The sequence below is a fragment of the Phalacrocorax carbo genome, chromosome 1 (genome assembly GCF_963921805.1).
Source record: "Phalacrocorax carbo chromosome 1, bPhaCar2.1, whole genome shotgun sequence".
Classification (NCBI taxonomy): domain Eukaryota; kingdom Metazoa; phylum Chordata; class Aves; order Suliformes; family Phalacrocoracidae; genus Phalacrocorax; species Phalacrocorax carbo.
This window is the reverse complement of record NC_087513.1, coordinates 215,613,997-215,675,383: the sequence shown is the minus strand read 5'-3', so window position 1 is coordinate 215,675,383 and position 61,387 is coordinate 215,613,997. Positions and strand designations below refer to the sequence as shown.

Below are 61,387 nucleotides of genomic sequence, written 5' to 3'. Positions count from 1 at the left end.
CTTCCATCCTGAAACCTTTAAACATAGTCTTTTAAAATAAAAGGCTTATCCGATTTAAAGATAGACCACATATTTTCATGTCCATACAGGTATTTCTGAAGACTTCTAAGGTTTTGACCCCGAAGTCTGCCTGGGAAAGGTGGTGGACACTCTGGAGAGGGTGGATAGTTAAGGAGCACCAAGTTCTTCTCAAATCTCTTAGTGACAGCTTCAGTTTAACCTTTTCCTTGCATTTTTTACTGGGGAATCCAGCACATCATTTCAATTATGCCATGCAAATTAAGACAAATGAAAATGTCACTGAAGTAATTATGAATAATATGTGTGTATCTAGACAGAAGCAGGAAATCCATTAGTCACCCATTTCTGGGTTGCTTTCAGGAGGGAGAAAACCACACGTTTCTAAAGACAGCGCTTACAAAAATTATTCTTTATTGAGATAAGTCTAATGCTAGACTGAGATTGGGAGATGTGTTATAGTTGCACTATAGCAACTTGGGAAAGTGATTAAATTCTTTGTGCTTCTGTTTTCTGTCTGCAAACAAGAAAAAAAAAAAAAGAATTCTGCTTTTCTACAGCATCAGGGCAGATGAACCAATATTGTGTTAACAGCTGCAGTCCTAGCATCATTCGGGGTGGTGTGTGCATGTATTAAATTTATATGCGAGGAATCCACACTTTGCTGTTATAGCAAGGGGTTTTTTATTCCATTTTTGTGCAATCATTAATGCAATCCAAACTTTACATAAGGTATTACAAGACTTTTTCATATGCTTCTCTGGGACACGGGGTGCCAACGTTGGAGATTCAACTCCCTGGATATCAGACATTGAAATATAAATTTAAATATTTGAGATGGCCATCCCTGGCTTGGATCCCTGGAATGCGATTCATCCAAACTATTTCTACCATTTCCCTTAGGATGAGATGTGTTGTCTCCTGGAAGTGCCCGTTTCTCTCCTTTGGCTGTGAAGAAGGCTGGAGTGAACATCTTAGATGATGACAAGGGCAGAAGAAGGTTTCCAGAGAAGGGCAGCGGGGCTGGGGCAGGGTCTGGAGCACAAGTGTGCTGGGGGGAGGCTGGGGGAGCTGGGGGGGTTTAGCCTGGAGAAGAGGGGGCTGAGGGGAGCCCTTCTCGCTCTCTGCAGCTGCCTGAGAGGGGCTGGAGTGAGGGGGGGGCTGGTCTCTGCTCCCAAGTCACCAGTGACAGGACGAGAGGGAACGGCCTCAAGCTGCGTCAGGGGAGGGTTAGGTTGGGTGTGAGGGAAAATGCCTTCCCTGCCAGAGCGGTCAGGCCCTGGCACAGGCTGCCCAGAGAGGTGGGGGAGTCCCCGTCCCTGGGGGGGTTCAACCACCGTGTAGCCGTGGGACTTGGGGCCATGGTTTAGGAGGCCTGGGGGTGTTGGGTTGGGGGTTGGACTTGATGATCCTGGAGGTTTTTTCCAACCTTGATGATGCTATGATTTGATGATTCTATGAGAGCTATGCGCTTGGATAAATCCCTCGTTGCAACGTCAAGGCTTCTGCCCTTCCCTTCTGCTGCCTGTCTCCCAGGTCATTGCCTGGACCCGTGCCTGGGCCTGCTGAGCTCTCTGTCTCTCTTTCCACCTCTTTCTAAGGGAATGTTGGACCCGTCATCCTTTCAGGGTGTCCCTAGTCACGCTAATTCCAACTGCGATTCAATACAGGTGTTTTTTTGTAAACCTAGAAGAAACATGTGATGCTCTCACCTCCCGGTTGCATTTACTTGTGCATGGCAGATGGAGACCAAAGCCCGTGTGTACCTGGGGAAATGTGGTAGAGACGGTAGTGTGGATGGAAAAAAGCCACTTAAATACTTCCCTGAGGACCATTTGCAAATCTTATTTAGGATCTTACGTGCCCCTGAAAGCAGTGCGATTAGCACCTGAAGACCAATGGAGATTTTAGCTCTGTTCATATGACCTTGGCCAAGAAAAGCTAATTCTGTGTCATACCCATAAGGATACTCACAGTCAAGCTGGATTTCTGGAGAAGCACCTTTGCCTCCAAAAATGTACCCATCCTAAACACCTTGCCATGAACTTTGTTTGCATTTTATTAACTTCCCTTGTTCTGAGAAACTTTCTGCTTTGGGCTTCGTTTCCTAGGTTGAATAGCTAGTTTATCATATTTCTGCTAGACGTGAATGAATAACTCAGGTCTTCTGTAATGATGCCAACTCCTACTCAACAATAATGGCTCTGGTCAGTGCCCTGTGCAATGCTTAATACAAAAATAGCTCACCCTTCGAAAATGTGCTGTTCTGGGAGTTGTGATTGTGCAGTTTCATAAATATATATTCATCGTTCTTCCTGAGGAAATATAAACAAGGAATAGTTAATCAGAAATGAGCTACACAGAGGACAGAGGAAAATCAATTATATTCTCTTGAGCTGCCTTCTTTAATGGCTTCTATGAAGATTTATATATTCACATTACAAACACTGAGGAACCAGGCAAAAAAGAGTCATTCTTTTCATGTTTACTTCCAGGCAAAAATATTTTTATATTTTTCTCCTAGGGCAATTTAGGAAAATATTTTTAAAGGAATATTTATTTCTGCAGCTGCTAGGCTTAGTTGGACTGGTAAATATCTCTGCTTCCATTGGTTTGAAAAAATCTGATTACAGAGAAAAGCTTAAAGAGATGACTGGAGAATAAAGGATGAAAGCACAAAAAATAATCCAATATGAGCTTTAATTTAATTATTTTTAATAACTTGTGAACTCTGGGCACATGAGATAAAATGTTCAAACACTTGGGGATTTGGTACTTCTTTGAATGTGGCCCTCCTGGGGATTGGGCTCCAGCTGCTGAGCCTGGATCCAAGGCTACGTTATTCCACTGGTGGGGATCACTGGAATCTGGCAGTTTGGCTTTGCTGAATGGCAGGAAGGAACAAGCTGCATCCTTTGGATGCTGGGATTGACATCTCCTGATCCTCTGCTGTGTTGCCATCTGCATTCCTCCAAAGCCAAGCTTCAAAGCAACGTAATGGTGCTGTTTTACACCAGGATTTGGCCCACAAACTTTTCTCTCATGTCATTTAAGAATTAAGAGGTTCTGGTTGTACCTTATAATTGGCTGTACCTATTAAAACATGGCATGTGTGCATCTGACTCCTTAATTATCCCATCCTAGGGCACTGCAAGGGTCCGGACCAACAGCCTCCGCTTGATTTGGTGCAGCAGTTGTGATCCTGAGAAAATGTCCTCTCAAAGCCTTGTTACTCATCCAATAAATGATAACACAGCTACCAACCTTGCCTCACAGGCATCCCCAGATCACCTGGACTACAGCAGCTCTTCCACCACCGTGAATTCATGATATGGCGAGGGCCATGATCCTCAGTTACATCTTGTGAACTATTTTGGACCACGGTGGGAAATTTGCGGCTCAGGAAAGGTAAGTGATGGAGTGGTTTTGGCATCCTGAGATGTGTGAACACACCTTTATGAGGAGACTATTTTGGCTTTTGCTATTTTTGGTGGTTCACCTCCATGCTGGTTAGCTCTGAGCCAAAGGCCACCAGTGAGACCATCACAATGGTTCATATGACTCCTGATCTCCTGATGTTTTACATTGCAGGCAAAGAAAAGGCAGGTCCGTTCTTTTCTCTTCTGATCCAGACCCTGAAAAATAGCATCTTCTCAGCTATTTCAGCTTTCTCCTTCCCCTGAAACTTCTGGCTTATCTTGCACCAAATACCACCCGGCGGTAGCACCTTCCAGCCCATCTCTGTTCCATTACCTCAACGTGGAAAAGCCATTTCAGGACGTTGATTTCATTATACATCATTGATGGGGGATAAATTATTAAAGGAGATTCATAAAAAATGAAAGACATTTTACACATAGAAGGAGTTCTGACAGTAACCTAGATATGTCACAAAACCTGATCGCCTCCAAATAGGAAATCCTGCCCCTCGCCGGAGCAAAGGGGGGTAAACTATGAAAGATGCATGAGGGTAGAAGGAGAAATGAAGTGACTGGAATGACAGAGTGGGAGATAAACACATCAAGGTAAAGGAAACAAAAGAGAAAAGCCAGTGGAGGAAAGAGGGAATGAATAGAGGTTAAATAATTCAGGTCAGGATTTTTAAGAGCCTTGAAGAAACAAGGCAGCATAAGTCATCTAGGAATCACTGGTGGGGGACAGGGAACCAGCCAAACCCAACATGTTATTCACAGCATGAAGAGCTGTTGGATATCCTGTGCCATTTGGACAGACCTTGGCTGGATAAATCAGCAAGGAGTCAATTCAGGTGGGGGTATTACACCCTTCTGAGGAGGCGGACAATAAATCAGAAGGGCAATTTCAACAGATGCAATTCCAGCAGTTTTGGCCACTTTACACCCAAGAATGCTGTCGCCCTCAAATCCTGATTGAATCCCCCCTCAGTTCTGCCCCGCTCCTCGATGCATCTGTCTGGGAGCTCTCCCCAGACCCCAAGTTCCTTCAATCACAGCTTCATTAAATGTAAAAAAACATCAGATAAGAGTTTTCCAGCATTAATCCAAGCTGCCAGTGCTGCTGGTGGGCAAAGCATCTGCTGTGAACTTCACATGTCTTCTCAGCCCTGGACAATCCTTTTTCATGAGAATCAGCAAAAGTCCTCAAAGCTGTGAAGCCTGGGACCTGCAAAGGCTAAATCCAGTCTGAAACACGCTCCTGAACTCTCTCCTCTTTTCCAGTACTGCTGCTCCGCTTCTCTAGGGGATACATCCTCCCTGGACCAGTTTTATTACCCAGATTCTAGAGGGGGGAACAGAAAATTTTGCCTCCTTCCTCTACCTCCCACTATTGCATTTAATTTCTGATCTGGAAATATTCCTTTTCTTTCCATGCTCTAATTTCTGGTCTCTTGTGTTGCTCCTATTTTAGCCTTGGCTTTGCTTGCTGGGGGGGTTCCCCTTCTCAGCCTTACAGATTCACACTGCTGCTGCTCCAAAGCACAGCCAAACCTGTAAGGATGTACCAAGTACACCACAGATAAAAGCAGTCATGCAAAATTCGGCTGCACTGAATTACTCTTGCTGGTGGGAGGATAATTCCTATTAATCACGTCTATTACAGTAATACCTCAGGATAAGTGAAAGACAGGCAGAGCAGTGAATAGCACAAAATGAGGGAAACTCCCAGCCACAAATACTTTGCAATCTAAAAAGAGAAGCACAGTATGAAATATGTAATACATCAGGTGGGCAACACAACAGTTGGTAACTCAATTATTTTTGAGAGTGGGTGGAACCTGAGTGGGACATATTATGTAGAGGAAGAAAAGCTAAATGGAAAGAGAAGTGGAAGGCAGTAAAAGTCTGAGGATAGCAGCTGACACCAGGAGGAATGGGAGGGAAATATTAGCAATGGAGAACAGAATCTGTCAGGATATAGAAATTATTACCATTTCTTAACACAGAATAAATATTCCAGCTTGTGGCAAAATGAAAATTTTGGGATGAGAAGGGGGAGATGCTGAGTTAAATCAGAATGTTGCATTTCTATGGTGAAATTTGAATATTGTTTTTTTTGGTTGGTCTGAAATATCATACCCAGTCTGGTGGCTGCTTCTGAGTGACATAAATGTTTTCTACAGTGGGCATCTTTTGCCTTCATTTGGGTCAGCATTTAAATCAACTCCACTGTTTCAAAACCTGCCTCTGTGAAATTTCACCTTCCTACTTCGGACACGTTTCCCCGCAGTTTCCACAGGTGAAATAAAAGTTGGTGGCTACTTGTTCCTGCTCTCGCCTTGTGCCGAGCTGCTTCAGGGAGCTGAAGAGGCAGAAAAAATATCTGTATTTTGGTGAATGTTAGGGTTGACTTTTCTGCCCCTCCAAACCAGCTCCCTGGAGATCAGATACTGATGGGAGAACAAGCCTTTTTTCTCATGTTTTCCACCATGGATGTCTGGGTAACTACAAATAATTGCGTATAGACAAGATCCTTGGCTGACTGGATCTATGCTGCCTTTTTTCCTCAGGTGCATCTGATTCAGAGATAAGTGATGAGCCCCAAGACATCAGAGAGCAACACCCAGATGCCTGCCAGGCATCCCCCGGACACCAGCAGCTCCGGGGATGTGGAGAAAAACCTCCTACAGGCCACCGATGCCTGGCACTGGAGCTTTGGAATGGGCTCTTTGCTAATAATTGTGCAATCATGGTAATTATACACAAAAAAAAAGTTAATTACTTAATCATGTGTTACAAGGACCCTTCAGCTATTGAGCGAGGCATACGCTCAGCACAATTATTCACAGACATGTAATCTACTTCCCTTTGTATTGAATATTTCATTAGTTACTATTCACATCTTCTCGCAGGTGCTTTGCAATGGTTCAGTGATTGGATTTACCCTGATTTCTTCTTGGCCTGTACAAAAGCCGTATCTACAAATATTCCTCTGCATTTTATCCCTTTGACTAGAGGTTCTTTTCAACCTTTCTGTTGCCGGAGACAACTCACCACAATGTGAACATCAGGAGCTTGAGGCAACTGCATGTAACTGCTTTGCCTTCAAGGCCCTTTGGGTAGTTCCCTCTCGTTTTGTCCCATGTCTGTAGAGCTCTTGGCACACGGATTTTGGCCATCACAGGGTGCCTTAGCAGTGGTATAATATGAATAGCGAATAGCAGCAGTAACCAACGGTCTCTACAGGTGAAGGAGATTGGATGTCCTAAAACATGCTCTCATTTTAAAGTTGGTCCAGCCATTGCTGCCATCACTCTTAATTTACTTCTGCACAGAACAGGGGCTGTTTAGGAGGAGTACTTATATAGGAGGAGGTGCATCATGGGCTTGCATTTATACTTTTAAATACTTGAATGACTTCTCCAAGCCCAAGGCAGTTTCCTTCTGAACTAGACCCAGCAAACCAGACCCTCTGGTTTTGGAGGGCTTTGGAGTTCCATGGAAGCTGCCCAGCTCTCCCCATCTCTGACGAATTAGCTGCCTGGCATAATTAATTTGGGAAGGAAGAGCAGCCTTCTGCTTACAGTTAGCACTTGCAGAAAGTAAAGTAAATCCCAGCTCCAAGTGTTTCAACACTTCAGCCTAAACCTAGACCTATTTATTGGCGTGTGCTGGAACAGCAGTCTGGGTACTTCATGCACTTGGCTATCCATAGGGAACAGGCTGTAGGGCTGGACTACATCATGTGCTGCGTGTGGACACAGGGACCCTCGCCCAGAAAAGATGGGCATACAGAACAACCAGAGCCGCCAATCCCTTGAACCAGCTGCATTTCTCCTACAACATTTCCAGCTCTTACTTGATAATTTTTCAACCAAACTTTCTTTGAAAAACGCTGAGAAGAACTACTAATTTGCCAGAAAGTTTTTGTGTCTCGTCCAGCATTTCCCCTAAATGGCAAGTTGAAGAAATCGTGTGTTAACAGCCTCAGAAAAAGGTCTGAGATGTTCTTGGCTACAACACAATGACAAGGGGATCTGCCAGGTGTTGCACAAGGCGTGCTTAACCTGGCGATGTCCAAATGGGAGTTCTTGAGAGCAGTTAAGAATTTATAGTCATTAAACCTTCCAAGGATTTTTGAAAAGGGTTGCTGATCCTATCAACTAGGCTTACGGGATAATCTCTGAAATCCAATATGAAAATTCCATGAGTTATGGAAGTGAATCTGATCTCTCTGTTGCTCAGAGATCATCTTCATCATCATCAATCATACCCAGAGATTATCTAATAAATTAGAAAGAACACGGAAACCAGTGCTGTTTTGAAGCTATGAAAAAAGGGAGAATTTAACCCGTTTTCTTTCTCTGACTTTACTGAATATAAATCAAGGCACAGACATGCTAACCGTATTACACAGATCCTGGTGACAGTAACTTCTCAGTGCTTGAGAGACAAGATAAACTGTGGTTCAACTCTGATCACCAGCTTTATTGTATGACAGCCAGACGATACGCATTTCATGCAGACTATAAGTTTGCTCCAACCACCGCTCAGAAGAAAAGTGCTCGGCTTCATGTGCGTTGGTCCTGCACTAAGGTACTTGGTTCTTGGTCTGTAGCACCAGTGGATTTTTCAGGGGTCCTGGAAGCAGAGAAAGAGCATCATTGCAAAGCTGTCAGAGCAATTGGCTGGAGCACGACAACAAAATGCCACCCCCAAGTTGGAATTTGCCCCGTGACAAGTGGCTCTGCCCACCCATGTTTGGTATGTCCTCAGGCTGGTTGGTGAGCCTGGTTCTGGTCCAAAACCCACGGACATCCACAGAATTAGGGGGCTGGAGCTCTTGACTTTTTGACCAGCCCCTGGTTCAGATGGGACCAGGACCAGGCGCACCCATCAGCTATGAAAAATGCTTGCCAATTGATTATAACCTGCATCAAACGAGCACCTCACTGTAAAATTGTCTCACAAAGAAGCAGTTTGTTTCCCTCAAGGCGATGGTGAAAGCCCTATAATGCAGCTCGGGAAGCACCCGGTGCCTGCTAAAACAACCAACAGGAAAGCAAGCCCAGCTAACACAGGCTAACACCCATTTGAGAGCACCTCTCCTCTTCAACAACCCCAGGAGACACCAAAAGGTGATGGTGGCACCAAGGCCTTGGGTCCCTGTTGGCATGAGCTCTGGAGCCAGCTTCTTTGCTGGGGTAAAACAGCAGAGGTGCGTCAGCCTAAGCACCAAGTTTTGATCATGCTTCACGTGTTTCAGGCAACCTATAGCTCCTTTAGAGTGGATTTGGGGTAGTCATGGATGGGAGCATAAGAGAACAAAGCCCAGGAGTTAGGGTAGATGCTGCCAGGAAAAGCTCTGGACAGCTGCTGGAGGGAAGGCCAGGTCTTGTTGAAGTGCAGAGGGAGAGATGAGGAAGGTAAGACCTGTAGGGAAGGAGGGAATCAACCTTCATTAGGCGAGAGAAAGAGAAGGAGGATGTCCAGGAATGAGGAAGATGCGTGATGGATGGGGAGGGATCTGTGAGGCTGCAGAAAGTAGATGGAGAGGCAGGAGAAAGCTGCTCAGCTTTAAAATGGGCAGCTTTGCACAGTGGTTGCATTAAGTGACTGTGGAAATCCCCTTCATCCGCCAGCCTGACATCGGCTTTGTGTAGGGAACGGTTCCAGCCTGCAGGTTAAAGGAGGGAAGGAGAGGCTGACACCAGGGCCAGGAGAAGAAGTGGTAATTACCATCTCCTTGGCCCATGAAACCAGCCTAACCCAGACACGTGAGATTAACCACCCCTGCGTGAGGGGCTCATGGGGCAGGACCACGTGGGGAGCCCTGGCAAGACGGCTCTTGCTCACTCACCTTCATCCTGCCCTTCATGTTTATAGTGAAGAGGCATTTGCTGCCAGAAGCTGTTGGCAGAGGTTGGCATGGCCTTTCCCCTGTGTCCCCAAAGTAGGCAAACTGCTGAGTCCTTCCATCCTACCCGCTCCCAAGGGATTGAGGTGAGCCCAGCACCGCAAGCCAGGGGATAAGGGGAAAATGCAGGGCAGCTCCTCTTTGGAAAGATGCCCCACTGTCAGGTCAGACCAGACCCATACTGCTGATGGACAGACATCTGCTAGGACAGGACCTGTTGCCTGGTGTCTTGAGAAGGCTGGAAACGCCTGCATGTCCTTGCCAGCGGAGGCATGGCTGCCGGCAGCTACTCCAGGCACCAAGCCACCCCCTCCGAGCACGTCTTCCTGATCTAGGAAGGGAGGATGCAGTAACTATGGAGCCTGACGTGAGGCCTTCCGTGCAGTGAGCATGTAATGCTCCACGTTGTAGGTGGGTCAACGCCAGACTAACCCCACCTCTTCCCTGCTCTTGGTGTCCCACCCCGCTCTTGCTGTTGCCCTGCATTTCAGAATAGAGTTTGAAAGCCAAAACCATCTCTCCCTGGAGCGACATAAACTGTTTGAAATCACCCTTCATCAACATTTCCCTTAGCCCCTGCTAGAATCACCAGGGGAATTCAGCCTTTTCAGCAACCTTGGTGTGGTACCTCTTTGTTGAGGCAGCCATGGAAGCCTCAGTGCATGTTTGCGTGGTGGTTACTTCTTCATTTTAATCTGTTGGCTCTTTTCTCATGAGTACGTGCATCCTTCAGCCATGTATTCTCCTCTTCTGGAGGAGAAAGAGGCTGTGTCCCATTCACATCCCCCGGCTACTTCTTTGTTTGCATCGAATACAGATAACTCTGTGATTGTGCTTCCCAGTAAAGCTCATTCCGAACCTGTTTTAAACTGGACGGAGCATGAGGGGGGAGGTAATTACATTATTTTCCCCAGGAATTGGTATCCAGGGACAACAGTGTTGCACAGCCTCTCACCTGGCACAGCAAGGTCCAGCCCTGGGTACCAGCCTTGGGAAGAGTGAGCTAGGAGGGTGCAAATCAAAGGGTTGAAAGGCAAGCCTGACCCTCAAAAGTAATGAGACCTAACATGGAAACAGCAACATTTACAAATTATCTTTGTCTTAGCCAAGCAAGGAAAGAGTTCGGAGATCTTTGTCCTCACGAGGGCTGCCGGTGGCAAAGCGTTGCCTGGTGAGACCCATGTGTGTAGGAGAGGTTAATTATGTGATGTGACAAGGCAAGAAATGGAGGAGATGGATTGGAGGTGACAGATCATTATTCAGGTTACGGCTGAGAGAGATGCAGAAGAAGTGTGAAATTCAGCAAGGGTTCATTTCCCAGAGGCAGCACCTGGTGTTGGGAAACAACGGAAGGATGACCACCACAAGCACACATAGCATGGTCTCCTCTTCGCTGGGCCTGGTGTAACAGCAGGGCGTGTGACTTGGGGCCTAAACTTGCCTCTGATGGTGCTGGGCTTTGACAACGTTACCCCGTTCTTCACAGATGCGGAGGACCTGCTCACGGCTCCCCGCTGTTCCTCTGTGGATTCCGGTCTTGGTGTTTTGGTGGCCTCGTATCAGAACAGAGCTGATGACTTTTATCCTCCTCTGCAAAATTATCTTCCTTGAAAGCAGTTTAACTATCTGGGAGCTGTTATGAGTCTGCATAGACAGAGCCAGCTCCAGGCACACGTAAAATTAAAAGCTGACTTCAAGAGCAACTAGAAGCACCAGGAATCCTATCCTGGTGGCTCAGGAACAGCAACACATCTGTGAAGTTTGGCACCGAAGGGCTGTTTTTTTGCAAAGAACCATGAAATATGGCCTTTATTTCGCAGAGAATTCAGGTGAGGAGACAGATCTCTGTGGAGGAACTGATCTTTTGGTTAGGGCCCTCGCCCAGGACTGTGGCAGGTTCATGTTCCTCGGAAGATACAAACTCATTGATTCCTGGGCAAATGCAATTAACAATTAGGTTACAGGACACGGCGAGTCACTTCTCTCTGCTGAATGCTTTATGGCCCTTTGTGCATCCAAGTCTGCTGCCTGTGCTAATACAAATCTTCTTTGTCCTGGGAAATGACCTGAATGTTGTATTCAGTATCTGGTCTCGGTTACATCCCTCGGAAAAGGCGACGACATCAAATAGTGGGGCTAAATCTGTACATTACATCAGGGAAATGAAGAATTTCAGCCTGGGTCTGTGTCTAAGCAATCAGAGGGGTTGCTATCACTTGCATAGGTTGGGTGTGCCCTGGAAATGTGCACCAGTTTGGGGCCAGAAAGGGCTGAAGGAGAAGAAAGTGTCTGATGGTGAAATCTGACCTGATGTAGGTGTCAGGTGAGCAGCAAGGAGGTTAAACAAATGTCCACCTGCAAAGCAGCAGTTATAGAAGCACTTACAAAGCTCTGCTAGCAGAAATTTACATGTTAGAAGATTTCAATGTACCCCCAAGGTCATCTAGGGACCCCACTGGAATACAGGAATATTGTCCTGAATATCATTCAGTCCCTAAAACAGTGCAGCTGAGATTTTTGGCTGCTGCTTTAGGTTGTTCTAAAACTTTTTCAGTCTTGGAGTCTGGAGTTTGGAGGAGGAGGGGGTCAGCATGGCAGGTGGGCCATGGTGACACATGGGAAAGGATAGAGGGCATTACCTACACCCAGGGATCCTCTTTCCTGCTGCCTCTTTCCAGTATCTACACTGAAATCCCAAGAGCCTGGAGATGTTAAGCACAACCCAGCTGCAGGTCTCGCTTGTCCTAGATGAAATTTCCAGGCTCCTCACTGAGGAGGACTGAACCTCCCCACACAGTCCATCTCGTCTGTCTGCTCTTGCACAGCACCACTGAAGGAAGCCCAGGGGACCGAGCACTGCTTGATCCTTCTCCTATCCGTGTCCACCAACCAGCTTCAGTCTGGCCTTGAGTTAGGCCTTCAGACCTAACTTCTGCAGATGGCCCATGAAACCAGACTGATGGCCACGCTGTGAGCTCAGCTGCTCACTCAGCATAAGGAGCCTCCTTTGCTTTCTGGCAGGGTGGTGTCACACCACTGGCAGTGAGGGTCACAGTAAGGGTAGAGGAACCGAGCTGCTCCTGCACCTTTCCGTGTGTGTGTGGAGCAGATGGGAAGAAGCACCATCTCCATAGCTCCAGCCAGCACAAACCAAACTGGCATGTTCAGGCAAAAAATTAGGACAAGGAGGGAGAAAGGAGGCACCTGGGACTTAGTCACAGTTGTGTCCCTGCTGTACTCACAGGTTGAAGGGACCAAGGGCAGGCCCAGTCCTAGCCTGGGATGGAGGGAGCAGATGTTCAAGGCACCTTCTGAACCACAGGAAGCCTCATGGGAATGCATCTCTCCAACATATCCTGCTGCTAAGCCAGGTACCGCTTCTTCCCCTGAGAGAGGGGCACCTGCTTGGATTTCCACTGACACACTTCTGCCCACTGTTTTCTGTAGTGCGCAGGGAAATGTAATTCCTTTATCATCGGCTGCCTCTGCTCTGGGCTACCAGACTTTTTCTTCCTTCTCCTCAGCTGCTGCATTGTTGAGCCACCTGCCAGCCCAGGACATCTCTGCATGAAGCTGGAGAAAGGCCAACCTCTTTATCAGACGTACCAGAATTGCAAAGGACAGGAGGTCATGCAGCTCTGAATAAGCCAGGCTCCTACACAGACACAAAGCTTGTCTCTGTGGCTGTAACAAAGAAAGGAAGGTACCAGGGAACAAAGACACGAGCAGAGCCATCCCAAAAGACTACGGATAGAGCTGTGGCAGCAAGACTGACTGCTGGACTGGCCATGAGGACAGACACACAGTGCACTTGCAGACACATCTACTGAAGCCACACCAAGAAATGAGAGAGAGAAAGGACAGTCAGTGGGTGAGGTATTGTTTATTCTAAGCAGTGAGCGTTATTGCACAGTACAGGCAAAGAAAAAGGCTTACAGTCCAAGAGAGACAAGACTGGACACGAGACAGTAACTTGGGGAGGATGGGAAGGAGAAGGTCCCTGGTAGAGCTGGGTGTTTGGGATGACCTGGAGGGGAAAGGTGTTGGGGTGGGAGAGGTGGGAGAAAACAAAGGGCTGAAGAAACAGCTGTGGGACAGACACTGAAAAGCTGGCAAGGGCAATGGAGGGAAAATGATTTTGAAGGCAAAAGGAATAGTGGCATGGCAGGTAGATGGGGGTCTGGTGGGGTGGCAAGGGCCTTGAAGACTGCATGTGAAGGAGCCAACAGACAGCGAAGTCTGATCAGCGATGACAGTTGGGGGGGGGCGGGAGCAGGGGCAATGTGGGCAAGGACATCCACTGCCCTGTGACTCCAAAGCACTATTTCATTAAATTAAAGGTGCCTTGTTGGCTCGTGTCCTTGCTGATAAATCTCTTGGTTCCAAGCAAGGTGGCCGCTGAACCAGTCCTTAGTTGGGTACTAAATCCTGAACAGGCCAAGGAGCAGGTCAGTCCAATGACCAAGGACTATGCTCAGGACTTCCCCGTCTTGACCATCGGGTACTGGCACCAGCAAGTTCCTGGGTGCTGTTTAACTGATGAGGAAGACCCACCTGCCACAGCCATTGGGTGGTGAGCTCCCCTTCACCACGCACCGTGGAGGGTGCTCCTCACCCTCTGCCGTGGCCCAGCTCTCCAGACCTTTCACAGGCAGGGCATGAGGGTCTCTGGTTCCTCAAGGAGACATGGGAAGACCTAACTTTGCTCAGGGGCTTGAGGTTGCTGCATGTCTCAGGCAAGGGTGGGGTGGGAGGTGGGCAGATGACAACAAGGGGGTTTCAGGACTGTTTCCCCCTTTCCATCTCTCACACCACTGAACCGCTGGCATTGAAGGAACGGTTATTATTCCTCTATGCTCTCACATATCTCTAAGACCTGTCAGTACGCCTCATCCATCATTTTTCTGGTGGCTGGTCCTTGCCGTTGGTTTCCGTTGAGCAGACTCCCTGCAGGGAAAGTTAACGCTTTAGAAAGCATGAAGATGCCCTCAATCCATTAGCAGGCTTTTCTTTTATCCTTGGGCTCATATCTCCTCCACACGGCAGTCATGATTAGGGAGCTGTTTCCAAGGCACCCTGCAACAGAAATTAAGACTGTTTACAAGCAATCGCCATAGCTTGTGATAAACCACCAATCCTGAAGTACTCAGAACTGTGTTACCCCTCAGTGCAGACCTCTGAGCTTGTGAGTAGACCCAGTGGCATTAGTGGAATTGCTCCCAACCCAGAAAGCTCACGTGAATAAGGGCAAATAGAAGTGGGCTGTCAAATTCCCAGTTGGATCAAACTTACCATGACACTGCTGGAGACAGGGAGAGCTGAAGCCCATGTCTGAACATCACAATATTTTCCAACTGTGCAAAAGATACTGTTCTTAGTGCTGAACATGGCCATGTCATCACATTCATACTAGGGAATTTCTTCTTCCTGTACAGCTCCTCTTCTTCATTTGACGTTGCTGTTGCTGTGGGGGATGGTGGTTATTCCTTGGATGTTGGCAGGTACCAGGTAGGACAGAGACATCTTCTCAAAAAGTCCCTTTCTCTCCTGCACTGGCCTATAAATAAACCCAAAATCCAAAGGATATTGCAACACAGGAGGCTGCATTTGTATAAGGGCTGACACATCAGCTGATGAAACATCTGTACTCATCCTTTGACCTTGCTTTACCAGTCAGGGATGTAATAAGGATCACCAAGATTTTCAAAGGAAGCTCAGAGATATGGAAGTGGTAAAATCAGTAAATCTCAGTCCCACGCCCAAGGCACTTAGGCCCCCGCCTGATGCAGGGAACAGGATGGAGGGATGAAGAGCATCAGGTAGGAACCTCTTCATCCATCCACGCACAAGTCTTCGGGGGTGTGTATTTGAAAGCACACGATGTATTTGAAAGCAACTGATTAAAATAGGACACATGCTGGTCACCCCTCATGAGGCTGCTCACACCCTGTGCAGTCAAAGCGACACCTCTGCAAAGCCGCACTCAGACGCTCCGTTATTAAGAGTGTGAGAAGCAGACTTGACTCTTTAAATTCAACATGCCAGCATTTTCTCTCCCCTCCTTGACCCCTCACCAGACGCCAACACTGACAATTAGCACGGTTTTTACTCCAGCCAGCGCCTCCACACTAAATGCTCGTATAAGACAAAGCATTTCATTTCTAGTAACCCACCTCCAGTGCTTTGCAGAGACATCGTTCCCACAACAACCCTTGATAAAAGGTGGGCAGTGCCAGTCAGTGATGACTTGGCAAAGATTGAGGAGGGAGTCAGTAGCAGCGGGTTCAGACAGTGATGGTTAAAGACCAGGGAACCCACTCCCCATGCCCGTCATCAGCCCAGTGGGTCTTACTGTCTCTTGGAAATGCATCCTGCCCCTTTGGGTGTTTAGGCTTTGCGATGCTGAGCAAGGTCAGAGCGCAACAGGACAGCAAGGGCGTATTTTCCAGCACTGAGTGTGGGCAGCTGTGTGGGAGCAGCTGGATCACCCACCCATGCTGCAGTGTGGAACAGACCCCATACCTTTGTGTCATGGGAGAAACCTTTCGTTGGCCAACATGGATTGTCACAGATAAGCCCCATCGACGACCAGTCTTTTAACAATGAACATTTTCCCCAAGACCAGCTGTGAAGGGGTGAAACGACAAATCCCCAGACCGACAGCTCAGCTGAAACGCTTTGCAGATCATATAGTTATGCATGATCGATGAATGGATGAAGCTGGTGGGGAAGGGAGAGGGAAGGCAGGGTGATACGGCAGGACAGCCGAAAGCAGTGCTGTTGTTAGCGTGTAGTCACAGACGGGATAAAATCAGTAAGTGATTTGTAAACCAGGCAGGGATGAGAAATAGCACCCAGAAACAGCAATGCAGAAAAGGGTCGGTGCTTTGTGGAAGTCAGCAGAGCTATATTGGAGGAGAGATTTCAAAAGACAACCCCAATACAGACAATTTTCCCCAGGTTGGTGGGGATGTTATTGGAATACCCGTTAAAAAAGAGAAAGCATTATTAAAAATAAAAGTTGGAGGTAGGAGCTTAGAGGCTAACTAAAAGAAAAAAGAGATGAAACAAAGATTAGGGTTCACCATTTAAAATAAAATTGTGCCCTCAACCCTGCTTTCTTCTCAACCACCATTTTCTCTAGATAGCAAACACTTTCATTAATATAAAATCAATGATTTGTGCTTCCGCAGACACTGTCAAATGCCTGTTCAGTGGTGGCTAAGCTGAAAGTGCTCAACCCAAGAATTTGCCACCTCCTTTCAATGAGGATTTATACTCCCTTGACCCCTCATGGGTCTTTCAGGTGGTTTTGGGCCAAATCAAAAGCTGTAGGCAGTTTGGAAAGGGTGCATAATTAAGCGACCTCATCCACAGCCCCTCCCCCCCCTCCAGCTCTCGATGGGGTTCGGTTTCGGCTCCCTGATCCAGCGCAAGGCGGACAGGAGCAAGGTGCAGCAGCAGCCTGCGCGCAGGGCACGCACCGCACCGACCCTCTGCTCGGCACGCCGTTACGTACAGAAAATGAAAGCAAACTACCTGCTCCGTCCGCGTGCCTTCACTGGCCATCTTCACGCTTGCCAATGGCTAGCTCTCGCGCTAGTCTGAGCTTAGGAGCCATCTAAACACAGCCTGTGACAGCTCAGTTGTCCCTACGGCAGGCATGGAAGTGGCGGCTCTGAGCAACACAAATCTGGTTACAGTTGGGTGTTTCTTTCACTTAACTGTGCTTCTTATCGAGAAAACAAGATCAAGGAGGTGGTATTCGTCTTTAGCATTTATTTATCATTGGGAAAAAAAAAACCCCTTTGAGCAAGCAAAGATCACAAGCACGTCACAATCAATTGGCTATACATTAATTTGTGTGTTTGTGTGTGTTCGTGTGTGTGCGTGTGTGAGTGTGTGTCATTCTCATTAGAACAGCAAGAATGAAAAAGCACCACGAGGAGGTGTGCTTAACACATTACAAGAGACAGTTTGTGATATATGCAACCAAACCCAGGCCACAAAATATTAATTAGACACTTCCTATCTGCCTCCAAGAGGCAAGAGTTTGTGGAATTCATGGGAGCCATGTTTTTACACCGGACGCGTTGCAAATGGAGAAGCAGGTGATCGGTGTGCAAAGCAGTCAGAAAACAGGAGCTCAGTCAGCAATTAGCACCATTTTGCAGAAAGGAGTAACAGTACAATACAGTGGAAATGAGGAAGCAAGCACTAGACAGCACAGGAACCTTCACAGGGTAAAAAGCAAAACATTTCTTTTTATCTTTTTACAAGGAAAGCAAAACATATTACAAATTAGCGGTGAAACAGGATCAGCATTGTGGTAGCTGGAAACATATAACAGCAGAGCACCCTTTCCCAGAGGGATTGACAAGCTCAGAGTCCAAAGTGAACTTGAAACGGCAGAGATTTGGTCTCCTTTCTGATAAACCTGAGTGGGTTGGATGGGCATAAGGTCTGTGGAAGGTAGAGCAATGCAGGATTTCACCCTGAGGCCTGACTCTGCTGCAGTTCCTGGCATTTAATGCAATGCTAAACTGTGTGCTGGGATGTGTGCTGAGGACCTGGGGCGCATGGAGCAGAGGCCTGGATTTATATCCCTATTTTGTTGCTGTCTGAGAGGGAGGTTCCCAGGCCCTGCCGGTCTCCCCGGCTCTTTCTGCAAAGATTGAAATCTTCCAAGGATCATGCATCCCACCCAAAGAGAGGTGTCCAAAATAGGTAGCTCAATGGCCCTTGGAAAGTTCCTTCACTAGAGAGGGAGTTTAGACCACTGGCTAGCACTGTAGTTAGACGCCACCAAAAACCTCATGTGTTAAGGAAACGTAAGGCCATACTCTGACCACTCACTACGCATGTTTCATTCAAACACTGTGATGGATGCTCTTCATTGAGAAGAAGCAACCCTGAAGCCCTAGATGACAAGCAGTTGATCCAGAGTCATGAGGATGCTTGGATTAGGTGGTCTGAGCATCGTAATGATATTCCTTGGGCAAAACTTGGTTACCCTTGAAGTCAAGGGCTAAATTCCCATTGAATTCAAGGCGAAATGGTGGCAAGTGTGCTGTCTCTTTGAATGTGAAGCTTTGGGCCAAAAAAGAATTGGGAGAATTGTTTGGCATGGTCTTTCCTTACGTGCAGGGAGCTTGGTGTGTTGGGTGATTGTATGTCTACATGCCTTCCTGACATGTTCTGCCTGCTGTGACACGTCATCTCCACGGCTGTTGCTATATCCTGTGACAGGAAAGGACGTTACTGAGGAGTGTGAGGATGGATGAAGCATCTAAATGCCAAGGAATCACACCAAGTCTTGGAAGCTCAGGCTTCTCTGGCCAGTTGTCCCTTGTGCGACGGGGTGGGAAGAGCTGTGAGCGGCACTCCCCTCCACCAGCTCAACGCAAGCCTTTCGCCAAGCTGCTCTGGAGACAGAGCTAAGCTTTGCACTCGAGCAGTGCTGCAGGGGCTTCTGAGCACTCAGAAAAGCAATGGTCAATATGGACAGGTCAGCATCTCCATGGAGCATGCACATCAAGAAATGCACCACATTCGCAAAGATTTCCACAGTTTTACTTCCTGGAGGATTTCCCTGGTTTCCTCCTAAACATTGGAGGTTTAAATATATATATATATTTCTATATATGAATATGTATTTTCCACATACACAACCTGACTAGCTCATAGCACACAGTTCTAACATAGCTAAGCTTGGAAATACACCACTGAATTCAGAACACTACACTTACTTATACTCAAAGCTTTAGGCTGTTAGCGCAAGGCAAACAGGACGCATCACACAATACACTGAACTTGGCATTTATTCGTTACTAAGGCCAGCAAATGTCACTATCTGTATACCACAGAGCTTTCCTCCTCTTTGGAAACTTTCTCTCAGCCTTGTAGCCCAGCACTCGTTTATGTTTCCAAATGACCCAATTCTAATGGGGCAGGACCCCAAAAATGGGACTCCTCACCCTCCCAGCCCATCCTCTTTTCTGTTAAGATAGTTTCACATCTCTAAAATATCCTAGCAGCAAGACTCTCCTCATTCAAACACCTCTACAGCAACACAGTTCTGATACTCTCCTCCTACACCACCTCCCTACCCTACCTCCCATCTCTCTTTTCGTTCTTCCCAATTGTCTGTTCTCTGAAAGTTTCAGGTTGGATCGCGTGTTAGGACAGAAATATTGAGCTGCAAAAATAAAGAAGAATCCTGCAACCTGACTTGCAGCTACTCTGCTACAGGAGAGTTTAACAGCTCAGTTTGGTGGGATCAAGATTAATCCTTACGAATTTAGGACCCAATCCAGGAGTTAGGCATGTAAATTCGGGTTAGGACCATACCCCTCCCAGCTCCCATTGACTCAATGACCCAAATTTTGGGGCGTGCAATGCCAGTCTGTTGGGCTAGTTCATAGTCGCTGACAAATGGTCCTGCTGTGTTTACAGCTTCCAAACTGGTCTTGCTGGGCATGGGGACTTCCTAGAGTAAGAGCACAGTAAATAAGATTGAAACCCTTGCCTGGAGGGAGTCTGGGGAACCCAGCAACTGGTTTATGGCCCTCTTAGGATGCTTACGAGCTAACATGAACTCCAACAGCTGGTAGAGTCGAATCAACGGGGACTGCCAGCTCTAGCCAACCTTGGTTACTTATTTCTTTCTACCCCTTGGAAGACCACATCTGCAAACTAAACCTCTTTCTGACATCTAGCTCTGTCTACTGGCACCCCAGAAGTGAAGAAAGCAGACCAAGATTCAAAACAAACCAGGAATAACTAAAAAGATCCATAACCTAGGGAAAACAATAGGGAAGAACAGCCTGCCAATAACCTAGTCTGACCTGCCACATGTTTGGGAAGTCTTCGCTGCTCTCTGCACCTTCCCTCGCTCCTTTTTTTTTTTCTCAGTTGAGTCTTTTGAGTGGTGTTGATGGGTGAAGCTGCCTTAATACAGCTAGAACTATCCCCCAGTTACCCTGGGGGAAGAGTTGGCCCTTTACTTGCACAGGATCTCCTTCCCTGTTGCTTCTTGGAGCAAAAGTCCCACCGGTGTCACCAGGGGAAATCACTTTTGGCCAAACCACTGATTCTAGTAGATTTATGGCAGATCCATGGCACCACGAATGAACCTCTGATCCTCTCTGCCTTTAAAACCTTTCACCTGCCGACACCAGTGGGAGATGACCAAACAATGGCCAACCCCAAAAGGCCCTCATGGGATGAGAGCACAGCCCCTCCATGGCTCGATGGGCACTTTGACGCCGTCAAAGCATTGACGGACCAAGCCTGAGGAAAGGGACAGGCTGCTGGGCGCAATCATGGTTGATCCATCATCTTCATCTCCTACGACCCCACTTGTGCATTCCCACGTCCCTCACTCTGTGCAGAGCCGTGTTGTGCAGGCAAAGCAGAACAACCTGACCTCAAAAACAAGGATTCCCTAATCCTCCTTGGAAATAAAACAGAAAAGCTTCTAATACAATCAGAACAAAAAGCAGATTAGAAGCCTCTAATTAATTTTGTGGCCTTTATTTAATCAAAAAAAAAAAAAAGGAAAGAAAGGAAGAAAGAAAGAAAGAAAGGGAAAAAAAAAAAACGAGAAAGAAAGGAAAGTGTAGTGACATTTACTCTTTTGCCTCAGCCAGTTTATTGTTCATCTCTTTACTTTTCTCCTTGTCCTCTGGCTTTGCTGTGTTGGAGGTCTCGGCGCTCTTTTTCTTGGCAGCCCGGCCAGATGCAATCTGCTTGTCTTTGGCCTTTTTCAGGGGTTTATGGCTTGTTGTGGTCTTTTTTGGTTTGGAAGGCTTTACGCTAGGCTTTTCCACCTGCATGGAGGGTGACATGCAAAAGGACAACACAGAGATGGAGAGAGAGAGAGAAAGAGAGACACAAGGACAGGTGGAAAACAGGATTTAGATCAGAAACAGCATGAATGTTATTTATCTACTCAACTATGACCTGCCCTCTGACTTGAAGAGGGGTTTTGCAAGCCCAGAGGGGATTGTCTTTCTCTGGATTCGAGGCAGAGAAGTGACGCTCAGGACAATGAGGCTGGTACAAATCCCCACCTTTCTTGCAGGACGTGACTCCTCGGTCTGCTTGTCCCTAATAGATTTCTACAATAGATTGCCTGGGGTAGCTGGGGCACAGGACATCAAGTTGCACCTCAACAAAGTCCACAACAGTGTCTTGCATCCACTTGTTTCTACAGCCCCCAAGGTAGGGAGGATGGCTTCAAAATTAAGGAGGATCAGAAGCCTTCAGCTCCTCCATGCTGGCCCTGCCATCCTGATGAGACCTCACAAATCTAAGCACTTACAAACTCTGGGAAGGACTAAAACTGTGCAGACTGACTACATTTATATGCAGATCCTCCACTGCTCCTAGAAACAAGGCTGGAAGACATTTTAGCCCAGGCCCTTCTTGGCACCTGTCCTCCATCTGATCAAAGCCAAAAGTGCTTACTGTCAAAATCTGCGGAGCGCTCCGAACTAACTGCAGATGAAGATCTGGCTCTTACCATGTTGGTCCTGGGAAAAAGTGTAATGTGGTGTGCCTATAGTTTTGGAGGGAGAAAGAGAAAGCTGTCTAGATAATCACCTAGGAAATCACAATGCAAAAACCCCTTCATTTGGGCCCTACCTCACTTCTTTACAGTTTGACGTAGGGCAGTATCGCCTCCAAAGTGCATCAACCTGTACTAGAGCCCATAGAATCATGGAACGGTTTGGGTTGGGAGGAACCTTAAAGATCATCTACTTCCACCACACCTGCCATGGGCAGGGACGCCTTCTACTACATCATGTTGCTCAAAGCCCTGTCCAACCTGGCCATGAACACTGGAGGTAGCATCTACAACTTCTCGGGGCAACCTGGGCCAGTGTCTCACCACCCTCAGCGTAAAACATTTCTCCCTTAGATCCAGTCTGAATCTCCCCTCCTTTAGTTTCAAACCATCCCCCCTTGGCCTGTCACAGCAGGCCTTGCTAAAGAGGTCGCCCCCACCCTTCCTACAGCCCCCCTTTAAGCCCTGGGGGGCCGCAATAAGGTCTCCCCGCAGCTTCTCTTCCCCAGGCTGAACAACCCCAGCTCTCCCAGCCCGGCCTCGCAGCAGAGGGGCTCCAGCCCTCGGAGCATTTCTGTGCCCCCTCTGGCCCCGCTCCAACAGCCCCGTGTCTGTCCCGTGCTGAGGAGCCCCGAGCTGGAGGCGGCGCTGCAGGGGGGTCTCCCAGAGCGGGGCAGGGGGGCAGCACCCCCTCCCTCGCCCTGCTGCCCGCGCTGCTGGGGATGCAGCCCCGGGCACGGGTGGGGGTCTGGGCTGCGGCGCACGTTGCCAGCTCACGTTCAGCTTTTCGTCCACCACCATCTCCAGGGTGGATGCCCAGATGCACCCGCTGGTCAGAAATGAAGAGGCCACATAAGGGGAATGGCAGCAGGCAGTGTTCAGCCCAGCCTTACTGTGTTGGACACGTCCCACCAGGAGCAGGGATGGCCCTGGGTCCCTTCTGCTGTATTTCTCACCTTTGGTGGTTCTTTGTAGGGTTCGCTGTAGAGAGTGCGTATCCTTCTGCGCTCCAGGAATTTGTTATCGGCTGGAGCAGGCTTACTGGTTTCCCCCTTGAACTGAGAGCTGTAACTGGTTTCATGGGTCATTTTCTCCTCCGGAGGCTTGTACTGGGCCTTTGCTTTTATAGCTTTCACAGGCTTGACATCTATCCAGGGTCTGAACTCATTTCTGAAGATCAAAAAAAGAAAAGGGTTCACGAATTAAGCCAACACAACAGTAGTGGTAATGTGGGAGTGGAATTCCTCATTCCTCAGCAAGGCCTACTCGGAAGGGCTTTTGCCTCCATCCAGTCAGGTTTACAAAGAAGCTGACTCCCAACGGCTCATGTTTGACCTCATCTAAAACCCACTGACTCATTAGGAGAAGTTCAAATGAAATTTGGTCTATTAAAATCAGGCAGTCCTGGGCACCAGACAACTTGCTACTTGTGTGACAATGGTCAGGTGCCCTCTGAAAAGCTGGTCTCAGGTGTGACTGCGATCCTTTTTTTGAAGAACATACATGCTTTTGTCTCTGCAGCTTCACCTCTGCACTGAAGCTACCTGCGAGCACCTCCTGACTCTCACGGTCGGGCTGGAAAGGACTATTTAGGAAGGAACATCAAAATTCATGTTCTGCTCCTCAACACAGGACACACGCTTCTCAGCAAACCTCCCTGCAGGCAAATGAGCTGGGTGACTCAGAAATGTAAGGAGCCAAGATTTTCTACAGCCATCCCTTACCCATGCCTGTAAGTCATGAATTGTATCATTTTGCCTATATTGCACCAAATTATGCATAACAGCTTTTGTTAATTCCATAAAGGAATAGTTTAAGATAAAGTTGTCTTAGATGTAAACTCAAACAGGGTAGGAAATGCTCAGCTTATCACGTACTGTGAGCTATGGCTTCTCTTCATTAGCTGATTCCCAAGCTACTGGGAAAAGCAACACCGTCTTTCATATTTTTTTGACAGATCTGTGACTTTTTTGAGAAAAAAAACCCAAGCACATTTCACAGACTTTTAGCATCTGCTGGACACATTTTGGTTCCCATCCACAGCCCCCTTCTCATGCATTTTTTAGTTCTTCCCAATGGAACACCAAAATCTTTCTAGTTTTGAAGGAAACCATTTCTTTTTTTTTTTTTTTTTTTTTTTCAAAAAACTGCCATTCATCTGAGAATAGGGATGGAGAAACCCCAAGTGTGTTGTTACCTTAGAGGGTCATGCTCAGACATAGTCCCAGGCAGTGTTTAGATCCTTAAGACTCCAGTGCACGCCAGGAGCTACCCTAACAGCGGTGACACAAGCCCTCTGCAAAGGGGTGAATTTTCCTTGGAAATCAAAGCCCTTGTCTTAATTTTGGGACCTCTGAGGCATTTGGACCTCTAATTTGCAGGCCCTGCCCCTCCTGCCCTGTTCCACTCAACCACCTTTGGGTTGTGTTCATTGTTTTCAGCCAGGTTTATCAGGGAAGCGAACTCTGAGCGAGGGTACTGCCGGTCAATCCCTTCCCATAATAGCTTTGAACATCTTCATAATCAGCTTCAACCAAATTTCACAAATGGCCACGGAGATATTCAGCTTTTACTTTTACGAAGATAAGCAGTTGGACTGAGCCCAGAGGCTCAGAAAAGCTTCAGTACAAACACGCACATTTAGTCGGTCATCAGAGGACCCGCTTCGACAGGGCACCTAGGCTGCAGAAGTTCATCTCTTGCCCTCAAGGACCAGTAATAAATGATCCCTTCACGTGCAGGATCACTGCAGCTCCCTGCCCACCCAGTACAACATTCCCCATTCACACAATCCCGCTCCAAAGATGGAAAAACCCTTTCCCTTCCAAGATATCTGCTGGTTGCAACAGTCTCCCGGGTATGTTTCTCCTCCTAAGACACCTGGGTTAAGGTCCCCACACATCTGCAGGGTGACTGGGTCTTTGTGGTAGTCAGTGGAGCTTGGAGAGCCCTTCCCTATGCCAGAGATGGGTGACTGCTTTAGGGTGAGCTGAATGCCTCTTTGGGCTCTGTTAACTGACTAGATCTCTGCTGATGGCAATACAAACGTCTAGCCCATGTGAAGACACTCACACAGACACCCCTAAACGTCGGTACCTTAATCTATGAGTCAAATCCCATCTCCACCTCTCCATCATTTCTTGGTGTTGATTCTACCTACATCTACTTTTTCTTTTCCCTCTATCTTCATTTCCCTCCCCCTCTTTTATTGTTCAGCCTTTCTTGGGCGTGGGTGATACTAAAGTCCCAGGGATACTGCTTGTCTGAAGGATGCTATTCGTCATGAAACTGTTGCACTGGATGAGCAATATATGAATGGGCTCATCTGTCCCCTTCTTTCCCGTTCAGTGAACGTCACCCATTTGTCCACAGGTATTTCTCTACAGTCCACTGTTAAAATATCCCTCCTGCATGAAGAGTTGAGAGAAAGGAAGAGGAAACACCTTGAAAGAGCTGGTTTAAAGGTGTGAACACATTACTGACATACTCAAACTTCAACCCAAGCTCTTCAGAAGACGCTTATTCCTAGGATCCACTTTTGTTCCAAAGTAGACTATGTATTTTCAACTGCTTTCTAAAGGAAATAAAATCATGCACTAATTCTCTCTGCCGATGCCTATCTGCCACTCCGATTCCTTCCTAGCAACTTCTGAACCCGTTAGCTGTTTTCTATTGTATTTGTGGCAGAGGTAGAAATCTCAGGGGTGAAAATCACAACACCTCTCCTCAAAACCAGTGAGCGGGCACAGAAGGAACATCCAAACGGTGTTCTTCAACTGAGGGAAAGCCTGGTAAAGTTCATTTTCTTACTGAGCATAAGGCCAGCTGGCCAACCAGCCCACACGGACCATCACGTCAATCAGCAAACCTCAGCACAGCTTGCATCTACAGAACCAGAGACGGTGGACGGAGGCTGTAGTCCATGTAGTCCACATAGGGGCTGGTCTTTAAAGACAGAACACAACCAGGATTTATTCATTCTGCTGCTCATAAAATGCTGGTTTAGGTGGAGGTGAGGTTTGAAGCAGCGCGATTGTATTTGTTACCATAGAGCCCGGCAACCTCATTATGCACTGCATTATGCAAACATACAGAAAGAGGCAGGCGGCTCCCTGAAAAGCCTGTGATCTCTGTAGACAAGGCAGACACATGAGGCAAGGAAAAGGGAGAAAAAAAGCTTCATGCTACCTATGGGCTGGCAGAGAATGCATTTCTACAATCCCATGGGCTGGTTGCTGAAATGCTAAAGCAAGAGATCATGCAATAGAGCTGGGCTGTTAATGCAAAAACAAATCTCATCTGACTGTTAAAAATCAGCACAAACTCCTCTGCTCTCCTCCACCCTTGCTTTGCTGGGTTAATGCAGATGTAACAATTCTGTGATTACTTAGCTCCCACGTACTTGGCAACAGGACCCTTGACTACCCTGCATCTCCCAAGATAAGCCTGGCTTTGCAGGCAAAGGACAGACCAATAGCCGTTCTTAGGTGGATGCATGCTGATGCACTATGTCCACCAGTTCCAAAATAGCTCACAGATTCCCAGGCTGGTGGGGGTTGGAAGGGCCCTCTGGAGCTCACCCCATCCCACCCCCTGCTGGAGCAGGCACCCCCAGAGCAGGGGCACAGGGCCGCGTCCAGGCGGGGGGTGAATGTCTCCAGGGAAGGGACCCCACAGCCTCTCTGGGCAGCCTGTGCCCCTGCTCTGGCGCCCGCACAGCAAAGGGGTTTCTCCTCATGTTCAGGGGGAACTTCCCGTGTTCCAGCTTGTGCCCGTGGCCCCTTGGCCTGGCGTTGGGCACCACTAAAAAGAGCCCGGCCCCATCCCCCTGACACCCACCCTTCAGATATTTATAAGCACTGATGAGACCCCCCTCAGGCTTCTCTTCTCCAGGCTGAACAAGCCCAGGTCTCTCAGCCTTTCCTCACAAGGGAGATGCTCCAGCCCCTGATCCCCTTGGCAGCTCTGCGCTGGCCTTGCTCCAGCAGTTCCACATCCTTCTGAAGCTCAGCCACAAGCTTCTCTGGAAGTGGAGGATAGAAAGCTACTGATCTTGAAATATTTTACAGTATTGACAAAGAAGCTGTAAATACTAGGTATGTCACACGGATTCAGTGCACATCTATAAATAACAGGTTGTCCAGAGAGGTTGTAGATGCCCCATCCCTGGAAACACTCAAGGTCAGGCTGGACGGGGCTCTGAGCGACCTGATTGAGCTGAAGATGCCCCTGCTCACTGCAGGGGGGTTGGACTGGATGACCTCTAAAGGTCCCTTCCAATCTAAGCCATTCTATGATCCTATGATTCTATTCTAAATCCTTTTCAGGCAAATGTGCATGAATTCACATCCCCAGCTATTAGACTAGAGCTAGTCCCTTAAGCATGTGAGAGGGCACGGGCCATGTTTGTACGGAGTCCTACCACACCTGGGATGGACAAGCTGCTCCCTGCCATGACCAGGCTCAAGCACCCAGTGTGCCCGATTCTGCATATCTGGTACCCAGAGCCTGCAGAGGCAGAGGAAGGCGGAGAGAACCTCAGACCATTCACTACAGCTACGCCTGGTGCAACAAGCTGATCTCAGTGCCTATTTTTGATATTCAGGCAACATATAAACCGTAAGAAAGTGTTACTAGAGTAGTCACGGGCTATTCTGTTCTGGTTGCGCCTGTGCCCAGAAACTCAGCTTACCATGGTTAGTTAGCACAAAAGCACAATTTCCTAAATCTCTCCATCTCCACCACAGATGAGTGAGGGAAAACAGCCCGTTGGGAACTGCCCTTGGGATATGCCAGCTCCTGAACCCAGCCCAACAGCTGCTTGGAAAAGTACTAGTTACCCTGGGCCAAAAATGTAGGCAGGAGTCTGCTAGCAACTTCACAGCCTGGATCACCATGTTTTAGGGCCAGGCACACTGAATTTACTACGGCAAAGGTACAAACGAGGAGACAGGTGCCCTACTTGCAGTCTGCGTCTCTGTTGACTGTAGGGATGGAGGGATGTCTCAGGAAGGAGACCTAAATCCCCTTTTTAGGTCTGGTGACTCTCCATCAAATGTCTGTCTGATACAGTCCTACGTCACCATGAGCTCATGCTGACCAAACAGTGCACGGCACAGCTACAACCTCTCAGGGCACTTGCACGGTGCTGTCTAGAGCTGGCCTGATGCTCCAGGGTATTTACATCACTCAGAGATGCTGCTTTATAAATTTATACACTCCTTACATGCAGCAAAGAAGTGTGATGAAAAGCAGCAACTTTAAGAGTTGTTTTTGGGTTGTGTTTTTCTTGTCATTCTGAGACTAGGAGAAATATCTGTTCTTTAAGGTATTGTAGTGGTTGCTCCTGTGACACTAAAACCAACCCTGGCTTGGGGAAAGCCCCTGAAGTTCTGAGACCTCCCTCCTACTATGTAACATTGTGGGGAAGGTGCCCCAAAACTCCAAATTCTGGCTGCAATCTGAAATGAGCCCTGAAAATGTTATTTTTCCCTGTTTCGAGAACAACAGGTTGTAGTGGTGTCTGGACCACCGCAGACCGCTCTGTCCTGCTAGACCTCACCCCAGAAAAGCTAAGCCTCAAAGCTCACCCAAAAGCGGAGCAAAAGCCTTCGCTCACGCTGCAAGGATGAGTCATGAGCATGGACCAGAACCAGTATGGACATACCCAACAGGCACAACTTAGTCCAGCTCTGTAATTCTTTATCTAAGGGATTTTCGTTGCTTTTAATTTTGCTGAGGAGGATTTTAAGAATTGCTATCTTGGCATGAACTGAAATAGCAGCAAATTACATGTCTCCTAATTTTCTGCCGAGCTCTGGTCCCAGCCTTGCAAAGTATAATTAGAATCAGGGGGGAACCCAGTGCTGACCTGAAATGGAAATCGAAATGAAACTCAACAAAAAGGAGTATATGAGGCATCAGACGACCTTTTGCAAGCCAAGTCTAACAGGACAAATTCCCCATGAAGATAAAGGGAGTTTAGCCATCTACAGACCGGACGAGAACAGAGGGCTGCATAGGATGGGGCAGATGTCTTGCAAATTAATAGGTAGCAGATCTTCATATGACAGTAGCCTAGGAAGGTTGTGGCCTGATCTATACCCATTTAAGCCAAGAGTTGCTCTCCACATACATCAGTGGATACCACAGTGCTCTTGCACAGGGCTTCATCCACCCTGGTTATTTTATTTTAATTGCTTTTCCCCTTGGCTGAGGATTGCTAAAGGTAGTTGCAGTTGAAGGTGACCTCAACATCTTCCTCCACCCCAGGAAGGGGACTTGGGGTTGATGTGAGCTCCAAGCTATGGCATGCAGCCATCTCTGGAGATGCTCACCGACACTCACGTAGGCATTGATTGCCTTCATCTATCAATGCCAGAGCAAAGCCATGAGGGCGAAGAAGGGGAAGATGGGGCCAGGTTTAACCACTTCAAAGCTTTCACCTACCTTGAAGGACTTTAAAGAGAGGTTGCGTTTGTTCAGAATCAGCACAGGATGTTAAACGTATTCTGCTGAAAGCAATTTTACTGGCACTGAGCCAGCCCAATTCCCTCATCCTGACCTGCACATATGAAAAAATGAATGGCACAGAGAAGGGAGACCAGGAACTTCATGGTGGAGTCCTGCACAGATGGACTAGCTTAATTTCTACCACAGAATTTCTAGTTGAAAAACTGTGGCTTAACAAAAAATGAAAAATATTCAGAGTTTTCACTGGAACAAAAATATCCTTTACGAAATGTTTGGCCTGCAATGTTTCATTCATTCATTCTAAAATTAAAATTTAAATTTAACTTTCAGTTTCTTTAATTCTTTTTCATCCCAGTTTTTTCTTATTCTACACAGGACAACACAGAAGGACTATGAATCCCCTTATGAAGCAAAATACCAAGCTGCTTTACAAGGAATGCTTCAGAACATTACATTTCTCCTTAATATTCCTCTAAACAAAACGGCAATGAAAACAATATATATTTTGGCCAAACTAAGTAGCAAATTTGTCTGGGATTTTCAAATTATTTTGCCTTTCTGGAATAGAGTATCATTTGCTTCCAAATATTCTCCAGCTCCTTGTCCCCTCTTCATGCAGGAAAAGAGATGGTCAATGAAATGGAACAGTGGGAAATCCAAGTCAATGATAACGCCCAATCGAACTCTGGTACTCAATGCCAAAGGAGGTCACTGAAGTCCAGCATTTGATGAGATTTAATTAAGTCATGGCTGTTTAGATGGATATTGTGAATATTCAGAGGTATCAAAGGAAATTTCAGCAGCGCATCCTCGAGGCAATCATTAACACCGCTCTTCAGAGTTTAGCTGACCTCTACAAACTACGGGCCAAAGCAGGAGCTATTCCACGCTGTAGGAATCTCCTCCAATCTCCCTCCAGTCGTCTGGTCTCGGCCACGATCAGCCAGAAGATATTGGGCTAGCTGGACTGCGAGCACATTCTGCTCACAAAGGACTGCTCATATGAGGCACATGCACACGTTTTGATCCTAAAGCTGTTCTGTTTTCTAATGTGAACAGAAAAATTCCATTTGGACTCAATATAAACAGGCTGTGCACCCTCCTGCAAACACATCTGAAAGATAAGCCCAATCAATGGTTACTGTTCTGCAACACTCCTAATGCATATTCAGCAATAAAGGAACACTGCCTCATGCTGAGGTCCCTCATGCAATAGTAAATGGCACAACGAGTTCTTGCTTCCCAGAGAAATAAGTCTAAAATCCTGGATGTGGATCATTCCTTGCTGCTTCTGACAGCCTCACATGTTACTGCAACAAAATATGTCCCTTGCACCCCAAGATACTGACTTCAGCCATTTCACCCCATCTTCCGCCCCAGCCCCCTTTGCTTACAAGGCCAATTCCAAACAAATCCTATTGCAATGGTCCTGTCAACGTACAAAACTACCCCCTCATTGCCTGCTGCGTCAAGTGCCCCGTCTCCAGCTCCTACATGGATGCTTAATGACAGCTTTATCCTCTAATGCTCATGCTATTATCTTGTACACAATAATTTACTGTAAAGCTGCACTGAGACTGTGAATGGTATAATGAAGCTCCTGGCGCCCAAGATTATCTTTTCCCAAACATTAATAATTAACGTCTAAGACACGCGCGCGCACACGCATATACGCGTACACAGAGAGAGTCAGCTTGGAAGAGCCAATGTCTAATTGTGTACAAGGACTAAAACAATGCGATATATTAATGCATGAATCTGAAACTTGGGCAATGCACAATGGAGTAAGTGTGAGCAGGATGGGGAGGGGCCAGTAGCGGCGGACATCGCTGGTTAGGGCCCATCAAGTGCAGCACTGGCGTGGAAGAGGAGGAAAGTGCTGATCCTTCAACAAGGCGACTTTAGGACTGGCTGAAGCAGGCTATGAGCAAGACATGATTAATATACTGAAAAGGATGAAGTCAAGTCATGTGGCAGAGCAGAACCATGCTGCGATACATTTATAAAAGTTGCTTGAGTCAGCAGGCTGCAAATCATCGATATTGCATTGCCTGAGGGCCATGGAGCATGGCCTTTCAAGGAGGCAGAATTATTGCACATGCTGTCATGTCTAAACATCACAAATACATGACTGAAGGTGACAGTGAACACTGTGGAGGGCCAAGAGAGCAACATAGTTGTGGGAGACCAACCCCAAGAGCAACAGCTTTGTCACTGCTCGTGTCTCAGCACAGAGAAATAGGAGACTTGAGGACCATCCATGAGGAATAACCAGCCATTGTGAATCTAAGCAGCATGGAGAAGTCCATGTAGGATAGGAAAGGGTGAGATAAACCCCCACACTCAGACTAGGTGGCACATCTGGGCACCTTTGACACACAAAGTCCACTTTGTGGACCTCAGGGCAAATACCAGCATCCCATGATCATCTCCTTCCACCGCTACCTTCACCTTAGCTCCACTCTCCAGCCTGCAACGTTCACCCAAGTCCCTGTGCTCAGCCAGCCATGGGGAAGGCATGGTCCGAGCCAGATGAAGGATATCCATTAGCATCTGCTACAGCCCAGAAGCCCAAGGCTCTCCCTACCCCCTGGGGGCTAAATACCCACCACAGGGAAAAGCATGGCCTCTGGGGAAAGTAACACCGGGAGATCCTGCTGCAGAAATGCCCGAAACCAGGGAAAGGTCCATCTGGAGGCCTGAAGAGAGGTTAAACCCAACGGCAGTGAGACTTCAGGAACTTTCCTGGTGTAAATCACAACCCCATGGAGATCCAACAGTTTACACCTCTCTGAATTTCCCTTGATGTTACAAGCTTATGGGTCCTGCTGATGAAGGGACACATGTTGGTCATTCCATACAGAAGCTGCTGTGGTATCGTCGTCCGTGTTCAAGCACATAAAGTTGGTGAATTCAGTGTTGGTGTCACCAGTGAAGTCAGCTGATGCAGCCTGTTAGGAAAGCTCCCAGGGTGATCACAGCCTGACATTTCTGAGCATGTTTGCAGAAACAACCCATCTGTAAATGTCAGATACACCCCTGGAAAACGGGTCAGGGCCAGGCCGAAGCTCTGCTAACATCCCGTTTAACGGCCTGTATGAGTATTCTCCAGTTGGCTGGAGCAAGAGCAGTGTCTCAACCCCCTTGTCCTCCAAATGGGCAGATGACTAAAATGTGCCACAAGGTTAAACAAACAAAGCAGGTCATGGCATGCATGCTTTGACAGAAAAGCATCTTTATCGAGAGGATGCTGTAGCAAGATCAGGACGGGGAAGAGTGTTGCCACAGGCAGAAACCTGAACAGCGTGAGGAGAGCCAAAGCACTCCCGTGAGAGTCTGCTGGGCCAAAGAACACCACATATCTGACTCTCTTCCAAGACAACACGCACAACCCGCAGAGATACATCAGGGTATGGACATATGAACTAACTAGGCTCATCCGTTAAGGTCCCAGGGGAAAAAACGCTTGAGAAGAAACCTTCATATTAGGAAAAGTGGAAGAACTTAGACAGACAACACAGTGTTGTAAATTCTGCTTTTCAAGTGCAGAGATTTTTCAGTGCAATTCATGCTGAGTGCAATGAACTCATTCAAATATCCGACGGGATACAGAGAAACCGGCAGCTGCCTGTGGCCACGCTACACGCTGGGTCTGTCTCCAGCTGAATTCTGCCTGCCTCGGCCCATCCCCATGCGAAACGGCACACTGAAGCTCTGCTTGGGTGGTGGCCTCGTGAGCCTTTGGCTCCAGTGGGATTCTGGGTGGAGAGATGTTTTCAGCACCTTGTTTCAAGTGTCTGAAGACACAAACAAGAGAGGAATTAAAAATGCATTATTTTGGTTCAGCAAAGCACTTCAGCACATGCACAGTGGCTCTTAGCTGCTCCTTACATTTAAATACGGGCATAAATGATTTCCTGAATCAGAGCCTGGTGGACCACACTGTAAAAGCTATATGTGAATCCATGATGTGACTTGTAAGAGGGGAATCTGGCACCAAGATGCGCAAAGGCTGGGGAAAACGAAGCTTTTTAGGTCAAATGAAGTTGTATGACCAGACCACCTCAGAGATCCAGAAGCAGGGTGGGGAGGGAATCCAAAGGCATCACCTTTAAGCAACGCCAGGCCAGACGGATACGGAACGGAGGAGCTGCTGCCCAAGGAGATGAAGGACGGTGCATCTCACTGACCAGCACTGCTCACAACAGCTCTGGTCCACATTGCACCATTCACGCTGCTGGGGGTTTTCACGAAGACCATCTACCCTCGTAGTGCTGGGCAGGGACTGCTGGGGAAACCCTCCTGCCCTGACTTTCCTGGAAGCTCTGGCGTGAAGCCCCTTGAGCTCATCACTAGCTCCTCTTCCCTAGATCCTGGCCCTTCTCCAACCTGGGAAAGCTTTAGTGATACTGCAGTTCAGCTGCATAGAAACTGCAAGGTTTGCCCTTGAGGCAAAAGATGGAGACGGGTGGTGCTAGGGACGAGAGGTAAGATTTTGTCTGAATTTGCTCAATTATCATCCAAATCACAGATGCAGAAGGAGGGGTTTCTCCAAAGAAAGGTCAGGAAATGGCTGTTTGACATGAAATAGAAGCTTCTCTGTGTACTTTTCTGCTCCCTTCAAGGTATCGTTAGTTCCCTTCTTTCTGTGTTTCTAATGCAGCTCAAAATTAGCGTTGCTCTTTGATTCCATTTCTAGCCTGCATGACAGTGTAATTGCCCATCCTGGCATGGGATTAGAAATAGAATCAGCAGCAAAGGGGGTAAAGCAGGAAGATGGTGAAACTTAAATAGCAGCTATTGTTTTGCCGCTGCATTGATGACTTGGGGCATTATTATTTGCTCCTCGCTGTAGTAGCTACTATATGACTGCATCTGAATATCCTTCATATGCTAATTGGGCACCAGGTGTCCCAAAACTTAATCGTACATATGAAAAATGAACAAGTTAGTCACAGTCTGAGTTTCAGTTAATATATGGAAGCAATTCTGGTGTGGGCTTTAATCGTCACCTGATTTCAAAAGGTTTACATGTCCAAGATGGCAACAAGGCAAACGCCTGGAAAAGGGAGATCGTGGATCAGGACCCCCATGAACATTCACAGGGGGTGCATTGAGGGTCAAGGACCTTGACCACTAAGTAGAGGAGCAGTAAACCAAGCTCCACAGAACATTTAGTGCCCAGAATATGTGGTATTCTTTTTCCTTGCACTGGGCTGGAGCAATAACATGCCGCTGAAAGCCCAGTGCCAAGAATATCTTGAATACCACATATTTCTTCTGTACATACTGCCCATGGCAGGTAAACACACAATCTAAGCCTATCGTCTCCTGGCAGCATCCCCCTTCCCCCTTCAATGCTTCTGCAGAGCTGATGGAGGTACGGATACAAGGTCACAGCCCCAGTCGTTACACCTCGAATGCTGGGCTCAGGTTTGGGCCCCTCCGGACAAGAAGGGCCTGGAGGGGCTGGAGCGTGTCCAGAGAAGGGCAGCGGGGCTGGGGCAGGGTCTGGAGCACAAGTGTGCTGGGGGGCGGCTGGGGGAGCTGGGGGGGTTTAGCCTGGAGAAGAGGGGGCTGAGGGGAGCCCTTCTCGCTCTCTGCAGCTGCCTGAGAGGGGCTGGAGTGAGGGGGGGGCTGGTCTCTGCTCCCAAGTCACCAGTGACAGGGCGAGAGGGAACGGCCTCAGGCTGCGTCAGGGGAGGTTTAGGTTGGGTGTGAGGGAAAATGCCTTCCCTGCCAGAGCGGTCAGGCCCTGGCACAGGCTGCCCAGAGAGGTGGGGGAGTCACCGTCCCTGGGGGGGTTCAACCACCGTGTAGCCGTGGGACTTGGGGCCATGGTTTAGGAGGCCTGGGGGTGTTGGGCTGGGGGTTGGCCTTGATGACCCTAGAGGTCTTTCCAACCTTCATGATTCTATGATATGTCTCCTAGATGTCTACTAGATAGAGAAGCCTGCAGATCAGCTTAGCTGTAACCAGGGTGGCCTCTTATTTTCTGTTAGACCACTGCAATCTGAGTGTAGTAACAACTAAGTACTTCCTAAGTGATCTTACACTTCAACAGCTCAGAGCTGCCAAGCTAAAATATCGCCTGTGAAAGCAAAGCACGCACATATGCTTAGGCTCCAAAGACACACAATTTTATGCTATTTTAGTCTGCAAAGTAAAATATAGAAAACAACATGTAATCCAAATGCCTTATATATGCATGCTTTGGATGCATAATATCTTATGCTCAGAAAAGGAAGGAGAATTCAAATCCATGACGCTTTATACATCACCCGTCCACAGGCATGGCTGTGAGTGGCACCCCCACTGCACGCAGGTTTGTGGTTTCCCGCTGACCAGCACAGGTATTTTTTGCAAGAACTACTCCGACAGAAATCCCTTGGATCCATCAGTCGGGCTACCAGATCCAACGCGATGAATATTGCACAGCAAACAGTTCTGCAGCGTGATCAGCTGCCTTCCCACCGCGTCCCAAGCGTGTAACACAAGCAGGGGAAGTCAGGCACGGGGAGACGCGCTACACACGACATAGGCAGCGTGACACTGCACAGCCTCGAATAATGCTACACAGAACGCGGATGTGGCCGTGTAACCTACATTTGGCCTGATCACCTGCCTCTGCTGTGCCTGTGTGTGTATATATTTGAGCTCGTGCTATTTCTTTATGAGATTTCATATATATAATGAATCTAAAGTATTTTTTCAGCATGCAAAAGTGAGTAGCCTGTTGCTGGCTTTGACAGAGGGCTGAATTCTGCTTTTCATTTTACGCCTTCCTCTGCAATGTACCCACTGAATCTTTCTTTACTTTAAATTAAGAGGTTGTAATTCTTTTTAACTGGAAGAACCATAACAGAGCTGGGTGTGAACTAAGTAGATGAAAGAAGAAAGCTGAGGCTTGAGCAAGGATCTTAAGATAAAGGATTATTGAGCTAAGGAAAGCAATGAAAGGCTGAGTCGGATTCCCCCTCCCCATCTTTACCCTTAATACTGTTGTATTTCAAGGGCTGCAAAATCTAGATGTAAATCTGATTCGTGCTGTGGGCGGTAAGGTGCAGAGCTCCTGCTCCAGCGTTTGCACGACATATGTAGAATTACTGGGGAGGAAACATGGGGAAATTACACTGAAATTGCCCTGGGTATTGTGGGGACGGTTGCTTGTAAACCATCATGGAAAGACTAAACTGGGCTGAGCAGATGGGCAGCGTGGGAGCGCTGGGAGGTAGCTTCTTTGGGAGGAGAAGAGGACAAAGCTTGATATGCCTATGCGTTTTTTTAGGAAACCATAAAACACACCACAAGTCACTGGGGCTGCACGGGTGTAACAGGGAGCAGAATTAGGGCCATTAAAGCGTATCACTTTTAACAGTGTAATACTCAAGTCCATGCCACTTCCAGTCACCCACCTTTCTCTAGAAGCTATCCCTGCCTGCAGGAGGCACAAAAGTAGATGAATTGTAGGAAATGAGAAAATGCGTGTAGAAAACCACCCTCTGCTTCCCCACTCCCCCCTCTGCAAGCTTGGGAAACCATCAGCATCATTTGTGCATCAGTAATGATGTAATGGGGAAGACCTGATGACTCCAGCTCTGCAGCAACTGGATTAGTCCCGTGGTACCGAATCGATAAATACTGGGACCATCAAAGCTGTCTTGGGGAGGGGTTGGGAAAGAGACAGCACCAGGCGCTGGAGCAGATGGTTGTATTGTGAAATCTCCTCATAATTAGGAAAAAAAAAGGACTGATGTGAGTGAACGAAGCAATTACAGGTCACCGCTGGTACCACGCTGTCCGCACGAAAGCTGTCGTGAAATAAAAGAGGATAAGGACTGTTGGAAAGCTTAAATGGGAAATGGTGAGAAAGTAGGTTCTGGAAGGAGGTTATTTTATAATTAACTGGCTGTTTTTAAGGGCTTCTCCAGTGTTTGCAGGGAGTGGAAAGCCCTGAAAGCGAAGCACAAAATGGGTTGTGCCTTTACATCAATGGTGTTCACATTCAGAGGTCCCTCTCTGGGCTTCATCGACAGCATCGCTCTGAGCACACTGAAACAATCGGGGAAATACACCATTCACAGGCGTGCAGTGATGGCCCTGTGCTACCAAGGCTGGTGCTCTGCTCCAAAGGAGAGATGTGAAGCTGAAAGGATCCTTGAAATCAGAGTGTCTAGAAACGAGAGGCATGGTACTCGGCAATAAGCAGCATGTAAAGTGTAGGATTTACTCCCTTCAGAGGAAAAAGTGAAGCCGAGATGTGGCTTTCTGTTTCCAGATGCAAGGAGCCTGTGTGTAACACGCGCTGGGGAGCTAAAACCAAGGATGAAAGAAAATCCCAGGGCATGTGCACAGCTGCCTGTGCCAGCAAAGGGGATTTAGACATGCTGTGTGCAGAAAACAAAGCCCAAAGAGCTGCACGGGCTGGGACAAAACCCCAGAAACCTGGGAGACTCAGACAGCATTCCAATTTTCGGAAGCATCTTGCATCAACATGGTTTTGGAAGTCGATGGGATGTTACCATCCAGGGCTCTGACATCCTAGGGTCTTTTCGCACCTCCAGACCCAGCCTAGAGCATTTGGAGGAGGTTGCAAATGGGCAACTTGCTTTGACACAGTGCTGCACCGACGCTCCTGTTTCCAGAGTCATCCGGTCCAGAGGACAGTGCCATCGAAATGTGGCTGTGCAGCTCCAAAAGCCTCCCAGGTGTGTGTCCACTTGGCTAAAATAACCCTAAAAATCCATTTGGATCATGGAAAGCCGCTTTCCCAAAAATGACATTGTTAATGTAGGACTGAATATGAAAACACTCCTGCCACTGCACGCTCTCTGCAAGGATCTGCAATCACAGACCTACCTGCCAAAACCCAAACCCAGCTGCCAGCGCACAAAATGCACCGCAATCCCTTTCCTAAAGCACAGAAAAAAATAAATAAGCAATATATTTGGGGGAATAAAAATGAAAAGCACAAGTTTTCTAACTCTTCTGCAAAAAAAACTGGAAGGAGGATTTGTTATTACTAAGCACTTTTGTGTGTGCAGCAAATGTTTACAGCCTCTCTGAGCCATTTGTATCCACTGGGTAAATGATAACGCGTTTGGAAATGAGATGATCCGCAAATACTTCTTTCTTTTGGAGCTGTTCCAAGCTTCATCGAGAAATAAAACATGCTAGGGACAAATGTATTAAGCAGGTACTTAATTGGGAGACGAGAGAAGAAGGTGCTGTTCTTGTCTCCCAGGCAGAGCATGTTTTAAACACACTCTTAGATTGATATTTATTGCAGCCAACAGAGCAGAAAGGCTCAGAAAAAGCATTCCTTCCCCTCCCATTAATAATTCACCCCTTGTAACAGTTCATAAAATGTTTATATTAAGTAATAATTAAATATTGCACTACAAAAAATAACTAGCATTCCAGCCAAGAGGAAAATCAACCCGAAGGAGGGTGGGCAAAATGTTTGCCTTGAAGCTCTCACGTTGCTTTTTCTCTGCTGAGAGCAAAGCTAAAGCAGTTAAAAGGGGCGATTCTTGGCTGTGCTCGATGCTCAACTCTGCTCTGTCGGATCAAATTTGATCCCGCCTCAAATGATAAGGCTTTTTCTATCGATCTCCACAATATCTGCATGGCCCCTGCTCTTGTGTCCATGCAGGTTCTCCCCATGTGGTGGTCTTCAGCCAGGCAGGGCAGGAACAGCGGTCCCAAATTAACCCCTGCTGTCAAGCGATGATGCTTTTGACTTAAATCACCAGCTATGCACTCGTTAGCAGGCTTTGAGTCCACTAACGGGTATTTGGTTTTGGTTGCAAAGACACGCAAGGTCCAACATGGGATAAGACTGACGGTCGGACCCCAACACAGGATAAAGGACCAGGAGCATGGCAGGGAGGAGAGGGTAGCGGGGTAATGATTGAGCATCAGCAGAAGCCATCAAGATAATACGAATCAAATGTCATCCCACATACAGCCAGGCATCTTTTATTAAAACTATAATTGCTTGATCCAACCTGTGCCCTGGGGAGCATAAAGAAAAGCAAGCAGCACCAAGGTCACTGCAGACAGAAAATCAATGCAGGGAATGAATGGTAATGACTTATTTTTTTTCTAGTTTCAAAGAGAGGGACTGTGGAGATATCCTGCTGGCATCTCCGGAGATGCACAATATCCCTCGGACTTGCTCCAGCAAAGCACTTAGTACATTTCTAATTTTCAACATCCAAGTCTTGCTCCTCTTGACTATGACCACAGCGGCTTTGAGCATCCCAATGGACTGTTATATCTCATATATGCAAAGACAATTATCCATTTGTCTGTGGCTCTCTGTTCTCAATCCAAAACCATGCAATATTTTGCAGCTTTCTGCAATGACCATGTCTTCTGCACTCCTGACCTCCCTAATGGTCCAGATCTACGCTGAAGTATAAAGCCAAAACTTGAATAAGAGAGTCTACCTGAGGCATTACGAATGTGGAAGGATATCACATCTTACACATCAAATTCCTCTACACGCATTGTCAAAAGTATTTTTTTAGCGGTTTTGTTCCTTTTTTAAATGAAATAACATTACTGACATGTGATTTGTGATTCACTGCAGAATTGCTCCTCCACTAGCTTTTCCCGTCTCCACTGGCACTGCTGACAATTCCTACCTCTATGTCGTACCCTGCCCTCACCTCTCCTGAACTGCTTCTTATTTATTTCAGGCTATTTCTCCAATAAGTCAAGATCTCTTTGAATGCCATGTCCAGCACACAAAATGATATAGGCAAACAAAAGTGAAGACTCAGCACAAGATGACATGGATGAAACACGGCGCTGTACGGGCACTCGGATGGGATGGTTCTAACGCACCTTTCTGCCCTAAAAAAATTTTCTTACCTGCAATAAGGTATCAGTTACAACTACTGGATGAAAGTAGTGCTGTAAATTTAAATTGCCTGTGGGATACTTAAGGAAGGTTGCATCCTATACAGAAGGGATGAAACAGCTCCTTCCCTCCACTGTGCTGTGAGCTTGAGCAGACCTCAGCCCTTCTCCAACCAAGCAGTGCTGGGTCATACAATCACAGAATCAAGGTTGGAAAAGACCTCCAGGATCATCAAGTCCAACCCCCAACCCAACACCCCCAGGTCTCCTAAACCATGGCCCCAAGTCCCACGGCTACACGGTGGTTGAACCCCCCCAGGGACGGGGACTCCCCCACCTCTCTGGGCAGCCTGTGCCAGGGCCTGACCCCTCTGGCAGGGAAGGCATTTTCCCTCACATCCAACCTAAACCTCCCCTGACGCAGCCTGAGGCCATTCCCTCTCGCCCTGTCACTGGTGACTTGGGAGCAGAGACCAGCCCCCCCCTCACTCCAGCCCCTCTCAGGCAGCTGCAGAGAGCGAGAAGGGCTCCCCTCAGCCCCCTCTTCTCCAGGCTAAACCCCCCCAGCTCCCCCAGCCGCCCCCCAGCACACTTGTGCTCCAGACCCTGCCCCAGCCCCGCTGCCCTTCTCTGGACACGCTCCAGCCCCTCCAGGCCCTTCTAGTCCCGAGGGGCCCAAACCTGAGCCCAGCATTCGAGGTGGGGCCTCCCCAGGGCCGAGCACAGGGGCCCCATCCCTGCCCGGCCCCTGCTGGCCACACCAGGGCTGACACAAGCCCGGGGGCTGGTGGCCTCCTTGGCCACCCAGGCACTGCTGGCTCATGCCCAGCCGGCTGTCAGCCAGCACCCCCAGGGCCTTCTCCGCCGGGCACTTCCCAGCCCCTCTGCCCCAGGCCTGGGGTGATGCCTGGGGTTGGTGTGACCCAAGGGCAGGACCCGGCACTTGGCCTTGTTAAACCTCACACAACTGGCCTCGGCCCATGGATCCAGCCTGTCCAGGTCCCCCTGCAGAGCCTTCCTGCCCTCCAGCAGATCAACACTCCTGCCCAACTTGGTGTCACCTGCAAACTGACTGAGGTTGCACTCGATCCCCTTGTCCAGATCATTGATAAATATATTAAACAAGACTGGCCCCAACACTGAGCCCTGGGGACACGGCTTGTGACCTTGTGATGCAGGAGCTATGTGAGTAAGTAGTATTGCTAGCTGAAACTGCGATATTCAGCTTGGAGCAAAGATCATCTTCTGCTTAACTATAAGGGTTCTTTTTCATTGTCTCCACTGCGATTTGGGTCAAGCTCTTGGGAGATGTCTACAGAGCTCCAGAGAGTCCTATCAATGGGCTCTTGAGTATGATGCTGAGATCGGTAACTTATAAGTGATATAAAAGATATATCCAAAAATGAGTTTGTAGTCATCAGCCAAGAAAAACCCAAGAGGTTAAATGAGAACCTGAAAGCTGGTGTCCCCTTAGTCTATGCACTGCCCACCAGTGATCCTGGCCAGACCACCTGAACACAGACATCTCGGTACTTGTGAGTACAGGGTGAGTGTAAATGAATGACGCCTATGAAAGAAAGGGGAAGAACCACCTTTTTATATATTTTATAAATAAATATCTTCTTCTACATGGCCTTACGCTGAACATTATATACTAATTTCCCACAATATCATATTTCATGAGTATATGATCACCTGGGCATGCTTCAAGCCATGCAGTTGCGGCACAACAGCTCTTCTTTTGCCCCATGGTGCATTGAGGTGTGTTCATTTGTCCCTGCAGAAGCTTTGAACACACGTGCAGCACCTCTGCAGGTCCCCAAGGGATTTCTCCACACCTGCCAATGCAGCAGAGGGACAGAGTGTGCACAGCAGCAAGCATTTTGAGACCTTAGTATAAAATACATCCTCTACGTATTTCAGTGCTTATAGCTCTTCCTGACATTGGAGCAAAGAGGATATGAAAGTGGGCTGTATAGCAGCATGCCACCTTCAGACATCCTTGCCCTTTCCATGCCATAATAACAATATAAGCCTCTGTTTCCCCCTATTTTGCATCACGTCAAAAGTCTCACATGAAAGCACCATGTCCTCACTCCTTTCCAATGTTACACACCATCTACTTTGAGTTCCTGCCCAACTTCAGTCTCAAACATCAGCGTGACATGGCAAAAGCCTGGTTTCCAGATCCCAGCATTAACCTCTGGGAGCATCTCTCCTCCCCAACAGGGAATGAAAAAAGATGATGGTGTGCATGTCACCATGGCAAGACCACCAGACACACCTGAAGAGCCACTGGAAGACCAAACATTGAGATAGAAAGGGCTGGACAGACACGCCCGGCTGCAACTCACAGCAACGGCATGTTGAGGTTAAAGAAACATCTTCCAGTTATTCACTACCAGCTTTGCACATCGCACCACCCTGCAAGACCCTTGGTCTACACTGAAGCTGAGGGCCTCCCATAATCACTTAACTCCAGGAGCTAGGCTTTGCAAAAGCTGGCCGAAAGTGCTACCAAGACTTCAGAAGTGTCTACAGGTACCAGCAGAAGCCCAACCAGAAACCCATCCTCTAAGCCAACAGAGCAAGTGCCTATGTTTTCTGAGGGTTTCCAGCTCTCAGAGTGGCCAGGAAGAGACAGGTTGCAACTGGTCATAGAAGATAAACCTCTTTTCTCTCCATGCATATTAGTCAGCAGCACTGGAACAAGGAATAAGGGGAATCATGGCAAATGGGGCTGGGGAGAACTTCAAAAACCATCCATGCTCTGTGGCAGGATCAAGAGATGGACCTCTGCATCTCCTCTGAAGGCTGGCTCTAGCTTTCTGGAGACGCTCAGCCAGCTGATGCCTGAAATAACCTGCTCTATGTCATCCCAGAAATCACACCAAACCAACGCAGCAGACCTTTGTGGGTTTTACAGAGCTATGAGGGCATTTCAGAGACACAATTAAATTATCCCTCCCCTTACAGCATCCTGCACCGAGCTTTGCTCCAACGCCACTGCAATGCTGCAGCGCTGCCAGAGGCTTTTACCCCACCGATGGAAGAAAAAAGCAACACAACTTTCAGCAACAGCATCTCCCCTGCACGATGATGCTGCCAAAACCCATCCCCAGAGGGAACACGTGGTTTTTCCTTGCGTCCTCCCTCCACCGGGCTGCTTGCCAACACATCCCTCTCCGGGAACCCTCCCCGCGAGTTGCCATAGCTACTGGCCGACACCGCGACAAGCTCTGCCGCTCGGCTGAGACCGGCGCGTTCATCTCCTGGATGCGTGGGGTACCCGGCGGGAGGCTGTCACTCAGCCATGGCACGTTAGCCCCATGCAAACCCAACCCAGGGCTTTCCATACCTTCATAGCATCTTGCATGGGCAACCTCTGACCTCCCCTTTCCTTGCCCATCTCAGACCTTCTGCACATCCATTTTATATCTGAATAATTAGAGTAAAAAGCATGATCAAAGTCCTGATCTGCAACCCAACGTGCCGGCCTCCACAAACCCAGCAAAGGGGAAAAAAAAAAATCAGACCTTTGCATCTAATTCCCCCATTAGTTTTAGGAACTCCAGAGGGTTTGCTCTGTTGCACTGGTAGTAAACATGGCTCAGGCTGCAGAAGACTTTGCAAGACGCCGAGCATCCTTTCAACCTCCCGCTGGGGCTCGGGCTGATGGAGCTCCCACAGTCAAAGTGGATGTGAGAAAGGAAAGGGACCCCACTTCACAGCGAAATGGCACCCTGAGGGCACCTGCAGCTTCTCCTTGAAGGTCTCGGCCAATAAACCAACCATCAGCCCCATTACTGCCCAAATCTGGGAATGGGACAAGCCAGGACTTGTGCCCCTGCCTGTGTTTCCAGCCCATCTGAGCATGATGCACTGATTTCTTTCAGGCAGAGCTGCCTGCCCGAGAGCAGAGGCGCAGCCTCCTTCAAGGTGAAAGGCAAAGGGAAATGTGGGAGGAAGCGTGAAGCTCAGCAATCAGGGCTGATCCTGAAGGATTTGCTCCTCCTCCGTCCGGATAACCTCTCCCCTTGCCATTCACCGAGCACGCAGACACAGAACTGAGGTTTCTTTACTGCAACCCACTGGCCTGGACAGCTCCAACCTTCCCAAAGCCAAGTTTTTAGCTGGTCTAACTGGATTTCTGGAAAACCCAAACTGTCCAGCTCCCCATAAACATATGCTTTCTAAGATGTCTGTTCATCTTTGCTTTGGAAGAAATAGATTGGATCCCCTTCTTTGGGAGACGACCTGTCTGCCTATCTTCCCTCCTACCTATGTGGCCATGGTACCTTCTGTAGCTGATTTAATGGGAAGAAATCAGGAGAAAAAGGACACAGTGGAGGAAGACATTAACTAAGTCACCTAATAATTAATTGCACATAAGCATCATGTAATTCACAGCTAGCCCTGACACACAGGAGTCCCACAAGAAGCATAACTTGTTCAAGAGGAGCAAGACTGGGATGAGCAAGGAAAAGGAAATGTGAGACATGAAATCCAGTGCATGAGCTTTTCATCCTACAGGAGAGGAGGGACCCTGCAAGCTGGTCCCACAGGGCTTTGGGGAGAAAAAGGAGATCTGATCTGGGCTTTGGGCTTAGGTAAGACCCCAGTGCCAACGCCAGCTCTCTTGAGAACAGCCCTATTGATTTCTACGAGAAGAATAACCTTGCTATTTGCAATTAATATATAGCTCCACTGCATAAGGCCACTGTTTTCTTTAAACACCACCTTCATTTTCCTTCCCTTCCTGAGCTGGCTAAGCAGCAAAGCACCTGCACAGCCCCACATACCTTTTAAAGAACAAGAAAAGCAAAGCAGCAGCCAAGCAACATTAGCAGGGCACCAGCGACCTTGCAAAGTACTTCGGTGAGAAATCTCTGGCCGCTTTCCAAGGCAGCACCTGCAAGGTTGGGCGGATAAACACCACTGCGAGAGCTAATTGACATGGGGAGGATGTCGCCATGCAGGAGGGAGCTGACTGCAGTCAGTGGGAGACCCGCGGATGAACGCGGGGCTGCCGGGAGCCAGCCTGCAGCTCACAACAGCCTGGATTTCCTTGCCCGTACAGTGGAGATGGAGTAACCGGTGCCGAAATGGTTCCTTTACAGCTCCGTGGTGGTATTTTTAGAGTTAAAACCAGGTGAATGCAAAGCCTGGTGTTAAGCAAGCCCGCACCAGCAAAACAGCAAGGTTTTACAAATCTACTGGCAGCAAGGACATGCTGGGAGATGCTTCCATGATAATAAAATGATAAATAAAAATCCCCTGCCGGTGATATTATTTTGTGCCCCTGAATTGCAGCCTGGAAGACAAACCCTGAGTGGAGACAGACAGCGATGCCGGGGTCCCCAGGCTGTACCCCAACGCCAGCCCGTCCCAGCACGGGGCACGCTGCTCACCACCTGCTTGTTTTGCACCACGCAGCACCATCCCCAGCCGCACGCCCCGGGCGGGCTGTGAAGCAGGAGTATTTGCTTCCCTGCTCCACTGCACAGCGGTGTAAAGTGCTGTCTGAAACAAGCTGCTCTCCTTTTAACCACCGGTTAAATTCCCCTCTTCAAGGTGTCTTTTTGTGCATCCTCACAGTCAGGGACAGTTGCCCGAGGGTCATATCCTCACCCCCAGGTAACTCTGCTTGTGTTAGAGGGGCTGAAGTGATTTTAAGCGCTGGAGCCAGCCCCTCTCTTTCCAGGCACGAGCAGCACATCATTTCAGACAACCACCCATCAACCTGAGAACGTCCCTCAAATGCATCTTCCTTTGCAAAACTGAATTACAGCTCCACCAAAAATAAAAAAAATAAAATGAAATTAAAAAAATATATATAAAAAAAGCAGCCTCCCCACCTTCCCAGCACCAAAACAGCCTGCTTTGTAGTCTCAACAGCACAGCTTGCAGCCGGGTCCCTAAAGCAGCAGGACTCCCTCCGTACGCACACCGTGTTTGCAAAGTCCTGCGGGGTCCTTTCAGGTGAAGGCACCGCTTGAGCGAAAGGAGTTATTAATAGAAAGCAAAATGCGTTCGCTATATAACAGCTGCAATGTTGGACTTAGGGAGGAGAGACGAGCTGGAGGTTAAAGCAGCAACTTGGTGAACAGCTTGGTTTGTGTGTGTGCATGTGTGTGCGTGTATATATATAGACACACACATAATACAGAAATATAGAGGACGTCAGAAGGATATCCGGAATGCTGCATTATAAATTGAGATAAATAAAGCTTCCATCCCATAAAACTTTCCTAAAACTGCCTTCCCCCTCCTGGTTGGTGCTGACGGTCATGCTAGCAGGAGAGCATCCATGCTCCTGCCCCGGCACAGCAAGGTTTATTTGAAGATTAGTGCTATGAATACATTCAGCTAAGAGCAAAGAAAAGCAATATTGATGCAGGATAGAGTGCAGAAGTACTTAGAAAGTGAAGGCTTGTTCAGTCGGTAGGAGACAGGAAAAGCAAAGGTCATGCTCTAAACGTGAGAGGAGACAAATTTACAATGGCTGTTTGTGATTTATTGGGCAAAAGGAGGGCAGGGAAATTCCTGCTGTCTAAATTAGCTGATCCCTCTCCTCTTCTCTTTATTTGTTGTTTGTGTTACAGCAGTAGCTTGAAGCCGCCAAGTGAAAGTGGGGTCTGCTCTACAGCATCTGCTCCTGCATCCCAGAGAAGCTGGTGGTCTAAACAGACATGGCAGTAACCAGCAGGAGAGACGTTTGACATGTCCTTTGATAAAATAACTGACTTAGCAGACAAAAGAAATGTGAAAATGTATCTGGTTTCAGTAAAGCTTTGATACAAGGCCACGTGGGAAATTATTAATTAAGCCAGTCAACATGAACGTCAGCAGAACAGGAAATTGGGCAAGGAACTGGCAATGATGAGTGTTGGAAGGCTGAGCTGCAGCCTGGAAGGAGGTTAGCAGTGTTTAATATTTTTAAGGTTGACTTTGGCACAAAAAAGTAGGACAACACTGATGAGACCTCCTAATGACACAACGTCGTAGGCAGCACCAATACAAAGGAGGATCGGGATATCATGGAGGAAGAAAAGGATTGACCTTGACCACCGTCTTCAAAATAGGATGAAAATCATTAGTACTAAGTTCTAGGCTTGGTACTAATCACCAGGATTTTTCGCTAAAGGATGGGTGCTCCATGGCTGGAATAGCCTAAGGAGGAGAACAACGTGGAGGTCCTGGTTATCAAAGGGTGAGGGATTCATAATGCATCTGCGATGCCCACAAACGTGCCATGGGAGTCTTAGCAAGATGGGGACCTCATCTCCAAAGGGCAACAGTCTGCATTTGTGTTTAGGAAACAGTGATTTCATCTAGGAGAGCTGGAGAGAAATGGTTGATACCGGGAGTAAAAAGGAGACTAAAAAACTTTGGCTTGCTAGCACCAGAGCCAAACAACATGGACACTGTACTTGGAGACACTGAGAAGTGACCCCAGAGAGGAGAAAAGCACTAAGTAACCCAGTGCCAACACAACAGCAAACTATAACCTGTCCATTGACTCTGACTGGAAATGAAATGATGGTTGCAAACCATGAGAGACTGAGGTCTTGTCCCACCCTTCCAGCTGGCACTGTGCAACTAAAAATTCCCTATTTCTGAGACAAAGCCTCGGGTGTTACTTGTAAAGACTAAATAAACTAAATAGTTAATAACATAGGGGGCATAAGAAGGAGTGCGGCCAGCAGGGCGAGGGAGGTTCTCCTCCCCCTCTGCTCTGCCCCAGTGAGGCCACACCTGCAGGGCTGCGGCCAGTTCTGGGCCCCCCAGTTCAAGAAGGGCAGGGAACTGCTGGAGCAAGGCCAGCGCAGAGCTGCCAAGGGGATCAGGGGCTGGAGCATCTCCCTTGTGAGGAAAGGCTGAGAGACCTGGGCTTGTTCAGCCTGGAGAAGAGAAGGCTGAGGGGGGTCTCATCAGTGCTTATCAATATCTGAAGGGTGGGTGTCAGGAGGATGGGGCCGGGCTCTTTTCAGTGGTGCCCAACGCCAGGCCAAGGGGCCACGGGCACAAGCTGGAACACGGGAAGTTCCCCCTGAACATGAGGAGAAACCCCTTTGCTGTGCGGGTGCCAGAGCAGGGGCACAGGCTGCCCAGAGAGGCTGTGGGGTCCCTTCCCTGGAGACATTCACCCCCCGCCTGGACACGGCCCTGTGCCCCTGCTCTGGGGGTGCCTGCTCCAGCAGGGGGTGGCACGGGGTGAGCTCCAGAGGGCCCTTCCAACCCCACCAGCCTGTTGTTCTGTGACTTACTGGTTCAGATGGTCCCATCCAGTCCTGTGTGCCTGCTGAGGTGACACAGCTGAGCAGGAGCAAAGGAAAAATTGCTCAAGTGCATTGACTCCATCACCTGAGTGCCACCTCCATCTCTTCCTCCCTCTCAACCCCATCCTACGGCACTCACAGCCCAGCTCTAGCTCACACAAACTTGAAGCAGCAAAATTGAGTAATGCCTACACTGTTGAGCAGCTCCCAGTCGGCTTTGGTGGCTGGATATTGTCCACCTTAATGTGATTGCAAGGAATATGTCGGTAATTACTCCAACTTGGAGATACTACTGCCCTTCTCAACTGGTGGACTACATCCAGAGGAGATCAAGACCAGAGCATGGCAGGACAGCTGCCTGTCTGCCGCACCCACCTCCATCCTATTCATGCTTTAGTAAATACAAGGGCTTCCTCCATGAGAATGGTGATTACGTACTCATACGACTGGTCCTTGTGGCATGAGCAGACGTCGTGTCTCCTCCTGCCACTAAAGGTACGTATCAAGTAACTGCTGAGCCAGAGCTCAGCCTTAGCCAAAGCTGCCAAACGTCTCTTTGAACAGCCATTTCTGGATGAAAGAAAACATCCTGCCCCTTCCCTTCCAGCTGAGAGCGAAATTGGATCCATTTGCCTACATGGGTCACTCTAATGGCACTCTCACCCAAAGTGGGAGTTCGTAGCCGAAATTACGCTGGGAAGTAGATCTGCCCAGGAATGTTCTCTGGCACTGAAGTCTGGGACAGCCCACGCTCACACGATTAGACCCCTTTAATCCCCAAAACAAGGTGGTTGCACCCAAACTGATGGTTGGGATGAGTTCTTTGCTTGTATCCACTCCCAAACGAGCCTGGGGAGAGTGCTAGGGACAGCTTCAATAACTGAAGAGCGTAGATGATCGTGACCCCATGTCCTGGAACTCTTTAATTTACTAGTACAGACCCAGCCTACGGATCTGATCAGAAATTTCAGAAGGCAATGGAAAATTCCCCACCACGTCTGGCGCACCTGACAGCACGAGCAGTGTTACTGAGTGTCTCACCAAGATGGGACACGTCCTCCACTGGAGATATTCAAGAATAGGTTAGATAAGATCAACCGAGTGTGATCTAGACGGTATCATCCCCTTCCCCAGAAATGGGATGTGGACCAGATGATCTCAGGAGTTCCTTCCAGCCCTACATTTCCACAACTATAATCACAGAATCACGGAATGGTTTGGGTTGGGAGGGACCTTTAGAGATCATCTAGTCCAACCCCCCTGCAGTGAGCAGGGACATCTTCAACTCAATCGTAATGATGAAGTTTGAATTCCCTGCCCTCCCCTAGCTCACTCCAGCCCTTCTGCATGAACATCCCTCCCTAAATTAGCTCCTCTATATCTCAGAAAAATACACAGCAAGTCTCCAGCACTGACTCATTCATCTCTATAGCTACTACAAATTCTCATCTGCTCCACATCCTTAGTACCTCCAGGGCTTGAGATGAATGACAGAACATTAGCAACAGGCAATTCATTAATACTAGAGGCAGTCCAAAATTTTCCATTGAAGCCTTTCTTGTTTTGTTTCCTCTGATAGGAAAGGAAATTGGTGGAGGGAAAACAAAAAATTACAGTTTTGGTGAAAGAAAGATCTCTTTTCGGTGAGGAACTCAAAAACTAGGTTTCACAGTATGACTTCTCTGGGGAAAATTCATTGCCTTATTACTCATTTCGATACTCTGCAAAGGGGATGAAATTTCCCCTTTCCCTTTTATATCTTTTTTTATTTCAGGGAAAAAAAAGGTAACAAAAGGAAGAGAGTGCAAGACAATGAAGAAGAAGGGAAAAAATCCAGGAAACACATAATTCTATCATTTTTCCCATCATTTTCAAACAAAAATGGAAAATATTAATTCCTCCTGGAATCTTTGCCTAATGTGCTTCTAATTATTCCATTTCCACCAGCAAACGCCACTGTCTGCACGTTTTATTGCCTTCTCTCTCTGCTTCCAGACCCCCAGGGTCAAGCCCAGCCCCCTCCTCCTCCCCTCTCCAGCAGGGAGAAGAGCTCTGCCCACCCCTTCCAGGAGTTCAGGGGGCAAAACCCCCTCCCAAGCACTCAAGTACTGGGGTCACCGGGGCCACCTTTGTGCCCAACACAGACAAAGCCCTCAATGATGCCACCAGATCCTCCTACAGGACATCAGAGAATCGGGCAAGAAAATGCTCCATCCAGCAGCAACAGCTTTCCAAGGAGCTGAAAAGCCCCCCAGGCTGGGTCCTGATCCCAACCTAAAAGTCAGGTCAGCCACAGAAACCTGGTGTTCCTAACCGCTGAAGGACGCCCTGGTCCTTACTCGGTCCCTCAGGGTCCACAGGCCACCACAAGAAGCAGGACTGCAGAGAAGAGGGGGGTGAAGGGCAATGCACCCTGCCCCTGTACCGCTGCTTGGGCGGCAGGTACTTTGGGGAGGGAAACTGAGGCAAGAAGCACCACAGTGCTGGAACCTGTGTCACGCCTGGTCACAGCGGTGGCTTCCAGCACCTCGACCCCAGAAGAAGAGGAAACAGGGGAATGATGCCCCAGAGCTGCACTCTGACCCCAGCCCTGATGCACTGTGTAGCGGCTCAGGTAGGTCACTCAGCACCTCTGCCTCAGTTTCCCCACAGCCAAAGAGGAACAGTCATGCACCTGGGAAAACTAATCCGGACTGGGACCCACCTGGCTGGGGAGCAGCTCTGTGGGAAGGGACCTGGGGGTCCTGGTGGGGGGAAGCTCAACATGAGCCAACAGTGGCTGCTGCGGCCAAGAAGGCCAACAGGGTGCTGGGTTGCATCAACAAGGGCATTGCCAGCAGAGAGAAAGAAGTCACCATCCCGCTCTACTCAGCGCTTGTCAGGCCACCCCTGGAGCGCTGTGTGCAGTTCTGGTCCCCGCTGTACAAAAAGGATGTGGCCAGGCTGGAAGGGGCCCAGAGAAGGGCCACCAGGATGATCCAAGGACTGGGAAGCTGCCGTACTAGGATGGGCTGGGAGAGCTGGGTTTGCTCAGCCTTGAGAAAAGGAGGCTCAGAGGGGATCTCATCCCCACGTACCAGTACTTAAGGGGCAGCTACAAAGAAGATGGAGGTTCCCTTTTTACAGAGTCCCATGGAGAGGACAAGGGGGATGGACACAAGTTGCTCTTGGGGAGATTCCGATTGGACACCAGAGGGAGATTTTTCACATTGAGGACAGTCACCACTGGAATAATCTCCCCAGGGAAGGGGTTGGCTCGGCCACGTTGGACACCTTCAAGAGTCGTCTGGACAGGGTGCTGGGCCGTCTTGTCTAGGCTGGGCTCTTCCTAGAAAGGTTGGACTAGATGATCCCTGAGGTCCCTTCCAACCTGGCATTCTGGGATTCTGTGACTGGCAAGCAGGTGCCATCATGCATGGCTTGATCATCTTCAAACCTACTTGCTCCCAATGGCTTCAAACCAGACGTTGCCCTGGGAGTCATGTAACTTTTGGAAACCACTAGGAATGAGCATGTCCTCCCACTGTTTCCCTTGGTTTGCCAAGGGAGATTATTTGGGCATAAATACATAAATAAATCCTATATATAAATAATTATTTAATAACTGTATATAGAGAAAGACGAGCAAGAGAAAGACGAGCAAGAGAAAGACGAGCAAGAGAAAGACGAGCAAGAGAAAGACGAGCAAGAGAAAGACGAGCAAGAGAAAGACGAGCAAGAGAAAGACGAGCAAGAGAAAGACGAGCAAGAGAAAGACGAGCAAGAGAAAGACGAGCAAGAGAAAGACGAGCAAGAGAAAGACGAGCAAGAGAAAGACGAGCAAGAGAAAGACGAGCAAGAGAAAGACGAGCAAGAGAAAGACGAGCAAGAGAAATATAAATAATATAAATAAATCTTATTTATTCTGTAGGATTTCTGGGCACGGGCAGCCTCTTGCAGACATGCACAGCCCCGCCGTTGCTGCTCTGGCCTCACTGAAGGCTTCTGGGCCCAAATGCTAATGCAAACAAATGACCCATCCCTTGGGCTGGGAGTAGCCTCCATCCCCCATGGTCATCGCCGCCGCGCATCGCCTCTGCTTTGGAGGTCTGGGCAGACCTGGGAGGAGGTCAGAGGCACATGGCCTCTGCAATATTAATTTGTCTTGGTATAAAGAGGTTAGAAAAGGGAATTCCTCCCTTCAGCATGGACTTCCCTGATGACCTTGGGCTAGTTGCTTACTCTACCCCATGCTCTGTTCCCTCACCTGTAAATAACACTCAGGGGTACCGAGCAAATTTAAAAACCATTACCACTGAGCTCTTTGGTTTCACCAAGGACTTGTTTCCCAGCCTCGGAGCATCACATTACGCTGATTTCCAGCAGTAGCAGAGGACTGTAAGAAAATCTCGCCTTGCTCTCTGCTGCTGGGGAGCCTTCACCCATGCACAAGCACAGCAAAGGCCGTGGAGGACAAGGCCCCAGTGAGCCATCCTTGCTCCTCGCTGGCAAAACATCACTAGAAGATAAATTCTGCTGCTGGGTGGCCCAAAACGTTGCTCATATAGTCTGTGGAGTCTCCATCCTTGGAGATGTTCAAAACCCACCCAGCGGGGACGCCTGTGAACAGCAAGGTTCTTGATAGTAATAGGGATTTGGAGAATTTGGCTTTTAAAAAGAACCCAAACAATAAACAACACTTCAAAAGATGCCTAATTTGAACAGAAAATGAGAACAATTAGCCACAACATCACTTATGCATTAATGAAGAGGCGCTTATGCTCCAGGGCTGAGCGTCAGAGCAAACACTTCTCTTGCAATATGCTGCAAGGAAGGAAAACGTGGAAGTGGGAGATGAGATGAGATGAGATGAGGACCCCGGGGGAAAGAGAAGCCGTAAGGGTGTCCTGAAAGACAAGGAACAGCACAGGGAGGGCCGAAGCCTTCAGGTTCTTCTTGGGTTCAACATCTGAGCTGACCCAACCCCTTTGCTGGGGGAGGAAACCCAGCCCAGCTCGCCCTGCTGCAACAGCGGCCGTAGGAATTTGCTGGAGCAGACAGGAGGGGTGGTGGGATGGTACGTGGAGGGATGGCAGGGTGAGCAACCTGCACTTAAATATGCAAATAAACAAGCCTAATTATGCTTTGCACCAGCGGAAGAGAACAACACAACAGCTCTCCAGCTTGAGGACAGCTTTCTGCTTTAGTCCTGCCATGGCTGACACAAGCCCAGACCTTGGAAGATGATCAGACAAAAAGCTGAGTCAAAAATCACGGCTGGCCAAAGCAGACGGAAGGACAGTGTCACTTCTGGAAAACACTTCCCCCACACCCTCCAAAAATCCCTGGCCATTTTCTCATGTCTCAGCCGACCACCGCCGTCACACCTGAGCCCGCAGCATCACTCACACCCCGCAGCAGGAGCCAGAGCTGGTGCCAAACTCTGGCAAAAAAACCCCAAAATACTCAAAATCTCACTGCTTGAACCATTTCCCACCCAGGGATACGGGAAAGGAGGTGACTGCCAGCTCTGCCGTGTCGCACAGCACCGGTGGGACAGAGGAGTCAAACCCCAGCTTCGTTTTAATCTGCATGAATTTACTACCTGTTTGATGGCAGGGTGTCACCTCTAAATCTCCCTAGGGAAGCAAATCCATCACGCAAAGGCATAAACACCTTGGCATTCACCTGGGTAGGGGGAGAAGCAAACCGGCTGCGATTCCACTTTTGCCACAACAAGCCCCAGCTTCGCTCTCTGCCACCTCCACCCCGGCCTCGGCTCCGCCAAGGAAAGCTCTGGAAAACAGGGTCGCGGCAAACCGTCCTGGCGAACGTACGCGCGAGGGCAGCCACCCCATCACTTTTGTTTTGCATTCCCGACACATCCAACCCCTTCCCCCAGAGAGAAATAACAACAGCGTCTCGCCGCAAGGAGTTTTGCACTCCGAACCCCAAACGGGGGGGGGGTCTCTTCCTGGAGTGAAATAAGGGCACCCCTTTCTAGCTCGGGGCGGGGGGGTGACGGAGGGGGGGACAGAGAGATGTGGCACCCCCCCGCTGTGCTGCATTAAATATGGCAGCATCCTAAGGCTGCCCCACCCAAGCGGCCTAGGACAAACGTCACCCGCATCCCGCCACATCCCCGGGACGCTTTGTCTCAGGGATGCTGCCGGCCTGGGATGGTACGTGGGACCCTCCCGTGAGTGGGGTACCCCACTCGTGCGTGGGACCCCCGGGGATGCAGCGATGCGGTCGGGATGCTGGTCCTTTTGGGCTGGTTGAACGGCGGGCGGGTTCCTGAGGCGCCAGGGATGCGCTTGGAAAGGACCAGCAGCGATTCGCACATCCCAGGGAAGCGCCCAAACCTCCCCCTGGTGAAAGCCAAGCCGGTGGCGGGTGTCTCTGAATTTTGGGCTGCAAAGTGGGGCGGGATGAGGGACACCCGGACCTGCTCCAAACCCACCCGGGAAAAAGGACCCGTGGATTCACTACCTGCAGAGCACTCACCCACGCACCATCAGCACCCGGAGAGGTGGGGAATTTTAAAGGATTCCCCCCTAAAATGTTTCAGAACTGCGTTCGCCGGACTCTCAGGGTGGGATATCCCCCCCCGGGGATGGCGGGCGGGGATCAGGAACGGGCTGGGGCGGGGGGGAACGGGACCGGGGATGGGCTGGGAGGGGGGGAACGGGACTGGGGATGGGCTGGGAGGGGGGGAACGGGACTGGGGAAGGGCTGGGGGGGACGGGGACAGGACCGGGGATGGGCTGGGAGCGGGGAAACGGGACCGGGGAAGGGCTGGGGGGGACGGGGACAGGACCAGGGATGGGATGGGGGGCACCGGGGATGGGCTGGCGAGGAGCCGGCGGGTTGGGGGTCGGCCCGGGGGGGGTCTTACCTGTAGGACGAGCTGACCCCCGCCGCCACCTCCTCCTTGATCTGCCTGTTGAGAGCATCGGCGGCCGCCCGACCCCTGCCCGCGTCCGGGGGCTGCCCGCCCGCCTCGTCCGCCTTCTTCCTCCCCTTGTCTCTCCCATCCCCGGCTCGCACCGGTTTGGGATGCTCATCCTCCCCCTCGGGGTCTTCCTCTTTCTTCTCGGAGCCGGGGAGCACCTTCCGCCGCTTCTCCTGAGCCGGTTTCTCCGGGGACCCGCGATCGAGGGCGAGGACGGGGGAAGGTCCCGGTTTGGGGATCCAGGGGTGGTCGCCCCGCTTGGGGATGGGCCAGGCACGGAAATCCTTCTGGTACTGCGTCTCCTTCTCGAAGGGCGTGTCCGAGGGCTGGTACTCGCTTTTGGGTTTGCAGCTGGGCTCCGGTCGTTGCACCTTCCAGGGCTTGTAGTCGTGTCGCATCACGGAATCGGCCGGGGGGGAGGCGTGGGGGGCCGCGCCGGGCCGGGCCGGGCCGGGAACGGGGTCCCCCCCCGCCTCGGCACCGGGCTGGGTGTCGATGGGGGCGGCGGGGCGCGGGGGGGGCGCGGGGGCGGCGGGCTGCTCGGTGGCCTCCGAGTATTTGGTGAAAACCAAAGGGACGGCGATGTCCGCCTTATCCAGCTGGTTCCAGAACCGGGCGATGCAGCAAGCGCGGGTGATGCAGGGCCACGCCATGGCGGCCCCGCGCAAAAGCAGCGCACCCCGCGCAACGAGCGCGCCCGCGCCCGCGCCCGCACGCAGGGGGCGGAGCCGCGCGGGGACACGCCCCGACACGCCCAGCGCGGGGAGGGCGGGGTCTCGGGGAAGGGGAGGGGCTTGCCTGGCACGGGGAGGTGGGGGGGTGGGGCGGGCACACGCGCGTGAGCACGCGACTGCATGCGCTTGTGCAGGCTCAGGCGCGCGCGCGTAAGGCGCACCCATGCGTGCGTGTGCAAAGCACGCCCACGTGTGCATGGACACGCGTGTGCAGCCCCGTGCCTGCGGACACACGTGCAAGGCACGGCCATGGGTGTATGTGCAGGCACACGCGTGTGCACAGGCATGGAAAGCACGCCCACGCGTGGATGCACAGCCCCACGCCCGCACACATGCGTGCAAGGCACGCCAATCTCTGTGCGCACACGCGTGCACAGTCACACGCCTGCACGCACGTGTGCAAAGTACAGCCACGCATGCATGTGCAGTTACACCTGCGCACACAGGTGCAAAGCACGCCCATCTGTGCATGCATGGCCCCACATCTGTGCACACGTGTGCAAGGGACACACGTGTGTGCATGCACACACGAGCAGCGCCACACGTGCGCACACACGTGCAAAGCATGCCCATTCATGCGTGCACACACATGAGCAGCTGCACACACACGTGCAAGGCACGCCCGTGCATGTATTCACACGCATGCACATTCACACACCTGCACACACATGTGCAAGGCACCCCCATGCGTTCATGCACAGCCCCATGCCAGCACACACGTGTGCAAGGCATGCCAATTTCTGCATGCACATGCATGCACAGTCACATGCCTGCGCACACACGTGCAAGGCAAGCCCATGCGTGCATGTGCAGTCACGCACGTGCACACACATGCAAAGCACGCCCATGGGTGTATGCGCATGCATGCACAGCCCTAGGCCTATGCACATACTTGCGAGGCATGCCAATGCATGCACGAACACGCGTGCACAGTCACGCACCTGCACACACACGGGCAAGGCACACCCATGAGTCCATGTACAGTCGCACATGTGTGCAAAGCACGCTCATGTGTGCATGAACACGCATGTGCAGCCCCATGCCTGCGCACACACATGCAAAGCTGTTCCCATGCGTGCGTGTTGCAGTCACACACGTGCACACACATGCAAAGCACTACATACACCCATGTGTGTATGCACACGCATGCACACTCAGACACCTGCAAGGCACACCCATTTGTGCATGCACACACACGCACAGCCACACACACACGTGCAAGGCATGCCCATGCGTGGATGCACACACATGCACAGACACACCTGTGCACACAGGTGCAAGGCACACCCATGTGTGCATGGACATGCATGTGCAGTCCCACACATGCGCCCACATGCAGATATGCACACACGTGTGCAATCGCATGCATGCCCCGACATGCACACAGATATGTGCACGCATGCACAGATGCATGCATGCAGATGCAGACGCATGCACACAAATGCATGCCAGCACACGCAAACACATGTGTCCACACACATATACATGCACACACACCTGCACATGGCTATGCACACAAGCATGCGCACATATACATCCACATACACGCATGTACATGGTCGCACACATACCTGCGCATGTGTACACCATACACATGCAAAGACATGTGAACAGACACACATACACGCACATATGTGCACATGTGAGTTCACACGCCTGTGTGCACACACACCTGCTCGCACACATGCATACACAAAAATGCAAACGCACATGCAAGACACAGCCGCGTGCACACACCTGCACACATGCATGTGCACATGCACACACGTGTGCCGTCACGCAGGTACACACACCACACGTGCACGCACCCGCAATTGAACGCAGACACATTCACAAGCTTATGTTCACACATGCGTGCGCTCAAGTGTACATGCATGTGCACACTCACACTTGCACGCCTACCTGCACACAGGTATGCACACACATATGTGCGCATGCAAACATGCGTGTGCACTCACACCTGGACACACATGCGCAAATGCACGCACATGGGCAACCGTAAAAATGCACCCACACACATGCATACACGCAGACACACACACGTGCACACAGACGCATGCAGGCAGGCATGCACACAGATGTAAATATGAACACACGCACACGCGTGAGCACACACAGCTGGACGTGGCTCTCCACACACACACATGCACGCACAGAGCGGCGCTCACGCTTGCACACACACATGCATGTGCACACATGCATGCGCAGTCACATGCATACACGTATATGCACACGCATACGCACAATTTGCATGCCCACACGCCTGTGCACACACCTGCACACACGTATGTCCAATCACACACACACACGAACACGCGTATGCAAGCACACGCGTGCTGCACATCTGCATATGAACAGACACACACGTGTGCACGCACGCACAAGACATGCACGTGCCCAAGGAGGCTCTGAAGGAGTTTAGAAAGCACACGTGCCTGCATGTAGATGTGCCCTCAGACACACACATACGCATAGTTGCACATAGGTAGACACATATGCACCGACACTTGCACATGCATATGCCTGCACGCATGTGCACACATACATTACGCACGTACACACGTGCAGGCGGGTGTTTGCACGCACATATATGTGCACATACACACTTGTGTGCGCAGATGCACATCTATACGCGCAGACATACCGATGTGGAAGCACACGTGTACACGCGGACACGTGTGCACCCCACCCATACCCCCGTGCACGCACGAACGCACACGCGCATCTTTTCGGACGACGCCAAAGGCACGCACGGCCGTGCACTTACGCGCACTTCGTGGGTTTATTTTGGCCGGGTTTTTGCATGGCCCGTTGCAGGCTTGCAGCTGCAAAAGCAAACCAAACCCCCGACCCACTTTTGCTGCAAGGCCGGCCGACGGCTGCCTCCTAATGCTCGGGCCCGGGGGGGGGGATTCGCACCCCAAATCCCACCCGGTGCTCTGTTCCCCACCCTCCTTTCCAGCCTTGCCTCCACCTTCTCCCCTCCGACCTCCATCCCTCCATCCCTCCCTCTCTGCCTCCAGCCCTCTCTTTATTCCCTTTCTGTATTACTGCACCCAATAAAGTCCATTTTCAGCCTAATTACACCCACCTTCTGGTCTAACCGCAGGAAGAAGACCCCAGACTTGAAGCTATCGGGTCTTTATCAGTGGCTGCCCCCCGCCAGCACCTTCCCCCCAGGGAACATAACTCCAACAAACCCAGCGATCCCGAAACCCCCGCGCTCAAACCCCGAATTACGACGAGAAACACCGGTTCCCACCAGGCAGCGACCGCAGCTGCCGGCAGCGCGGTGGAAAGCGGGATTGCTCCTGCTGGCATTGTTTCTTTAATCCAACGCTTTGCATCCCCTTCTTCACTCTTGAGCCCTGAGGATTGGGTTTGGGGGGGTTTTTTTTTGGCTTGTCTTTGCCTTGAATTGCTTCGTTTCCTTCTTACCTGTAGGTAAATTGTGGAAACCCGTTTTCCAGCTGGGACTGGAGCCCTCGCAGGTAGGGATGGCTGAATGAAAGAGCTGCCTTTGGGAAAAAAGCAAACAAACTCCATCTAGGGGTGTCTATACACAGGCATTGCTTCGTCCGCAAGGATGATATCGTCCCTGCTCTTCCATCCAGTGCAATTAAACAGGGTGATTACAATTAAAGATTTAGGAAACTCCTCCGTATCTCCCAGACTGGGACCACGGTTTTCTGGAGCCTCAACACACTGTGTATTCCTTTTGCATGATGCATGTTCCTTTCCACCCGTGACAGATGTGTTAATCTCTGTTTAGGCTGATTTTTACCCTTAAAACCAGTATTATGCAGGCAGGTGGCTCTCGCTGCGATGCAACCGTTGGCTCATCCAGGTCGTGCGGCGAAGGCGGGAGAGTCGCCCCGAAGCCGCTGCTCTCAGAGCCCCCACGCTCGCTGCAGGACGGTGGCAAACATCTTTTTGCACCCCATGGGCTGCGATATTAAAAATACGTCTATGGGAACAGCAACGAGGAGAAGTGGAAAAGCTTCGCCCTACGACGGTGACCCAAGGTCTGCGAGGAAGGCGTGCAATCGGAAGATTGCAACAGGATCGAGCTCGTCGGCTGTTGGACCTCAAGGATGTGCTTATTTTTAAATATTCTCTGTAATTTCATTTCTCTCAAAGCTGCCCCAGTGATTTTTGAGGGTGGAAAATCCGTCTCGGTCTGAGGTCGGACGCCCGCAGAGGCCCTGCACGTGCTTTGGGCACTTCCCGCAGAAAATATTTTGAATTGAATCCGCGTTGCTGTCCTGGAGTTTGTTGCACTAAAAGCTATTACAGTAATTAATTGCCCTTAGAGTAAGAGGGAGGTAATAGGTTAGTGTGCTCCCGGTGGGGGCGAGCCCCTACGAACCCACTGAGAGCAGCTCCCATTTTGGAGCTGAGGGGGGTCCCGGCTCTGCGGCCGGGGTCTGCACCCATCCTGGGGACCGGGGATTCGCACAAAGCGGGTTTGAACCTTTCTCTGAGCATCCCTCCTCTGCAGCGGGCCCGGAGGCTGGCTTCACCTGAAAACTCTCGCTCGTGCACTACCCGTCTTTTTTATTTTGTGAGATAAGACACAGGCAAAACTGCTCTGTGAGGTTTTGCAGCGTCAGGAGTCTCTTCGCTGCTCTGCAGTTACCGGGCAGACCTGGACGGAGGTAGGAGCTGCACAATGTTGAAAATTTGCTTAGCGTTTCCTGCAGTGAAATATATAGTTCTATATAAATGCTGAAGCACGGCCGCTCATTCACTTACAGGAATCAGGTATGGAAATAATTTAATCGCTTACGTCAAGTAAAATCCATTAGCCCTAATCAGCCGAATTGATTTGCTGGCTGCAAACCTCTCTCAGAGAGGATGGGAGTTAAAGAAATAAAAATGCCTCTGTGTTTAAATTACAGCTGCTGTGGCAGAAAGCAGGAATAGCTTTCTCGTCTTCCAGCCTCTTCTGGGAAAAGGCCGTGGCTGAGCGTGACGGCACAGGGTGGGACGTCGGCCTTGGGGGTGGCCAAGGACGTGGTGTCGCTCGGCGTTGGGCTGTGCCGGTCTGGGCTTCATCCTGCCCAAAAGTGTGCGTAAGGGCCCCACGGTGGGCGCAAACCAGAGCAAGCCTGGTATTTTTCAGGACCCACAATCGGACGCTGACTTTGGGGAGTGGTTCTGGGTCCCATCC

General features: G+C 49.5%; 1 protein-coding gene across 1 annotated transcript; it reads right to left on the bottom strand.

Moving 5' to 3' along the window:
* Positions 1 to 7,836: 7,836 nt before the first annotated feature.
* On the bottom strand, positions 7,837 to 56,200 carry MAP6 (microtubule associated protein 6). Its single transcript, XM_064441539.1, has 4 exons — positions 55,424 to 56,200; positions 22,879 to 23,092; positions 20,986 to 21,182; positions 7,837 to 8,075 (listed from the first exon to the last, which is right to left on the bottom strand). Exons 1-4 carry the CDS (start codon positions 56,131 to 56,133, stop codon positions 8,006 to 8,008), a joined length of 1,191 nt encoding a protein of 396 aa, XP_064297609.1. The 5' UTR covers positions 56,134 to 56,200; the 3' UTR covers positions 7,837 to 8,005.
* Positions 56,201 to 61,387: the final 5,187 nt, after the last annotated feature.

Coding starts and splice junctions, on each gene's coding strand:
- MAP6 (XM_064441539.1), bottom strand. CDS start 56,133: ATGGCGTGGCCCTGCATCACCCGCGCTTGCTGCATCGCCCGGTTCTGG. Junction 21,183..22,878: donor CCTACAAAGAACCACCAAAG/GTGAGAAATACA, acceptor CCCTCCATGCAG/GTGGAAAAGCCTAGCGTAAA. Junction 8,076..20,985: donor AAACTGGCTGAGGCAAAAGA/GTAAATGTCACT, acceptor CTCTGCTTCCAG/GACCCCTGAAAAATCCACTG.